A 72,089-nucleotide genomic window follows, 5' to 3' on the forward strand; every position below is an offset into this window, starting at 1 on the left:
TTCTCTCTCATTGATATTTCCAACTGTCTATCCCTCTCTCCTCTTCTCTGTAAAAAAATTCAATGAAATATTTTTTTAAAAAGGTGTATCCTCTGCAGCTCATGCAGCCCCTAAGTTGTGACCACTGGGCTAGGGGCGAGTCCCTGCCACCTGGTGATGGCTGCTGGGGTCTCTGCACACCCCAGAGGCCAGCAGCCAGCCCCCGGTCCTGGGCGCCTGGCTGGGGGCATGGCCCCAAACCGCCGCTTCCTGCGCGAGCCTTTGCAAGTGGCTGGGGGAGGCCAGCAGACAGCCCCACCATGGGCCCCAGGCTCGGGGCATGCAGGGACCCTGGGCAGCACGCAGCGGTGGCCACCAGGGTCTCAGCACACCCCAGAGGCCAGCAGCCAGCCCCCGGTCCTGGGCGCCTGGCTGGGGGCGTGGCCCCAAACCGCTGCTTCGTTTGCGAGCCTTTGCAAGCTGCTGGGGGCAGGGTGAGAACATCCCTGTGTCGCTATGTTCCCACCTGCCAGGTGGCTTGGGGCCTGCACCCATAGGCTTTGAGTGGCCAGGGGGTGTTCTGGGACCCCTGCTGCTCAGGACCTAAGCTCGGGCCTACAGGCTAGGAGAGGCCTGGGTCTGGAGGATGTTTCTGGGAAGCAGGCCGCTCAGCACCACATATGCAAATTAACCACCATCTTGTTCGCTCTGATTGGCTGTGGGCGTAGCGAAGGTACGGTCAATTTGCATGTTTCTCTTTTATTAGGTAGGATTGTTTTTATTGTAGTTGGTTTCTCATTTTATGCCTTTGTGATCTGAGAAGATACTTGATATGATTTCTATCTTCTTGAATTTGAAGAGATTTTGCCTTTTTCCCAATATATGGTCTATCTTTGAAAATGTCCCATGTGCACTTGAGAAGAATGTATACTCTGTAGCTTTGGGGTGAATATACATTCTGAAGATGTCAATTAAGTCCATTTGATCTAGTAGGTAATTTAGGGTTGACGTTTCTTTGCTGTTTTTTTTTTTTTTGTTTGGAGGATTTATCCATTGATGTCAGTGGGGTATTAAAGTCCCCTACTATGACTGTCCTGCTGTCAATCTCTCTCTTGATATCTTCCAGAAGTTTTTTTATGTATTCGTGTGCTCCTGTATGTGTACATATATGTTTACCAGAGTAATTTCCTCTTATTGAATTGTTCCCTTTAATATTATGAAGTGGCCTTCCTTATCTCTTGTTATGGCCTTCACTTTGAGGTCTAATTTGTCTGATATAAGTATTACTACCCCAGCTTTTTTTTTTTTTTCACTTCCATTCGCCTGAAAATAATTTTTTCCATCCCTTCACTGTCAGTCTATGTGAGTCCTTTGTTCTGAGGTGGATCTCCTGTAGACAGCAGATATATGGATCATGTTTTTTTATCCATTCAGCTACCCTGTGTCTTTTGATTGGAGCATTTAATCCATTTACGTTTAAGGTTAATGATAAGTACTTGTTTGTCACCATTTCTATTCTTTATGCCTGTGTTCCTTCTTCCCTTTCTATTTCTTCTTTCTACAGCAGTCCCTTTAGCATTTATTGCATTGCTGGCTTGGTGATAATAAACTCCCTTAGCCCTTTTTTGTCTGTGAAGCTCCTGATTTCACCTTTAATTTTGAATGATAGCCTTGCTGGGTATAGTATTCTTGGATTCAGTCCTTTGCTTTGCATCACTTAGTATATTTCATTCCATTCCCTTCTGGCATGATGTGTTTCTGTTAAGAAATCAGTTGATAGTCTAATAGGAAATCCCTTATAGGTAACTTTCTGTCTCTCTCTGGCAGCCTTTAAGATTCTTTGTTGTTGGTGTTTGCCAATTTAATTATCATGTGTCTTGGTGTTGGTCTTTTGTTGTTTGGGACTCTGTGAGCTTCTTGGACTTATGTGAGTTTTTTCTTCCCAATAACAAGAAAGTTTTCTGTCATTATTTCTTCAAACAGGTTTTCTATTCCTTGCTTAGTTTCCTCTCCTTCTGGCACCCCTATTATGCGGATGTTGTTTCGTTTAGTGCTGTCCCAAAGCTTTCTTAGGCTCTCCTCCTGCTTTTTAAGTGTTTTTTACAGTTGCTTCTCTGCTTGGGTGTTTTTTCCTGCCTTGTCTTCTAGTTCACTGATACGGTCCTCAGCTTCTTCTAGTCTACTGTTGATGTTTTCTATTGTGTTCTTTATTGCAGCTATGTCATTCTTCATTTCTTCTTGGTTCTTCTTTTCCTCTTGATTCTGACACATGTCTTTGAATTTGTCTTCCATCCTTTTCAGAGTCCTTATGACCATTTCTCTGAATTCTTTCTCTGACAAATTGCTTGCCTCCATTTCGTTTACTTCCTTTTCTGGTGATGCCTCCTTTTCTTTTGTATGGGGGCTGTTTTTGTTTATTTTGGTTTTTGTCTCCCCATATTTGCTCCTCTCAGGGAGTCTAGTTATGTGGCTCACTTTCTACCACATTGACTAAAAGGCACAAAATGCAACTCAACAAGACATGACACAGAGGGAATAAAACACGAATGTATCACAATACCGCTAACTCCAAATAAAGCTGACCACCAGAGAAAAGAGAAGTAGGGGAGAGAAAAGAGTGCAAAATGATATTGAGAAAAGTAAAAGAGGTAAGAGATAAAAGAATAAAAATGAAGGAGAAATAATATATATGTACATGGGTAGAAAACTCCACAAAACCAACAAATAAACTGAAAAATGCAAACAACAATCTTTCAGAAAAAAAAGGGGGGGGGGACTGAATATAAATAGGCAGAATTTGTTTCCAGAAGGTAAGGTAAATGAATTGAATGAGTAGGAGAATTGCCATGATTCACTATAGAGGAGGTAGAAAGAGAATGAGTGTATAAGAAGAAAAGTAAAAAACAAAATATTCAATCCTTACATGATATTATTCTACACTATCATTAAAATTTATTCCCAGATTTGGATCACCCCCAGTACTTATAATAGTTCTTCGCACCCTTGGGGATAAAAAAAAAAAAAAAGTCATATGTTTGGTGCTTGGAGACAAACTTAACACATCTCTTGATACTTTAGAATTACTACAGCATAATATACAATTATCCCAAGCAAACGTACAAACTAATTCTTTGAATGTCTGGCAGCAATTTAAAAAGGACATGTAAGGATTTAACCCTTTTCATTGTGTAGAGGGCCTCCTGGGAGGGCACCTGAACATTCTATATTGGTCCCTCTTACCCTTTAGGCCAAGAGAGACTCTCTTCTCACAATTCAATTGCTCACAGCTGTTGCATGAGCTCTCTGTTCATGTCGAGGTTGAAGTCTCATGATGACTGGTGCCATGGATCTGTCTCTCACCCAGTGGGGCGAACTGAGCCCTCCCTGGAGAAGAAACCCGGGTTCCAAAAGATATGTGATCAGTGCTGGGGCCCCGCCAGCAGGCGAGGGGATCCCAAGGCAGGTGCTGGGCATGGAGGCCACGGGGGCATAGGCTACCAAGGAGACAAAACTGAACCTCATGTCACCCTGCTTGGCCCCGGAGGATGGCTGGTTAGCCAGAGACGGGTAAGATTCCTCAAGGAAGGAACAACCTAAGACAGGCACAGTCGCAGAGGGGCCATCAGGAGAGAATTTGGGGATCAACAGAGGTGGGGCACAGACCCTCACCCCCCCCAACATTGCAGGGGCCTGAATCCTAGCCCCTTCTGAGGGAGGTTTCCTGCCCCCATGGCTGCTTCGTGCTTCCCATGCCCAGCTCAGATCAGGACCCAGGTGACGTACAGAGACTTGGCCGACAGCAGCTGCCCTCTCACTCCAACAAGAATTGTTTGAGTTGTCTTGTACCCATGGTGTGGGGAAGTGGGTTTACAATATCTAAATCCAGCCTACCACCAGGAATGCTCAGGACCTACTCAAGAAGGCAAATAATCCCTTCCACCAATATTTACAGGGTAAAACAAGATTATTGTTAGAGTAATAAATTTGACAGTAAAATAGTAGTCAAGTTTTCAGGCAAATTTAAATTGGCTAGTTGAAACAAGCGAATATTCTAGGAAAATTAATTGTACTGGACAAAAAGGTGTTCCTAAAGTGTCAACTAAAATTTTTATTGGTACTTCATCTCATGATAAAATTGTGCACCATATAATGAACCTAAAACAGTAATATTATAGTGCAAAAAATTAAAATTTAAAAGCCATCAAGACTACATTATAAAATTTTCAAAAGCCTCCTAACATTTAAATCAAAAACGGAGGGGATAGTAGAGGAATATCATGTAAGGAAAAATATCCTGTAAGTAAATTACACCTAGAAAATTAATACTTTAGAAAATTAATTGTAAGGCTAAAAGCTAGACACCCATGAAAAACACACAAGGTGACAAAACAAGCCAGAGGAAAATCATTTGGGCAAAAAATTGAAAAAGGATCCCCAGTCAAATTTATAAAAATATTCCTTTATTAACTTTTGGTCAAGAATATGTTTGTATATTTTCAGAAAACAACTCCAAGACCATGTGGATTCCAGCAAGAGAGGAATCGACAGGACTACTCCAGCCATGAAGACAGAAGAGAAGCAGTCCAGAGACGGAAGACACTGATGTGGCCTTCCCATACTAGCAGTTAGCAGCTGTGCATCACTGCAGATTGCCCAGGACCAAACCAGACAGAGTCGGACCTGCATTACCACCAGTTGTCCACCATCCAGAACTGAAATGTCAGTGCTGACATGTACACATAAGGAACTGTTGGACATTGAAATTGGGTCTCAAAAGAACTGTTGGCCCAGAAAGAAACTCACTACACGCTGATTCATTTGCCTGTCACCATAACCATTATTTCTTGTCTCATTTTCGGTTCTTATAAGTGTATTTCTAATAGCACATGATCTCACTCATCTAGGGGAAATAATGAACAACATAGACTGATGAACAAGAACAGACACAGAAACAAGGAGGCATGGATCAGACTGTCGGGCCTCGGGGGGGAGGGTAGGGAAGGGTGGGGGTAAAGGAGGAGATCAACCAAAGGACTTGTGTGCAGGCATATGAGCCTAACTGGCAGTTAAGGACAACAGGGGGGTGGGGGCATGTGTGGGGAGGGGTGTGGGATGGGAATGGGGGGACGAGGACAAGTATGTGATACCTTAATCAATAAAGAAATTTAAAAAAAAGAGAGAGAGACATGGAAAGAAATTAAAAAATATATATATTCAATAAAATATATATATAAATATATATGTAAAAAAAATCCTCTTTCTTTAATCTATCTATTCATCTATTTTTGGAAAAAGAAGAATAGAGTGGAGAGCACATAGGCCTGAGTTTGGTGAGTGAAACTACTTAAGCTATTAGTAAAAGAAGAGAGCAAGTGAGGAGAGGAACAACAAAAGCATAAAATAAAAACAAACAATCAAACAAGCAACAGCAATAAGAAAAGAAAAAAATCGGCTAGTGAAGAAAGAGAAAAGAGAAGGGTGCATGGACTTGGAGCAGGGGAGAGGAAATTAGATATATAAGTAAGCCAACAGAGACTACTATAATAGTAATGCATCAATAAAGCAGATAAAGAAGATTAATTTTTAACAAAGAGTAAAAAGAAAGGAGAGAGAAAAACTAAAGCAGGAACATGAGAGGGGAAACAGGATGAAAAAGAAGAAGTGAGGAAGAAAAGGTTGGCAAAAAGGAAAAAATGAGATAGAGTAAAATAATGATAAAAAATAAAAATAGGATTTAGAACACTAATCCCCCCCAAAAAAATAAAAGGTCAAAATAATAATAATAAATAAATAAAAATTATATAAAAATAAAATAAAGAAATTTTTTTTTAATTTCTTAAGTAAAAGATAAAAAATAAAAGTGAAGTAGTGAAGTTCGTTCTCTTCAGCTTGGTTTTAATGTCCCATGGGGGCTGGTTTAAGACCTCTCTCTACTGTCCTGTACACCACGTCTCAGTTTCCTGTTAGGTAGTCAGCACCATGTTGAAGTTCCCAGCGATCCATACCTCCTCTGTGTCAGACTCCACAATCTTGGTTTCAGGCAGGCGGGATCAATCTGCCTGCTTTGTTTTTCTGGCTGCTTTTAGTTGTATTTACATAAGCATCTATTTCTGACACAGGCTCTAGGTGGCAGTGTTTTTGTATTAGTTTCTGGGACCAAATGGCCCCTCAACCCAGTCCCCATAGGCTCCCTGGGGTATTCAAAATCCTTGTTTCCCTGTGGATCTCATGGCTGGATGTGGCTGCACTGCTTCGAGGAGCCCAGTCTTCAGGAGAAAAATGGCTGTTCAAGGTTGGAGGGATAGGACTGTCCCAAAGCTGGCTTTCTAGTCATCTCTCCCTATTTTGCTCCCCAGCTTCCACAAAACCACCTTCCCCTGCACCGCAGCCTTGGTGAGTGTTTGTAATTGAAAGATCCTATGTACTGGGTTTAGTAAGTAAAAGCAAGGAAATTATACAGACGGGGCAACCACGCCGCTGCGCGTCTCTCTTCCCCCGGCACTGTGTGGCCAGTGTAGTTCTTTAGGCTGCCTCTCTGGGCACAGCCTCCCATGGCTGTGGACTTAGATCTAGAGTCCCCCACTGCCAGAAGCTCTGTGGACCCGCTTCCACAGTTGAGTACTACACTGTCCCCAAGGGACATGAACTTTTTACAGTGCAGTTTCCTTCTGACCCTCTAGTCCCAGTTGCGTGAGCTTTTCTTTCCAGCCCAGATCCTTTCTATCCATGGACTATCTCACCCGCTGTGTTTAATTCACCAATTCCGGGTGAATGTTATTCGATTCAGCTGTTCCTTCTATCTGCTCCATGAGAAGGCGCCAGACCCATCCACCTATTCGGCTGCCATTTTGTCTCCCCCTGGACAAACATTTTAGGAGCCTGTGGCCAGGGAGGCTGGAGTCTCGGTGTTCTTGGGTTTGTAGCCAAGGTAGCAGGTCCCTGGCCAGTGTAAGGCCTGGGACCAGTGTAGCCAAGGTAGCAGGTCCCTGGCCAGTGCTGGCAGCCAGGGCACAAATCTTCGTGCATCAGGCCTCTAGTTTAAATATTATTCATATACATAAAATTCACCTTTTTAAAGAGTGCAATTCAGTGGTTTTCAACACATTCAAAAAGATGTACAACTGTCACCACTATCTAATTCCAAAACATTTTCATCATCCTAAAATATAAAAATCCAGTACCCATTAGCAGCCACTTCCCATTTCCCCATAGCCCCAACAACTGCCAACCACTAATCTATTTTTCTATTGCTACAGATTTGCCTATTCTGGACATTCATATAAATGGAATCATATAATTTATGGTCTTTTGTGTCTGATTTCTTTCATGTAACATAAATAATTCATTCATGTTGCAGCATATATCAGTATTTAATTCCTTTTTGTAGATGCATTCTATTTCAATGAATGAATATAAAACATTTTGTTTATCTCCTTATCTTGAACATTTGGATTGTTTCTACTTTTTAGCTTATGAATAATGCTACTATGAAAATTCATATATGAGTTCTTGTGTGGATAAGTGCTCTCACTTCTCTTGGGTATATATCTAGGAGTGGAATCGCTGGGTTGTATATAGTAACTCTATGTTTAAATTCTTTAAAAACTACAAAACTGTTTTTTCTAAAGCAGCTACAACATTTCCAACTTCTACACATCCTTGTCACACTTGTTGTTGTCTGCTTATTTAATTTTTACCTTTCTATTGGGTATTCGGTGGCATCGATTGCAGTTTTGATTTGCATTTTTCTAATGTCAAATGATGTTAAATATCTTTTCATGCTTATTGACCAATTGTATGCTTTTTTTGGAGAAATATTTATTCAAGTGTATTGCCCATTTTTTAATTGAGCTATTGTTAAATCATAACAGTGCTTTGTATATTCTAGCTACACCTTTATCATATGGATTATTTGCAAATACTTTTTCCATTATGTGAGTTTATTTTCACTTTCTTGATAGTGTCCTTTATGATCAAAGTTGTTTTTTTTTTTAATATGAAATTTAACTTATCTATGTTTTCTTAGTTTAGTTGTGATTTGGTTGCCTTATCTAAGAAACCATTGTCTAACCCAAGGACAAAGATTTGCATCTGTTTTTTTCTAAGAGTTTTATACTTTTGGCTATCACATTTGTGCTTTTTAATATTGTGATTAGACAATAAAACTTATAATAAGGAACCAAGCTATATTAAATATGAACAAACACAGCAATGTGAATAGAAAGGTATGTATTCCAGGTCCTGCTGTACCTCAAAATAATCATTTAACACAGAGAAATAAGGGAGCACTTAACCTTTATGATCCTGTTTTTCTTACTTATAATCTGGGGTAATTAAATTTGGTCTCTAAGGGAAATATCAGCTCTAATAATCTGTAAAATAATAAAATCAGGTGGAACAAGGCATATTCTTTTTAGAAGAAAATATTAAATATGAAATTACACATAAAAATCATGTTAATGGATATATCCATTAAGTCATGTCAGCAAGATTTCTTCAATTGATGTTCATACTTGCTGAGAACCAAAGGTATAAAGTATTCAGGAAATACCACAAAAAATAAGACAAAAATTCAAGTCTCTGGTTTGGGAGTATCTATCCAGACATTTGGGGTATTGATACTTTTTTAGTTAATTTTTTTATATAGTGCAACTTTGTTCTTTCACATGTAGATATCCAGTTGTTTCAGTGCCATTTGTTGAAAAAGACTATTGTTTCCCCCATTGAATTAGCACCTTTGTCAAAAATCAATTGACCATACAATTAATATCTGACAAAGGAGGCAAGACTATATAATGGGGTAAAGACAGTCTCTTCGATAAATGGTATTGGAAAAACTGGACAGATACATACAAAAAGAAATGGAACTAGACCACTTTCTCCTACCATATCTAGACTAATAAAAGTGTAATATGCTAATTAGACCAGGAGACCTTCTGGACATCCTTCCAGACAAAGCCATGGTGGCAGGGCCAAGGCAGAGGCGGTTAGGGATGATCAAGCCAGCAGGGGAGGGCAGTTGGGGGTGAGCAGGCCAGTGGGGGTGGGGACAGTTGGGAGCAATCAGGCCAGCAGGGGGGGCAGTTAGGGGAAATCAGGCAGGCAGGGGAGATCAGTTGGGAGTTGGGGACGAGTAGGCGGCATGGAGAGTGGTTAGGGGCCATCAGCCAGGCAGGCAGATGAGCAGTTAGGAACCAGCAGTCCCGGATTTGAGAGGGATGTCTGACTGCTGGTTTAGGCCCAATCCCTGCAGTCAGACATCCCCCAAGGGGTCCCAGATTGGCGAGCGTGCAAGCCGGGCTGAGGGACACCCCTCTTCATGCACGAATTTTGTGCACCGGGCCACTAATATAAAAATAAACTCAAAATAGATTAAAGATTTACATGTGAGACCATAAAACTCCTAAGATAAAACATAGGCAGTAAACTCCTTGACATTGTTCTTAGTAATATTTTGGGAGGATATATCCCCTCAAACAAGGGAAGCAAACAAACAAAAATAAACAAATGAGACTACATCAAACTAAAAAGATTTTGTGCAGTGAAGGAAACCATCAACAAAATAAGAAGACAATCTATTGAATGGAAGAAGATATGTGCCAATGATACATCCAATAAGAGATTAATATTCAAAATACATAAGAAACTCATACAACTTAACACACACAAAAAAAATCTGATTAAAAAGGGGCAGAGGACCTGAGTATACATTTCTTCAAAAAAGACATACAGATGGTCAACAGGCATATGAAAAGATGTTCAATATCACTAATCATCAGATAAGTACAAATAAAACCACAATGAAATATCACCTCACACCTGTTGCTTTATCAATAAGTCAACAAACAAGTATTGGTGAGTATCTGGAGAAAAGGGAACCCTGTACACTGTTGATGGGATTGTAAATTGGTGCAGCCACTATGTGAATAATATGAAGTTTCCTCAATAAAATATATTAAAAAGAGAACTACCAAATGACGCAACAGTTCTACTTCTGGATATTTATGTGAAGAAACCCAAAACACTAATTCAAAAAGATATATGAACCTCTATGTTCATTGCAACATTATTTACAGTAGTCCATATATGGCATCAAACTAAGTGTCCATCGATAGATTAATGAATAAAGAAATGGTACATATATACAATGGAATATGATTCAGCCATTAAAAGAATGAAAGCCTACCATTTATGACAAGGATGGATGTAGAGGGTATTATGCTAAGTGAAATAAGCCAGACAGAAAAATACAAATGCCATATAATTTCACTTATATATGGAATCTAAAAGAATAAAATAAATGAACAAACAAAACAGAAACAAAGTCATAGATACAGAGAAAAAATTAATGGTTGCCAGATGGGAGAGGTGTTGAGGGATGGGTGAAAAAGGTGAAATGGATTAAGAAGTACACATTTCCAGTTCTAAAAACTGTCATGAGATGTAGAGTACAGCATAGGAAATATAGTCAATAATACTGTAATAACTGTATAGTGTCAACTGGGTACTAGACTTACTGAAGTGATAACATATATCCATGCATAAAAATGTCTAATCACTATAAATTTTTCTTTAAGCACTGCTCTAGCTGTGTCCCAAAAGTTTTGGTAGGTTTACCCTCCTTTTTATTTATTACAAAGTATTTTTTAATTTCCTTTCTGATTTCTTATTTTACCAATTGGCTATTTTGTAATATCTTGTTTAACATTTCCTCAAATTTGGAAAGTTTGTGGCCATTATTTCTTTTCTTTTTTTTCTTTATTGCTTAAGGTATTACATATGTGTCCTTTTCCCCCTATTGCCCTCTCCACCCCCCTACTCATGCCCTCACACCCCTGGTGTCTGTGTCCATTGGTTAGGCTTATATGCTAAGCCATTATTTCTTTGTAATAATAATATTCTTTCTGTCCCTTTCTTTCTCTTTTGCTATTTTGGGACTCCCAGTATATGTATGTTGGTACTTTTGATAGTGTCCCACAGATATCTGAGGTTCTATTCAACTTTCATAGATCTTTTTACTTCTCTTCATACTAAATAATCTCAATTGACTTATCAAGTTCTTTGATTCTTCTGCTTACTCAACCTTACTGCTGAGACCCTCTGAGAATTTTTTATTTCACTTATTGTAATTTTCAACTCAGTAATTTCTATGTGGCTCTTTTTAATAATTTCTATCTCTTTTTTGATATTTTCTATTTGTTGAGATGTCATTTGCCTATATTCCTTTAGTTCCTTAAATATATTTAAAATAAATTTATTTAAAGTCTTCTTCAAGGAAATCCAATATCTTAGGGTCCTCAGATACAGTTTCTGTTGACTGCTTTTTTTCCCTGTGTATGGGCTATACTTTCTTGTTCCTTTGCATATCTCATCATTTTCTGTTGAGAACTGGTATTGTAATTAATATAATGAGGCAATTCAAGAATACAGATTCTCCCCCTTCCCTAGGTATTTTTGTTACTGCTATTTGGGGTAGTTATTTAGTGACTTTCCTGAACCAATATTATGAAGTCTGTATTCTTTGTCACATGTGGCCATTGAAGTCTCTTCTCAGTTAGGTGTTCAGCTAATACTTAGAAATTTCTTCAGATGCCTGGAATCAACAAATTTCCCAGTCTTTCCTGAAGGATTCTGTATACCAATACATGTTTGGTCATACTTTCAACCATCAACCAGGCAGTTTACAACTCCACCTTACCCTTTATGTTCTGTACAGAGCCTCAAGATTAACCAGAAGCAGCCAAAGGTGAAAGCTTAGAGGTCTTTCCTGATTATGTAAACAGCCCTGGACCTGCATAAACCCACACATGCATGTGACCTTTTAGATTCCCAGGTATAAATCAGAGCTTTTTAAAGTCACCTATGCATATCTCATTCCCCAGATTTTCCTTTTAAGCCTTTTGGTCATCCCACTGTTTGCCACAACTGTTATCCACTGCTTCAGGCAGTTGAGATTTTAACATTTCCTTCTCATTGCTTTTAACAAACATCCCCAAGGAACCAGCCATTCACATTTGGTGACCTCTGAATCAGGTCAAAATAAAGACAGCCCTGCAAGTGGGATGAACCACCGGACAAGTCAAATAATGGCAAGTCTCTGGAAATGGGGATTGGGAAGAACTTCAACCCCATAATTCCCTTTCCAGTGACTACCAGGCTGCTGATTTTTACTGTGATTTGTAGGCCATTGGTTTTCATGGCTACTGTGGAGCTGGAAAAGGGGTGGGAGGAAATAGCCCAAATGAGACAAATTAAACAGCACAAAGCTCTAGAGCAAGCATGTCAAAGTTCTGTCATTTTTCTTGAATAAATGCTCCATGAATTGCTGCAAGCCCTAAGATCTGAGAAACTCAATGAATCACAATAGAAGAAATAGACACATTTAAACCCCAAGGTATATCATAATCAAGTTGCTGAAAACCAATAATAAAGAGGAAAATCTTCAAAACAGAGAAAAAAAAAACATGTCACAGAGAACAATAATTACAAATAGCATTGACCAGAAATAATATGAGCCAAAAGACAATAAAATATCATCTACAAAGTGCTGAGAGAAAAAGCTATATGCTAAAATTCAATATCCAGTAAAAAGTATATTTCAAAAATAAAGCAGAAGTAAAGGCATATGCAGACAAAATAAAGCTGAGAGAATACATAGTAAACAGAAGATATGTATGTGAATAATACTGTCCCTAATGGCCACTGGTGCCAATTTAATGCCAAGAGGAACACCCAATTTGGGGAGTAGTGAAGGAGAAGACTTTATTCAGTACAAACAGCTCAGTTGTGATACAGCACAGCTCTGAAACGCATGACTGTGAGGGGGCCTTCAGGAAAAGCCCCTGTCCCGCTAGACAGCACTGCTCTGCTCCAGTCTGGCCCTCTCTGCTCCTCTCTGCCAAGACAGCACAGCTCCCCTCTCCTCTGGCAGAAACTTCTTGATGTTTCAGCTCCTGCTCCACTCCCCAGCCAGGGAAAACAGTCTTTAGTCCTCAGAGGAAAAGAAAAATAAGCTCCCTGAGCCAGAGGTAAGCTGACTTATATAGACAGAAGTCTCCACTCCTGGTCCCTAACTGGTTGATCCTTATGCAAATGAGGACTCCAAATCCTCAGTTTGATTGGTCCAAAGTGCTGTCCTAATTGGTCAGAATGGAACTGCTCTGATTGGTAGGTGAAGATGCAAATAAGAATATAGCTGTGCAGCTCCAATTGGACAGGTAAAGTCTCAGTATAGCTGTGCAGCTCTAATTGGACAGGTAAAGTCACAATTGGGTGAAATACGATTCCAGAAACTCCTTTATGAAGATTGGCTCAGAAGGCAGGAATATAGTGCATGCAGGTAGGTCAGTGCAGGAGGAAGGCAGCTTAGTGCAGGCTTCTCCCTCTGAAGTGTGGCTTGTGTGAGAGGCCCTGTTTACCAATGGCTGCTAAGCTCTGTTTATAAATTAGAGCCCTGTTAGCCACCAGGAGCCCTTCTCAACAGGTACATTCATTCTTGGGGTCAACAGTATAAATAACCTTTTTCTCATGTATTAAGTCATTAAAAGTCAATTGATTGTTTAAAGAAAAAATAATTACAATGTAGTGTATGATTCATAACATAAGTCTAGGCTCCCCTCTGTCTGTGGACTTCTTTTAATCCAGCATGGCATGATAAACTGGCATGCATTGCCAGGTAATATAACAGCAGAGAACAGAGACATAAGGCCTGCATTTGAGCCTAAACAACACCCCTCAAAAATGAATTTATCAGAAGCAGATGTACTTTCTAATTACCCACATACACCTTGTACTTCTCAAGCCTTTGCTCCTGTTTTCCTCTTCATCTGTTGCTTGAAATAACTTCCCCTACCTATCTCTACCTATCTAAAATCTGACTTTCTTTCAGAATCCCATTCAAATCCTTCCTCCTTTATGAAGCTTCTTATAAATATTTCTCTCTTTTCCACGTCCAGCACAGCTAGAAAGCGGTCCGGTTACTGAGTAGGGGCAGCTGGGGATTGAGAAAATGAAAGAAAGAGACAGACACAGAGATAGAAGGAAAAAGCTGGGGCCGGGTGGGACAGCTGTCTTCTGATGGAGAGACAGTGACCCAGAGCCGATAGAGTGTGTTCATTTTATACAGCAAAATACCAGGAAGTTTTACTAAAGCCCAAGACAAAGGAGATTCTGTGCATTCTTGTGGCATCTTGGTAATAGTAACTTCTGTTTGGGCCCAGATAATCGTATTTATTCCTGGTGCTTGGCTGGATTTAGATAATGAAACCCACCCCCTGGCACCTGAGCTAAAGGTCAGGCTGACAACACACCTGCCTCTGGCAAGGGATGTTTCCAGGGCATGGCTCTGCCGGGCACCGCTGGATTCAGATGACAATTAGCTCAGGGGCCTTTCCCAGGCGCTCTCTACAACTTCTCTTGACTTTCCCAATGCTAGAATTAGAACTCGGTCCTCCAGACACTTTGTTCAATGTTCTTTATACCATATCAATGATTCTCAAAGTTTTTCTGGTGGAGAGTTGCATGAAAGTAATGATATTCTTGCAAAGCACTCTGAAATATTTATACATTTAAAAATTATTTTATTCCTCATTTGAGGACATTGTTTGTTTTGTTTTTAATTGTTTGTGTTTGTTTGTTTTTAGAGAGAGAGAGAGAGAGAGAGAGAGAGAGACAGAAAGAAACCTCGATGGGAGAGAGAACATTGATTGGCTGCCTCCCATACATGTCCGACCGGGGACTGAACCCGCAACCTGAGTATGTGACCTGCCCAGAAATAAAGACTGCAACCTTTTGGTGCATGGGATGACACTCCAACCAAATGAACCACCAGGCCAGAGGTATATATTTAAATTTTTAAAAGTTAATGTGCTATGCTTAATCAGATACTCTCTTACACTAGATTCTAGCAGAAGTCAGATATCAAAGCTTAAGAAAATATTGGGCCCTGGATAGGTGGCTCAGTTGGTTGGGCATTCTCCCCTGCACTAAGAGATTGCTGGTTTGATTCCCACTCAAAGGCATATGCCCGGGTTTTGGGCTTGATCCCTCATAGGGGGCATGCAGGAGACAACTGATCTCACATCGATGTTTCTTCTCTCTCTCTCTCTCTCTCTCTCTCTCTCTCTCTCTCTCTCTCTCTCTCTCTCTCCCCCCTTCCTCTCTTCCTAAAAATCAATAAACTATTCTTTAAAAAGAAAAGAAAAGAAAATATTGGAATAAAACAACATGTAATGCTAGGGAAATTCTTTTTCTTTAAATCAAGAAAAGGCATTCACTTTTCCAATATTTTAGTGGCAAAACAACTTGGTCCTGCCTAAAGAATACCAGTGTACCATATGCCATCCTGAAATTTTACTTTACTCTCCATGAAAGTTTCTGAGCAACATTTTACTGAGACACAACCTCATTCTGATTTCCAAGGAGATACGCAGAAAAGTAATTTTCCCAATCTCATATTGCTCTAAAATAAAATGGACTCTTTGTAATTGGACAATGTTTTATTTTAGAATAATGATATTTGGATTGATGGCCTAGGATATAGTTTGTTCCATTATATTAGATGTAAACTCTCTTAGTAATCCAAATATACTCTCTAGTCTCAGGACACTTTATCTAATGTATCTCATAGCACATACACTCATGTTAAAGTGAGAAAATCCTGACATGGAGAAGAGAAGCCATTTCCACTTCATATGGCACTAATTAAGGATCCTGGTGCTGAACGTCTGGCTCTATCTAGAGCACATGTGGATTTCTAGGTTTATGTGACATACTCCATTAGCTGTTGTGCTTGTTACCAAGAGAGTTACCAAAATCTTTGCTACTGGTTCCTGAAAGAAGTCCACCTTTCTCACCAGACACCTGCTGAATTACATATCACCCCACTGAGAGACGCAGTATGGTTTAATCTATAAACGAGTCTGAGGAAAAGCAATTCCGTGTTCTCCATAGCGGAGACAAGGACACAGGAGCCAGGCTGGTTCTGTAAGGTTAGTCCCCTTTGGAAAAGCTCCTGCTTCAGAGTTCCCACAGGATTCAGAGGCTGGAGTGCAGCTGGCTTTAGTCACCACTAACGGCAGAACAAGAGGAAATGAGTCTAAATCTCATCAGAGAAATCTAGGTTAGACAAAAGGAATAATCTCTAAAGACAGTTAGCAGGATACAATGCCCATGTGTTTGTCCAGGATTTTTAAAATTAATCACCAGTGGCTATGACTAATTAAAAATCATGTCACCATATCCAGAAAGGAAAACTGGCTATTGCCACAACCAATTTCAAGAATATATTATTATGCCCTGGGAACTGATATAAAAGCCTTGTTCAACCCAGAAATGGCTCCTGGAATATGTCTATACAATGTGAAAATTCAAAAATTTAGTTTTAAGTGACTATTGAAATAAACGTTGTGAAGCAAGCAAGCTACAAAAAATAAACCAGAGAGTGCTTTAAAATGTGTTTATTCAAAATTGGAGAAAAGCCACATAATTCACTATATATCAAGTCTAAACTTAGATATCCCAACATCATATAACATTATGTGACAACCAGTTTTTGGAAAACAGTCAGACCCCCAATCAGTAATAAGGAATCTTTGATTTCAAAAGTGGACATTGTTCTTTGACTGAAAATAGTAGAAAAGCTCAATCCCTTATATACAGAGTAATCTCTTATGATCTCTTTAATTTATTGCACTTCCTGTGACCAACAAAAACGTACTGAATACCCATTATGTGTCTATTTTGTGTAAGGCTTTTTATAAACATCAAACTGAAAATTTAAATATAAGATAAAAGTTTAAAAATAAAAAACCTAAAAGATTTTTTAAAACTATTTAGCATGTTTTGAAAAGTGTGTTACACATTTTAGACATGATAATGTAATTTAACTAGTTCATGTGTGTGTTTTTCCTTTTCAAATTTATGAGACATATATAAAATTCAATTTTCAAATAATATTTTAAGAGGCTAAGACTTTAAGAACACATTTTAGAACTGTGACACTAGTTCACACAAATAAATTCAATGATGTGTACATGCACATGAATACTATAATTATGCTCCCAACCCTGCCCCCCACCCTTCACTCCCCCCACTTCTCATTCACCTCACTCCCCTCTTCCCCCACCCACCCCTGGGATGTCTGGTCTCTAGTCTGGGAAAGGAAAGTGCCTCCTCCACTTCCTCTCCCAGGGTCTCTCCCCAGGCCTGCATCCATGGGGAGAAATGCTGACTCATAGCCTCATCGGTTAGCAGCTCTCACTTCCCTAGCACTGCTAAATGGGACAACAAAGTGAGCAATCCCGTGGGTGTGGAGAAATTGTCTTTAAATTCTCCAGAGGGCTGTGAGAAAAAAACACCCCAAAGCCTAGAGAGTCTGGCAGACTGTAGGAGCTACAAGCAAAACCTCAGGCACAAGGATCAGAATGTTCCGCTGCCATAGGGAAACGACAGAAAAAGAAGAGAAAGAAAAGAAAGGAAATTAAAGGTCAAGAGGACACAAAAGGCAGAAAGAAAAGTGAAAAAAAGAAGTGCCTAAGGTGAAGTGGTCAGTGGCCTGCCCACCTTTTCTTGGGGGTCACTGTTCTTCCGGTGCCCCTCCCACCAAGTCTGGGGTCCTCTCTGCAAGACTTGCCTCTGTGCCTGAGGCAACCAGCCAGCATAATGGTTCCCTGCTTTCAGCTGAATAAAAATTTCAGTAACCTTTGTTCTTACACCTGCAAAATTGTGTTTGAATGCTCACTAGATTCCTTTCCAAAAGCTCTTCACTTTTTCATTCCACAAAGGAGATAATTTAATGCAAGTCACTTGCCTAAGAACATAGTTCAAGCTGTGTCTCCTCAACTAGACCCAGGTGTAAGCTACTGCTCTGCCCCATGAGACTCCACTGATAATAATCTATGATTCTATGTAGTTAATATACATGGTTCATTATCCCCAAAATTTAAAGTGTTAACAATAAAATTTAAAAGTTTTATTCTCAAAAGCAGTTGTAAAATTTTAGTTGTAAGTTCAGAATAGGTAAAACTAATCTATGATAAGAAAAATCAGAACAATTGTTACCAGGGATGGGGAGTAGGACATGAGGATTGACTGGGAAAGATCATGAAGGGAAATTTCTGGAATGATAGTAATGTTATATATTTAATACCGGTTTGGGTTACACAGCTATATGCATTTCTCAAAGCTTTTCCAGTGGTACATCTAAGATTTGTGCATTTCACCCGGCCGACTTGGCTCAGTGGTGGAGTGTCAGCCTATGAATCAGGAGGTCACGGTTTGATTCCTGCTCAGGGCACATGCACAGATTTCAAGCTCCATCCCCAGAGTGGGGCGTGCAGGAGGCAGCCAATCAATGATTCTCTCTCATCATTGATGTTTCTTTCTCTCTCTGTCTCTCCATTCCTCTCTGAAATCAATAAAAATACATTTTTAAATTTTTTAAAAATATTAGTGCATTTCACTGCATGTAGATTTTTATCTCAAAGGGGAAAAATCATAGAAAATATTTACCTTAAGTTAAAGATAATGCATACTGAGTGTCTATGGATAAAGTGTTTTGATGTCTGCAACTTACTTTGAAATGTATTCAAAATAAGATGGTTGATGAAAGGAAAAATAAGTAGATACATGGAGATCTATAAATGTGATAAAGCAAAAAGAGTAAAACTAGAGACCCGGTGCACAAAATTCGTGCACAGAGGGGGGGCTGTCCCTCAACCCAGCCTGCACCCTCTCCAATATGGGACCCCTTAAGGGATGTTCGACTGCCCGTTTAGGCCCGATCCCCGTAGGATCGGGCCTAAACGGGCAATTGGACATCCCTCTCACAATCCAGGACTGCTGGCTCCCAACTGCTCGACTGCCTGCCTTCCTGATTGCCCCTAACTGCTTCTGCCTGCCAGCCTGATCACCCCCTAACCACTCCCCTGCCAGCCTGATTGATGCCTAACTGCTCCCCTGTCAGCCTGTTTGCCCCTAACTGCCATCCCCTGCAGGCCTGGTCACCCCTAACTGCCCTTCCCTGCAGGACCAGGTCACCCCCAACTTCCCTCCTCTGATGGCCTGGTCACCCCTAACTGCCCTCCCCTGTAGGCTTGATCACCCCCAACTGCCCTCCCTTGCAGGCCTGGTCCCTCCCAACTGCCCTCCCCTGCTGGCCATCTTGTGGTGGCCATCTTGTGTCCACATGGGAGCAGGATCTTTGACCACATGGGGGCAGCCATCTTGTGTGTTGGGAGTGTTGGTCAATCTGCATATTACTTTTTTATTAGATAGAATAGAGGCCTGGTGCATGGGTGAGGGCCAGCTGGTTTGCCCTGAAGGGTGTCCTGGATCAGGGTGGGGGTTCCCTTGGGGTGTGGGGTGGCCTGGGCGAGGGGCCTGTGGTGGTTTGCAGGCCAGCCACACACCCCGGCGACCCAAGCAGAGGCCCTGGTATCTGGTATTTATTTATCTTCTACAATTGAAACTTTGTAGCCTGGAGTGGAGCCACGCCTCCTGCTTGCTCTGTGGCTGCAGCCATTTCTGTTGGGATTTATGTATCTTCTATAATTGAAACTTTGTAGCCTGGAGCGGAGGCAAGGCAGGCCAGGGCTGCAGAAGCTTGGCTTCCTCCATCTCTGGGGGCAACCCTAGCCTCCTGCTCTCTCCAGCTCCGTGGCTGCCGCCATTTCTGTTTGGATTTATTTATCTTCTATCATTGAAACTTTGTAGCCTTGAGTGAAGGCCTAGGCCAGCAAGGTCAGGCGGAAAGTTTGGCTTCCTCCATTGCCAGGGAAACCTAAGCCTTCCTCTTGCTCTCTGTGGCCGCAGCCATCTTGGTTGGGTTTATTTGCATATTCGATCCTGATTGGCTGGTGGGCGTGGCTTTGTGTGCATGGTTTGTGGGTGTGGCGGAGGTACGGTAAATTTGCATATTACTCTTTTATTAGATAGGATGTTAATTATAGAATCTGGAAGTTTTAAATTTATATATTTAAATAATAAAACAAAGCATTTGAGCGTTCGACAGGTGTTACTGAGTGTGAGATTTTATATTCAAGTACATCCTGCTGGGGCAAGTATTATATCTGACTTTCATATCTACATGATATGTATGTATAATGCACCTATTATATGTATACATATGCCACAGATACACACATAATGTGCTTTATATTAAAATACAGTGATTAAAAAGGCATCATTTAATTAATAAACAGTATCAAACAGCTTTTATATTATCACTTGCACAAGCTGACTTTTGTTAACATGAGACAATAATTTTTATCTATTGACTCACAGTTTTACATGCAGAGAGCATGCAGAGAAGTATACTGGGCATCAACCTTATGCATAGATTTCTAGGGGGCTGCTACATAATGTTATATGTGGGTGATGGGAAAATATCCCCTACACCTCCCCTTGTGTCTATCCCTACATGACATTTCCACATTGCTAAATCCTTTAAATTACAAGAAGCAGCAATTATAAAACTAACTTAAAGAAGACACATGGAAAGGGATATGGGTAGGTGGGGGAATTTGGGAATTAAACTCATATTGAACATTAATAACTTGGTATTTATTTATGACTGGCATCCTTCCCTAAAAATTTTGATGTGCTTCCAAAAAAATATATGCAATAATTGATAAAACTAAATAAGAACATCAGCACCATTGAAAATATGAATGAGTGGTGGTTTTAGATTTGTTATTATTCTAGGCTCTGTTGTTTCCTTCATATATCAAATTTTCCTCTTCCCTTTTGCTACTCATTTTTTTTCTTTTGTCTTTTTTACACTGCTCAAATTTTTTCTCTTTTCCTTTCCTCCTGCTTTCTCATCTTTTTTCTTTTTCTTATCTTAGGTCTATCTGCTTTCTCCTCTATTTTTCTTTTCAAAGTTTTTTCTTGTCTTTTTTTTTTCCATTTCTTTTCTCCTTTCTTTATTTTAAGCCATTTCCTTCCCCTATTACTCTAATTCTTTATTCTTATTTTCTTTATTTCAGCTCTGTATCTACATATTTCATCCCTCCACTTTTTGTTGGTTTTTGTTTGTCCTTTTGTTTGTTTGTTTATTTGCTTTGTTTTGTTTCCTCCTCATATTTTTTCTTTCTTTTTTTTTCTATCATTTTTGCTCTCTTCTCTCTTTCCTAATCCTCTCTCCTCTGGTGGTTACTTTTGTTTGTGCTGTAGAGGTCTTGTATACATTTTGGTTCATTTCTTCTGATTAGTGTTCTGTTGTGTTGTATTTTGTTCTGTTCAGTCAGTACCACCATAACAGCTCATACTACATTGTCTGGGGTGAGCCACATAGTCAGCCAGCCTGAGAGGAGACTCCATCCACAAATGGGACAATAACATTTAAGACCCAACTACAACAGAAGAACCCAAATAACTCAAGCAAGAGAGTTGCCTAGAGCACCCAGCTCAAGAGATCTAGGAGACTGCACCACTGGATCCCACAAAACATATCTCCTATATAATAAAAGGCCAGAGGCATCATGACCAAAATGACCAGAAACCAGACCACCATGGCCCCTCTCTGGGATGGCCCCGCCCCCAAGCAAGCAGTTAGGGGCAATCAGGCAAGCAGGCAGAGTCGTTAGGGGTGATCAGGTAGGCAGGCAGTGGTTAGGGGCGATGAGGTAGGCTGGCCAGCAGTTAGGGGAAATCAGGTAGGCAAGCAAGTGGTTAGGGGTGATCAGGTAAGCATGTTAGCAGTTAGGGGTGATCAGGTAGGCAGATGGCCCCCTAAGAGCTGGTCCCGACCCCCAGCAAAGGAAGAGGGAGGCCCAGGCCAGCCAAGCTATCACACCCCAGCCTGTCGCCTGCAGAAGGAGGCCACCAGTGGCAGGGGAGGGGGGCAGCATTGCACAGATGGCAAGCATTGGCAGCTGTGGGGGTGGGGCCAGCTGCCTTCAGCCAGGGGAAGGAAAGCCCCAATTGGCCCTGATCTCAGGCCAGGCCTAGGGACCCTAACTGAGGGGTCACGCGTTGTGAGAGGGTGCAGGCCAGGCTGAGAGACCCCCCGAGTGCACGAATTTTCATGCACCAGGCCTCTAGTACTACAAAAAACCACCCCACAAAATCTGGGAAGCATAGCGGTTTGATCTAATACATAGTAGAAACAAAAACAAAGGGACAGCAAAAATGGGGAGAAAAAGCCCTAACCAGTTAGCTCGGTGTATAGAGCATCAGCCCACAGACTGAAGGGTCCCGGGTTCAATTCCGGTCACGAGTACATGCCTGGCTTGTGTGCTCTATCCCCAGTATAGAGCACAGCCAATCAATGATTCTCTCTCATTACTTGTGAAACTTATCGAATCCTGCTCTGATGTTGTCTGAAGTTGGCCATTGGGTGTGCTGGTCCTGGGCCTCCTGGGAGGGACTCTGATGCAAGCCAATGTAAGACACTGCCTGTGACTGGCCCTCAGCAACCTACTTAGTGCTACAAGCAATCCACAGTTTATGGCTGCCTCTGCTGGGCCTGGGTGTGCCCAGAAAGGACCAACCTGTGCACCAACGCTGTATTTTACCATCCCTGGGCCCTAGGAGCAGGTTGGTAAAAGTCCCAAGGCACCCTGAGATCCACTGCCTTAACCTGCTGGCTTCCTGTTAGGCTTAGTCAATGAAAGGACCTCTGAGGGTGCTCAAGTTGAATGAGAAAGGTTTCAGTGAGTCACCAGGTAGGGGCAAGTGGTATTCACTAGATTGTTACACGTTCAAACTTAGTGCCAGTGCTGGGTCTGGGGCCACTCAGCCGAAGTCCCAGGGAATACCAAGACTAGTCGTCACCTACTGGGTGCCAGCAGATCCTTGTGGTGGAGTGGTGGGGTCTCAGGGAATCTTCAGAATGATGCCAATAGAGTTATCAGGCCCAAACAGACCAAAATTTAGCTGTGTGAAGGGAGGGCTGGTGTGAGAGGGGGGAAAATGGCCCCTGTTTTAGAGCCATGCAGCTCAGCCTGCCCCAGATTCTGCCAAGAGGATTTGGAGCTCAGTGGAGCTCCTGGGAGTTGGGAGGATGTGGCTAGTGGGTCTCCTGTGACAGGAGGTACTGGTCAGGCTTTGGGGAAGGTGGGGGATATGGCCTCCACCCCAGAGCCACACCACTCAGTCTATCTTGGGTTTTTCCCTGACCTCAAGCAAGGGAGAGCTACTAGGAGTTGAGCAGGTGGAGCCTCTGGGGCTGGAGTCCAGAAGGTGGTTCTGGAGGATCTTCCATGAGGAGGAAGTGCCAGTCAGGTTCATGGGAAAGTGGGGGGAATAGCTCCCACCCAAAGCCACATAACTCCGTGACTGACACCCCCTGAGTCTACCCAGAACTCTACTCTGCAGCAGGGCATAAGCTCCGCAGGGTGGGGTGAGAGGGAGTCCAGAGGGTGGGGCTATTGCTTTCCCCCAAACTGGTGCTGCAAGGAGGAGAGTCCTTCCCTCAAGAAAAAATTGATCTGTGGTATGGGAGAATGACTCAGCACAGGGATCCTGGTGGCTGGCCCTTCAGCTCTCTCCCCAGAAGCACAAATCCCAGACTTTCCTCATGAGACTCTAATCCACTCTTCCCTCCCTCCACTGAAGCCAAGGTGAGTGGCTATGAATTAAATGTTGTGCATTGGTCTGTATTTCTAGCAATCTCCCATCTCTCCCTGGTGGACAGAAACCCCACTGCTTTTCACAACCAGATGTTATGTGGGTACCTCTTCCAGGCTCTGGTGCTCTGGGCTAGGGAGCCTGGATTGGGGTTTAAACCCCATGCTTTTCAAAGGGAAGCCCCTGCAGTTGAAATATCCCTCCAGAACCTCAGCTGCCACCCATGGGAGAAGGACCAGCCCTTTTTATGTCTCCATCCTTCCTACCAGTCTCAATGGGATTTCTTCTGTAAGTCCTGAGTTATAAGACTTCTGTTCAGCTAGTCTTCAGTTGGTTATTCAAGATGATTGTTCTATAATTTAGTTGTAATTCCACGTTGGTCCTGGGAGGAGGTGAGCGTAACTTCCACCTACTCTGCCACCATCTTGGATCCTTTCATTTCATCTTTATAACAACCCTCAAATGTGAATGCCATTTTCCCTCCTTTATAAATGGAAAAACAGAGGCACCAAAGGGCTAAGTAATTTGCCCAATAAGGAGTGAAACCAGAATCCAAAGCTAGGCAGGCTAACCCCACAGGATCCTGCTCTAACACTGTACTGCGCAGGGAAACCTCGTATGTGATGTGGGGTATTATTATTTCAGCAAAAACCTACAGTGGTAAATTGAAGCCTCTGCCTGCCCATTTGAGATACAGCAAATGTTCCCACTTAGATGCCCAAAGCAGATATCAGTACCGCAAACAAGCCAGCCTTCCAAAGCCACGAGCCATGCTTATGTATCCCAGCTACTTAAGTCCTACTCGAATGATTCCTAGAAATGACTACCAGAGCCCTGCCTCTGGAACCTAGTTTAAATAACTAAGCAAATCCAAAAAGAAGCCTTTGGCCTGAGAACTCAAGCTATTCCTTGTGGGTCAGATTCTAACTGCTTTTTCACTGAAGATGGCTAAGTGGAGCTCCTGACATAGTCAGACCTTACTCAAAAGGCCTCCTCTGGAGCATTCCACAGTAGCAGTCCAAACAACTTGTGTGAACTGCGATACTAAGAGAATTTATTCCCAAACAGTACAGAAGGAGGAGGGAGGAGGGGTGGAAATCCCAAACCTCTGCTCTCCTTCCAAGATTTCAAAGGCCGAATGCAAGAAATTAAAAATAACAAGATTAAATTGTGAAATTGTAGTGAGTTTAATGTCTCCAGTAGTTTGTTTTACCATAAATTGTTTTTAATCTTTATTGTTCAGATTATTACAGATGTTCCTCTTCCCCCCTCCCCCATAGCTCCCCTCTACCCAGTTCCCACCCTACTCCAGGCCTTCCCCCCACCCCCACTGACCTCATCCATAGGTGTAAGCTCTTTGTCCATTCTCTTCCCGCACCCCCCACAACCCCTTCCCCCTGAGAATTGTCAGTCTGCTCCCTTTCCATGCCCCTGATTCTATTACATTCACCAGTCTGTTCTGTTCATAAGGTTTTTTATTCATTTGATTTTTAGGTTCACTTGTTGATAGATATGTATTTGTTGTCACTTTGTTGTTCATAATTTTTTATCTTTACCATTTCCTTCTTCCTCTTCTTAGAGAATACCCTTCAGCATTTCATATAATACTGGTTTGGTGGTGATGAACTCCTTAAGGTTTTTCTTGTCTGGGAAGCTCTTTATCTGACCTTCAATTCTAAATGATAGCTTTGCTGGGTAGAGTAATCTTGCTTGTAGGTTCTTGCTATTCATCAGTTTGAATATTTCTTGCCACTCCCTTCTGGCCTGCATAGTTTCTGTTGAGAAATCAGCTGACAGTCGTATGGACATTCCCTTGTAGGTAACTAATTGTTTTTCTCTTGCTGCTTTTAATATTCTCTCTTTGTCTTTGCCCTTGGCATTTTAATTATGCTGTGTCTTGGTGTGGTCCTCTTTGGATTCCTCTTGTTTGGGGTTCTCTGCACTTCCTAGACTTGTAAGTCTATTTCTCTCACCAGGTAGGGGAAGTTTTCTGTCATTATTTATTCAAATATGTTTTCAATATCTTACTCTCTCTCTTCTTCTGGCACCCCCATAATTTGGATGTTGGTATGCTTGAAGTTGTCCCAGAGGCTCCTCACACTATCTTCATATTTTTTTATTCTTTTTTCTTTGTGCTTTTCCGGTTGAGTGTTTTTTGCTTCTTCGTATTTCAAATCTTTGACTTGATTCTTGCGATCCTCTAGGCTGCTGTTGGATCTCTGTATATTATTCTTTATTTCAGTCAGTGTATGCTTAATTTCTTATTGGTCCTTTTTCATATCCTTGAGAGTCTCACTAAATTTCTCAGATGTTTCTAGAAGATTCTTGAGTAACGTTATAACCATGGTTTTGAACTCTATATCCAGTATTTTGCTTTCATCCATTTCTTTCATTTGTGACTTGTTTCTTTGTCTCCGCATTTTGGCTGCTTCCCTATGTTTGTTTCTATGTACTGGGTAGCTGCTAAGACTCCTTGAGTTGATAGAGTGGCTTTGTGTGATAGGTGTCCTATAGGGCCCAGTGGCTCAGCCTCCCCAGTCACCTGAGGTGGACACTCTTGGTGCACTCCTTTGTGGGCTATTTGCACAGTGTTGTTGTAGTTAACCCTTGATTGCTGTTGGTATCACTGGGAGGAATTGACCTCCAGGCCAATTGGCTGTGATGACCAGCTGTGTCTACACTGGGGCAGGACTTGCTTCAGTGAGGCTTTGGTGCTCACTGAGTCTACCCCTTGAGTGTGTCTCTTATGGATATGAAGAGTTGTAATCCGGTATGGTCTCACTCTGACCATTGGGTACACTGGCTCTTGGATCTCTAAGGAGGTGCAAGGTCAGCCACTGTCTGGGGCCATCTAGCAGGAGCTACAGAGACATCTGCAGATTCCTCCTCTTTGTATGGGGTTTGGAATTGCCCAGATAAGGCCCAGCTGTGAAACAAGGCCAGCTGCTGCTGCCAGGCCTTGGGCCTTCTTTTGGAAGCTCTGGGGCTCTCTGACCCAGCTGCAGTTTGACAAGTTTTAGGCAGAGAAAGGACAGGCCATTTATATGCAAAAGCCGATGCACACAGCTTGAGTGGGGTTGTTAATTGGGTGGGGCGGGGTCTCTGGGAGTCACCAGGGCAGAGCAAACAGCAATGGCTGCCAGTCAGCCCTGCACCAGAGAGGTCCCCATGTCTCCGCGTCCCCCGTGCCCCTGTGCAGAAACAATGATCGCTGTGAGCACCTCTGAGAGAAAGCCGCCCTCGCATTCCTGTCCCGATGCCAGACAGTCGAGTTTCACCCCATATGTGTTTGGGTCCCCCAGAGTCTCGCCCAGAACTGGAGTTCAGAGCAAGTGGGAGCTTGTATCTCCCTCCCGATTAAAAGAGTAGCACATCCAGGTGCCAGCACTTTCCACACCTCCACACCTCTTACCAGTCTCAATGCGCCTTCTTCACCTCTCTAGTTGTGGAACTTCCACTCAGCCAGCTTTCCCACAGTTCTGGGTGGTAGTTGTTCTGCCTTTTAGTTATAATTTTGATGTGGTTGTGAGAGGCAGCAAGTATAGGTGTTTACCTATGCCGCCATCTTGGTTCTCGTTTTACCATAAATTCTTAATCTGCCTATGACTTTTCATTTCAGTAAAGTGTATCCATGCCTGACTCTAAAAGAGCTATGGCTGAATCTAAGGATGGCTCTGTCAGACTGGCGGTGATTTCAAAATGTAAATCTGAGATTGTAATGGTTTTCAGTTTTATTCCTCAACAAACAAGGCAGCTCTAAGAATTTCATGCACACACATGTTTCTTTTACAGAGTGATCCTAATGATAAAAAACAAAACAGTACTGTAATGTGAATGCCTCCTTAGGACAGACCCCACTCAGCCTTTTAGGAAGAGCCTGATAGCTGTTCTTAGTGCTCCTCAAAATTGTGTTCAGCCCATCCCACCCAGGCCCAGGGAGAAGGGACTTACTTCTGAATTCCCCAATTATAGAGCCCAGCAAGCCTCCTGCATACAAGCCTGCAGTCAAGCCCTCCCCTCAGGAAGAGTGCTCCATCAGTTGCCAGAAGGCCTGACAAGCTGAAGTGTGTAAGATACAAAAGGGGACGAAGGAGCACTTCCTAAGGGAAGGTGTAGGTCACCAGGATAGGGAGCTTGAAAAGGGGGCTGGGGATGAAGGAGAAAGGAATTCAGTGGGAGCAAGAAAGGGAGGTAGGGGTATGGGATGCCTGCCATAGTCAATAGTAGTAGTGTGTCTTCTTAAAAAGAGTAAAAATAGAACTACCTTCTGATCCAGCAATTCCACTTCTGGGTATTTATATCAAGAAATCCAAAACACTAACTCGAAAAGACATATGCACCCTTATGTTCATTGCAATGTTATTTACAATAGCCAAGATATGGAAGCAACCCAAGTACTCATCAATAGATGATTGGACAAAGAAGATGTGATACATATATACAATGGAATATTACTTGACCATAAAAAAAAAAGAATGAAATCTTACCATTTGTGACAACATGGATAGAACTAGAGGGTATTATGCTAAGTGAAATAAGTAAGACAGAGAAAGACAGATATATGATTTCACTTATATGTGGAATCTAAAGAACAAATAAATGAATAAACAAAACAGAAACTGACTCATAGAGTCTGAGAGTTGCCAAATGGGAGGGGGGTTATGGGTTAGAAGAAAAAGGTGAAAGAGTTAACCATTAAAATTGGTAGTTACAAAATAGTACAGCATAGGGAATATAGACAATAATATTGTAATAACTATGTATGGTGCCAGGTGGGATTTATGAGGGGATCACTTCATAAATTATATAAATGTCTAACCTCTGTGCTGTATACCTGAAACTAATATAAAATAATATTGAATGTGAACCATAATCTGAAAAAATATTTTAAAGTTAAAAAAAAAAAAGAATGGGCTACTCTGTGGATTAGAACTGAACACCTGAGTGTCACTAGCTGCAATGGGTAGGGGTGGAGGAACCAATAGTCCTACAGCAACCAAGATACCTCACCCCCAGGAATAGGAGACAACACTATACTTTCTAATGTTCCCTACCTACAACAGATTGACAATCAACAACCTGAAGCGATAAGAAACGTGGATTTCCTGCTGCACAGGAGTTATAGTGCTTGCTTCTGCATTGTTATGTTTGCTCTTTTATTCGCTCCTTTTTAGTTGCAGAGCTCTGAAGTCTTTTAAACAAAAATGGTATTTGCTGATTCATGGAGACAGAAAGTAGAATGGTGGTTGCCAATGGTGGGTAAGGTGGACTGAGGAATTGTTTAATGAGTATAGAGTTTCAGCTTCGCCAAATTAAAAGAGTACTGGAGATGGAGGGTGGTGATGGTTATACAATAATGTGAATGTACTTAATGCCACTGCACTGTACATTTAAGCAAGGTTATTATGGTAAATTTTATATTATGTGTGTTTTACCACAATTTTTTTAATTAAATGGTATTTGCTGGTTTTCAGGGTCAATAAAGAAAAGGGAAAGGTACCCAGGTGAATGTGTCCCCCATTCCACAGCTAATTTTGAGATCAGAAACCTAATGGGGAAAAGGGAGTATTAGCAATTGCTGAAAGAAAAATAAAAGTAAACTCTACCCCAAGAGTCTGAAGCATAGAAATGAGGGAAAATTGTTTTTTGAGAGGCAGGAAAAGCCTCTAAATTGGCTCTGGGTGGTGGCAGTAGAAAAGCCTTTGAGCAAGTCAAGTTTAGCACATTCTTCCAGGTACACCCCATGAAAAGGCCACTCACTCTCTCACTCTTTTTTTATTTTTAAGGAAATGCTTTTCTTTAATTTTTATTTTTTTTATCTTTATTGTTGAAAGTATTACATATGTCCCTTTTTCCCCCCATTGACCTCTCCCACCCCACCCCCGACCCCCACCTACCCCAGGCCTTTACCACCCTATTGTCTGTGCCATGGGTTATGTATATACCCAAATGAGTTCATTGGTTGATCTCTTCCCACCCACCCTCCCCTGCCTTCCCGCTGAGGTTTGACAGTCTGTGTGATACTTCTATGTCTCTGGATTTATTTTTTTTCCCATCGGTTTATGTTGTTCATTAGATACCACATGTGAGTGAGGTCATGTGATACTTATCTTTCTCTGACTGGCTTATTTCATTTAGCATAATGCTCTTCAGGTCCATCCATGCTGTTGCAAATGATAAGAGTTCTTTCTTTTTTACAGCTGTGTAGTATTCCTAAGATTTGGAAACAGCCTAAGTGCCTATCAGCAGATGAGTGGATTAAAAACACTCACTCTTCATTGTCTTTTCTAAACCACTGTTGTTCTATCTTTCCTCAAGAGCCTCTTCCTTTGAAGCTTGTGCTATCCTATAACACGATTGTTTTCCAGCCTCTCCTCCAGTATACCAGAAGGCCTTGGTGTCAGGCTCAAAGTCTCTCTCCCCTGGACTCGTACCAGCATCTGAGAAACTTCAGTGTTCACGATGATGACTTAGCTTATCTGATTTCCTTGGTACTCATGAGTGCCAGGCACCGTATCAGTGACTTTGCATCACTACAACCTCACAACATACCTAAAGTTCAGCTATAGCACCACTATTTAGAAATAACAGGGGCTGGGAATTCTAAACCATGTTGGTCAGCCTCTTAAGTTCATGCTCTCCTTCTCTACAACACTGTCTCAGAATGCATCTAAAATGTAAACCTGAAAATCTTGCTCTCTGACCATACCCTTACATTGATATCTCTCTCACTAAACTCCCTCCATTTCATCAAGAGTCCAAACCTTCAAGCCTGCCTTTACGCCCAATTTATCAACCCTTCCTAACACTTATTCCTTTCAGACCTATAGCCAAAGAAATGCCAGGAAAACCTTTCATGAGATTGTTTCTTTGACTCAATGCCCATGTGATGACTCCCCACCCCCACCCGCCCTTTGATCACCAGACTACTGATTAAATTACTGAAATCCTCTAGGCCTAGAATTATAAGCAATGTTATGATGGTGATGTAAGTTCTGGTTTGAACTTTAATAAGTGTGTTAGATTGGTTGGAACCAAGTGGAGAGTAAACAGCTGAAGGCAGGTGGCACTGGTTAGAACCATGGCTACTCCCAATTAGCCTCATTAAATGAGACACTCTGCTTCCTCTTAAGGGTATTGGTCTAACAGGATGATGTCACTGCTAGCATTCACTGAAGACATGTTGTCTCTCTCTAGCCTAAAGACAGTGACTCAGCACAATAGGGGTCCCACAGGTGGCTGGAAAAATTCCTCAGTCCCTTGACCTTCCATCAACACATACCTACTACTATGAGACAACAAAATGCACTCTTCAATAACGAACTCCCTCCCTCTTCTCAGGGGTCAAGGTTTGCAGAGGGAATTTGGAAGTGAACTTTCATAATTTAATGTAAAAGCATATTTATGCCAATGTGTTCTATGCCATTACACATAACAAAAATGTAAAAGAATATGAGATAGATCTGTAACAAGTTCTGAACCCTGGGTTATCAATAATACATAGAATAATATGTGGTCAATCCCATCAACAACATTCTCATCAACATCTCTAGTCTCTTGCTCTGTTGTTCTGTCCTGTTCCCTTTCTCTGACAAATCCCCAGCAGCTCTCTGACTTCCTCAACTCTGAATATTCTGCTACTATTGGAGAGAATCACCAAACCCTGTTGATTACCCAAATTACAAATTTAAGAGCTTCAACCTCAGCTCTGCCTTAAATATTCCTCTATTGTATTTCCCTATAGAAGCACTTCCAAAACTATTCCATGTTCTTCAAGTTCCATACCCAACCATAGCCCCTAACTTCAAAAAAGAAGTCATCCACAACTTCCATCCCATCCACTTTTCAAGTTTTATTTCCATCCATCTTCCCTACTTCTTTCTTACCCCCCAAAAAAGTATGCTACTCCCTTCCAGGGCCAGTCACTTTATCTGAATTTTGATCCCATCTTGCCTTCCTCTTCTAGGATATTTCATCAGTTCTAGTCTTCTCCATCAAATAATCAATAAATCAAACATTTCCTCAATTCTACCTACTCCTCAAACCACCACTCGTAGCTTCCCTTCCATTTGCCACCAAGCCTATTTGTGGTACTCATGCCCTCCACTGCCTCACCTCCCATTCACTCTTCAGCTTGTCGTAATTTAGTTCCCAATCCTACTCTTGTATTGAAGTTTTCCTGGCAATGTAAAAAATTTCCTATTTGTCAAACCCAATCTTAAGTTCTCATCCAACTCCCCTTTCTGAAGTTATGACATGGCCATAAGGTGATACAATGCGGGGTTAAAAGCAGGAATACTAAACTCGGTGGCCTGGGTGCAGTTCAGTTTCCATCAATTACAAAACCTTTGAACTTGAGTTGAGTTACTCAAGCTACCTGTACCTCAGTTTCCTCATCCTTTAAATGGAGAATGTGCTAATAATAGCTCATGGCATTTAAGATTTATTAGCTAGCTTAGTAAATGAAGAGGTGCAATCTGAGATAGTGAAAAGCCAGACTGGGAGTCAGGGGAACAAGTGTTTAATCCCAGCTATAGAATCTTTGTAATAACAATATGTTTGGGTCTCATTTTTTAAATTGACTGAGAAATCATAAAAGTCCTTGCCAGCCCTAAACACTTCTATGAGAAATTAAACAGTTTAGTAACAATTTGAGAAAATGTGCAAATGAGTGTTAAATGAACAACTTGTAGTAAGGCCTCAAGGAAAGGTAAGGTTACTATGATCAGAAAATTTGAAGGAAATGAATGAGTAAAACTTCAGTGAATCCTAAAAGATGAAGAGGATTTTGATAGATGTAAAAGGAGGGTGAGGTTTCCAAGTTTTAGAAGCAAAATAACAAAAGCATGTAGTGACTTAAGGCACAACCAGAAAGATCTCCACGCCAAAGATATCTTCCCCATGACCTTCCCATGTCAACAGGTTCTGAATTTCAGTTAATGGTTTTGAAGTTGTAATTAAACTATAAATGAGTTCTTTATAATTAATAAAATGAATTTAACCTACACTCTACCACCATTTAAAGTAATTTGTAGAAGATTGGTTAATGAAGGATATACACCAAGTATTAATGTTGGTTGTCTCTCGGCAGTGGTTGAGATATTTTTTAGATTTATCTATATTTTCTAAAATGAGCATGAATTGTAATTTATAATTAGAAGTAATAAAAGCATATTTAAGGTTTAAGTGCAATTAAGGAAGTGGTGACATCTGAAACCATTAGTAGTGGGAGAGATTGTTTGACAGATGGTTGGGACTCAGCTGAAGGTATAGAGTTGCCAGGGACATTGAGAGAGCTGTTGCAAGAGGGGATAGCAAAGCATTGACTCTGCCTAGTTCCTAAACTTGCCCCTGCAAAGGTATATTTTAACCTTTTAAAGGCCATTTTATTCCTTTTTATCCCCACTTTTATTTCTAGAACCCAAAAGGATTCAAGGATTTGATTAATTGCAAACTATCTCTTTTTAAGTATCCTATATAATAAAAGACTAATATACTAAGTGTCTGGTTGTCTGGTTGTCCGGTCAACCAATCAAAGCGTAATATGCTAGTGATATGCTAAGGCCACTCAACAGCTCGCTATGACGTGCACTGACCACCAAGGGGCAGACGCTACAACCAGTAGGTTAGCTTACTGCTGGGGTCCAGCCCATCAGGACTGAACGAGACAGGCCAGACAAGCCCTGGAGCCCTCCCGCAGTCCCTCCCCAGATGACCAACCTCCCGTGTCCCTCCCTGGACCCAATCATACACCGGTGGGGTCCCTTGGACTGGCTTGTGCCCTCTCACAATCCGGGACTCCTCGGGGAATGTCAGAGAGCTGGTTTTGGCCCAATCCTGCAGGCCAGGCTGAGGGACCCCACTGGTCACGAATTCACGCACCAGGCCTCTAGTTGGTATATAAAAGGCAATAACTGCTCATTCTTTTTTGATGTTTTTTCAGTGACAAATGTCTGTCAGTTATTCTTCACCTCAGTCCTTACTCTCAGATTTGTGGCACATTGGAGACGTTACCAGAGTTCTGAGGAGTGAAAGGTGGGCAAGATGACTCATGAACAAGCATGATGGGGATTATTTTTATATACTTTAAGATATATTTTAATTCCCTTTTTCCTATAAATCAAGTTTTCCATAGCCTTTCCACCATTATGGTCTCAGAGAAGGGAAAAAAAGCAACTCTTTCCTCAGGAGTGAGGACAATACTTAGGAATATTTCCTACTGACCTGAGAGGAAATTAAATAAAACTTTCCAGTGACTTCAAAAAAAGAGACAAGCAGGGAGACAATTATGGCATGGTTTCTTTGCCTTGGGCCTAAATCTCAAAGTGAGAGGTTGTTAGATAGAGCCTGAGGGGGAAATCAAAAGTAGAGGGGTTTCCACCCCCACTTCCTATTGAGACTCCAAGAAGAAATCTCGGCCTACATCGAAAAATGGCGACGGAATAGAGTCGGGTTTGGAGTCTGTTCCTGGGGCGGAGTGTAGGAGCAGCAGAGGCTCGCAGAGGGAGTGTATGTGGGCAAGCCAAGGGACAGCTAAACTCCAGGAGAAGGCGGGGGAGTGCTGGGCAGTGTTCCCCTGACCGCGCAGCACCCACAGGGGCTGGGTCCCCTCCCGGAGCTGCGGGCTCACCAGGCGCCTCGCCATCTTGCAAGGAAAGGAGGATTTTATTGGAAACCTGACTTTCCGCGACAACTGCAAACACTGAACTGCTGCGATCACCAGACCACCAGTCCCCTATCAGCGCAAACATTCGGATTCAAAGGAACTCTTCACTGCACCACGGAAAGGTCAGATTTCGCCTGAAATAAGGTGCGGTTTCTAATCCCCGCGGTGGGTGAGGGAAGCGCTGGGTGAGGGAAGCGCGGCAGCCGCAGGACCTGCAGGAGCCGGGAGGTCTGTGCCTAGAAAAATCGGCGGCAGTTGGAACTGCCGTGATCCGTGAATGTGGAGGGGGGTCTTCTGAGCTGCTAACAGAAGTGACCTCTTGAAAGCAACTCATTTTAATCTGACGAGGAGGGTCAGACTAAGAATTTTCAAAGGAGTGCAGTATCCTCAGTCTGGCGCACAGACCCATGGTCCGCACACTTGGGCTCTTTCCGACTCTGATTGCTAAGCCCAATACATAGAAAAACCCAGGTGGAGGGGCCCTGAAAGACTGCAGGGGGAAGTTGTTTTTTCGGAACCTGGGGACCAGAGCTGCGTGTGACCATCAGAGAGGCAGCTCTGAGGCGCACACCTCCACAAGCTCTGAGGCACACACCTCCACAAACCGGTAGTGAGTGCCATAGAGGGGAAAAAAAAAAAAGAGCTAGAGAGGCCCGGAAGTCAATTCAGAAACACTGCCACCCAGGGGCTGAAACGCTAATTGTCTCTGGTGTAATAAAAAATAAATACGAGAAATTAAGACACCGCTGGCTTAAAAAGCAGGACTGGCTTCCAACACTGAGGAGCCCTGGAATGAAGCTGAACTGAAATACCGCCCAGACTGGGAAAAAGGTGTACCAAACAGAATAATAGAGGAAGTGAATGACAGCCGCTACTGCACATTTTAGTCTTCCTATTTTTTAATTTTCAATTCTTTTTTCAATTTTTTAAATTTTTTATTCTCATATTTTTTATTTTCATTTTTTGCATCTTTTACTTAAGAAACTAATTTTTTTTCTTTTTCCTCACTTGATTTTCACCTTTTTAATTATTACATTTTTATTTTCAATCAGCACTATTATTACTATTATTTTACTTTTTTTTTTTTAATGTCATTTGATTTTCTCTTTCTTTTATTTTTGGATTAGTGTCCTACATTCGATTTGCATCTTTCCCTTACAATCGCTTTACCCTATCTCAAAGCTAACATTATGCCATCACTCTCCTCCTAACCTTTCCCCTTTTGGTCCCCAGTTTATCTTAACCCTTTCTGGCTTTAGATTTTCCCTACTTTTTCAGTTTACTCTCTGCTAAAACTTCACCCTACTTATATATCTAATTCCCAACCCCCTGCTCCAAATCCATACAAACCTCTCTCTACGCTACCTTAAAAAAATTATTTTTCTCTCTGGCCTTTTGTTGTTGTTTGCTTGAATGTTGATTAGATTGAATTTTTATGCTTTTTTATGAGATTGTTTTGATTATTCTTTTTGTTGGTTTGGTTGGTTCTTTTGTTTGCTTTGTTTTTGTTTGTTTTTTATTTTTGTTTTCCCTTGCCTCACTTGATATTAGCTGGTGTTGCAGTTTGTATTAATCTCCAGGCTCGTGTTGCTGGAATTTGCTGGGAATAGTGGTTGTTCTACTGGAGTTTACTCCCCATATATATAGTTTGTTCCCCTTTTCTCTCTTAGTATCGTTCTTGTCTCTCTTACTTTTTTTTTCTTTTCTTTTTCTTTTCTTTTTTTTTCTTTTTCTTTTCTTTCTTTCTGCTCTTTTCCCAAGTTCAGATTCACACTCTTTGTTTTTTTTGTTGTTGTTCTTTCTTTTTACTCTCCCTCTTCCACTCCTATTCCCTAATTTGTCTTTCTCTGGTGGTTACCTTTATTGGAGATTATTAATATCGTGAATACAATTCTGTTCAGTGCCTTGTCTGTTGTGCCTGGTTGTGTTGTATTTTATACCTTTAAATCAACGCCAGAGAGAGAAATCTATATAACCAGACATCCGGAGAAGAGAGACCATGAGGAGACAAAGAAATAGCCCCCGGAAAGAGAAGCAGGCATCACCAGAAAAGGATGTAAACGATTTAGAGGCAAACAACCTATCAGAGAAAGAATTCAGAGAAATGGTCATAAAGTGGCTGAAAAGGATGGAAGACAAATTCGACAATATGAGTAAGAACCAAGAAGAAATGAAGAAGAACCAAGAAGAAATGAAAAATGACATCGCTGCTGTAAAGAACTCAATAGAAAGCATCAAGAGTAGACTAGACGAAGCAGAGGACCGCATAAGTGAGCTAGAAGACAAGATGGAAAAAAATACCCAATTACAACAGCTTCTAGAAACAAAAATTAGAAAGATGGAGGAGAGCCTAAGGGAACTTTGGGACAACACAAAACAAAACAACATCAGGATAATAGGGGTGCCAGAAGGAAAGGAAACTGAGCAAGGAATAGAAAACCTGTTAGAAGAAATAATAACAGAAAACTTCCCTGATATAGGGAAGAAAAAACCCACACAAATCCAAGAAGCTCACAGAGTTCCAAGCAAAATGAACCCCAAAAGACCGACGCCAAGGCACATTATAATTAAGTTGGCAAACACCAACGACAAAGTAAGAATCTTAAAAGCGGCCAGAGAGAGACAAACAGTTACATACAAAGGAACCCCCATCAGACTAGCAACTGATTTCTCAACAGAAACTCATCAGGCCAGAAGGGATTGGAATGAAATATACCAAGTCATGCAAAGGAAGGGTCTAAACCCAAGAATACTGTACCCAGCAAGGCTATCAATCAAAATTGAAGGTGAAATCAGGAGCTTCACAGACAAAAAAGGACTAAGGGAGTTTATCACCACCAAACCAGCAATGAAAGAAATGCTAAAGGGTCTGCTGTAAAAAAAAAAAAGAGAGAGAGAGAAAGAAATAGGAAGCAAAGAAGGAACACAGGGGTATAGAATAAAAATGGCATCAAATAAGTACCTATCAATAATAAATTTAAATGTAAATGGATTGAATGCCCCAATCAAAAGACACAGGGTAACAGACTGGATAAGAAAACAAAACCCAGATATCTGCTGTCTACAGGAAACCCACCTCAAAAAAAAGGATGCACACAGACTGAGAGTAAAGGAATGGAAAAAGGTTTTCCAGGCGAATGGAAATGAAAAAAAAGCTGGGGTAGCAATACTTATATCTGACAAATTAGATCTCAAAGTGAAGGACATAACAAGAGATAATGAAGGCCACTTCATAATACTAAAGGGAGAAATCCAACAAGAAGAAATAACTCTGGTAAACATATATGCACCCAATACAGGAGCACCAAGATACATTAAAAAACTCCTGGAAGATATCAAAGGAGAGATTGACAGCAATACAATCATAGTAGGAGACTTCAATACCCCACTACCACCATTGGACAAATCCTCTAAACAAAAAATCAGCAAAGAAACATCAATCCTAAATGACTCACTAGAACAGATGGAATTCATCGACATCTTCAGAACATTTCACCCCAAAGCCACAGAATATACATTCTTCTCAAGTGCACATGGGTCATTTTCAAAGATAGACCATATGTTAGGACATAGGCAAAGTCTCTCCAAATTCAAGAAGATAGAAATCATATCAAGTATCTTCTCAGATCACAGTGGCATAAAACTGGAAATCAACTACAATAAAAACAACCCAAAGAAATCAAACACTTGGAGACTAAACAGCATGCTATTAAACCATGACTGGGTTACCAAAGACACCAAGGAAGAAATAAAAAACATCATGGCAACAAATGACAATGAAAACACAACAATCCAAAATCTATGGGACACAGCGAAAGCAGTCCTGAGAGGAAAGTTCATAGCTCTACAAGCCTACTGCAAAAAACAAAAAACAATGGTAATAAATTACCTAACCCAACAACTCAAAGAGTTAGAGAGAGAGCAACAAGATAAGCCCAGTGTAAGCAGAAGGAAAGAAATAATAAAGATCAGAGCGGAGATAAACGACATAGAGACCAAAGAAACAATACAAAAGATCAACAAAACCAAGAGCTGGTTCTTTGAAAGGATAAACAAGATTGATGAACCTCTAGCCAGGCTCACCAAGAAGCAAAGAGAGAGGACACAAATAAACAAAATCAGAAATGAAAGAGGTGAAATAACAACAGACCCCGATGAAATACAAAGGATTGTTACAAAATACTACGAACAACTCTATTCCAACAAACTGGACAACCTAGAGGAAATCGAAATATTCCTAGAAAAATACAACCTTCCAAAACTCAAACAGGAAGAATCTAAGCAGCTCAACATGCCAGTAACTATGGAAGAAATTGAAGCAGTCATCAAAAAGCTTCCAGCAAACAAAAGCCCGGGGCCAGATGGCTTCACAGGAGAGTTTTACCAAACTTTCAAGGAAGAACTAAAACCTATCCTCCTCAGACTATTCCAAAAAATTCAAGAGGAAGGAACACTCCCAGGCTCCTTCTATGAAGCCAGCATCACCCTAATACCAAAACCAGATAAAGACAACTCAATGAAAGAAAATTACAGGCCAATATCCCTCATGAACATAGATGCCAAAATCCTCAACAAAATTCTAGCAAATCGGCTCCAGCAGTACATCAGAAAGATCATACACCACGACCAAGTAGGATTTATCCCAGGAATGCAAGGATGGTACAATATCCGCAAATCAATAAACGTGATACATCACATAAACAAACTGAGAGATAAAAATCACATAGTCATATCAATTGATGCAGAAAAAGCATTTGACAAAATCCAACACCCTTTCTTGATAAAAACTCTCAACAAGGTGGGAATAGAAGGCTCATACCTCAACATAATAAAAGCTATATATGATAAACCCACAGCAAACATCATACTCAATGGGCAAAAACTAAAACCATTTCCCCTAAGAACAGGAACAAGACAGGGATGCCCACTCTCACCACTCCTGTTTGACATAGTACTGGAAGTATTAGCTATCGCAATTAGGCAAGAAGAAGAAATAAGAGGCATCCAAATTGGAAAAGAAGAAGTGAAGCTGTCCTTATTTGCAGATGACATGATATTGTACATAAAAAACCCAAAAGATTCCATCAAAAAACTAATAGACTTAATAAATGAATTCGGCAATGTAGCGGGATACAAAATTAACGCCAAGAAATCTATGGCTTTTCTATACACCAATAATGAACTTACAGAAAGAGAGACTAAAAAAGCAATCCCATTTACCATCGCACCAAAAAAATTAAGATACCTAGGAATAAACTTAACTAAGGAGGTAAAAGACCTATACGCAGAAAACTACAGGACACTGAAAAAAGAGATAGAGGAAGACGTAAACAGATGGAAGAACATACCATGTTCATGGATTGGTAGAATCAACATCATTAAAATGTCCATACTACCCAAAGCAATCTACAGATTCAATGCACTTCCCATCAAAATACCAACAGCATATTTCACAGACCTAGAAAGAACTCTCCAAAAATTCATCTGGAATAAAAAAAGATCCCGAATAGCCACAGCAATCCTGAGAAAGAAGAATAAAGTAGGTGGGATCTCAATACCAGATTTCAAGCTGTATTACAAAGCCACTGTTCTCAAAACAGCCTGGTACTGGCACAAGAACAGACATATTGATCAATGGAACAGAATAGAGACCCCAGATATCGACCCAAACCACTATGCTCAATTAATATTTGACAAAGGAGGCATGAACATACAATGGAGTCAAGACAGTCTCTTCAATAAATGGTGTTGGGAAAACTGGACAGATACATGCAAAAAAATGAAACTAGATCACCAACTTACACCATACACAAAAATAAACTCAAAATGGATACAGGACTTAAACATAAGACGGGAAACCATAAAAATACTAGAGGAATCCACAGGCAACAAAATCTCAGACATATGCCAAAAGAACTTCTTCACTGACACTGCCCCTAGGGCAATGGAAGCTAAAGAGAAAATTAACAAATGGGACTACATCAAAATAAAAAGCTTTTTTACAGCAAAAGAAACCATCAACAAAACAACAAGAAAGCCCACTGCATGGGAAAACATATTTGCAAATGCTATCACTGATAAAGGTTTAATCTCCAACATCTACAGGCAGCTTATGCAACTTAATAAGAGGAAGATAAATGACCCAATAAAAAAATGGGCAACAGACCTAAACAGAATATTTTCAAAAGAAGACAGAAGGAAGGCCAAGAGACACATGAAAACATGTTCAAAGTCACTTATTATCCGAGAGATGCAAATCAAAACAACAATGAGGTACCATCTCACACCTGTCAGAATGGCTATCATCAACAAATCAACAAACGACAAGTGTTGGCGAGGATGCGGAGAAAAAGGAACCCTCGTGCACTGCTGGTGGGAATGCAGACTGGTGCAGCCACTGTGGAGAACAGTATGGAGTTTCCTCAAAAAACTGAAAATGGAACTCCCATTTGACCCAGTAATCCCACTCCTGGGAATATATCCGAAGAAACTAGAAACACCAATCAGAAAGGATATATGCACCACTATGTTCATAGCAGCACAATTTACAATAGCTAAGATTTGGAAACAGCCTAGGTGCCCATCAGCAGATGACTGGATCGGAAAACTGTGGTACATCTACACAATAGAATACTATGCTGCCATAAAAAAGAAGGAATTCTCATCATTTGCAGCAACCTGGATGGAATTGGAGAACATTATGCTAAGTGAAATAAGCCAGTCAATGAAAGAAAAATACCACATGATCTCACTCATTTAGGGATAGTAAAGATCATTATAAAGTGATGAACAAAAAGATAGATACAGAGACAGTAAAGCATCAAACAGACTTTCAAATTACAGGGGGAAAGTTAGGGAGAGGTGGGGGAGTTATGAAATCAAACGAAGGACTTGTATGCATGCATATAAGCATAAACAATGGACGCAAAACTCCGGGGGGGGGAGGGCATGTGTGGGTGTGGGGTGGGGGGGGTAATGGTAAGATATGTACACATATAATACCTCAATAAAAAAATATTAAAAAATAAAAATAAAAAAATAAAAAATAAATAAATAAATAAAAAAAAGAAGAAATCTCATCCCAAAACAACTTCTTCACCAATATAGAAAATTTTCAGGAGAGAAAAAACAGTATGATTAGAAGTTCTGAGATAGCACCCCAAATTTTTCCTCAGCTCCCATGTGGCATGGAAGGGACCCACAAATTCCCATGTGACCTCATGAAGGGATTCCTGGTGGATTTCCAAGAAGGTTGCCAAGGACACAGAGCAAACCACCTAGTGTGGGAATAAGTGAGAATCCCAGCAGGCCTCAGGAGCATGTGTAGTGCCAGCAAGAGATCAGGTGGGTCCAATCATCTAGGGAAGAGCAATCACCAGGGTCCAACTGAAAGGAGAGAAACTCAAGTTGCCTGGAAGCAGATACCAGCAGACAGGCAATGACCTGCAGACAAGTGTCACTGCTACAGAGCACGGAGGGCAGCACAAAGGCCTAAGTCTCCTCAGCCCAGACCTTGAGGTAACTTAATATCCATGGCACTATGGTAACTGTTTAACAACAGACTTTCCAGAGAGGAAAAGCTCAAATTTGTTGCATTTAGGGATTTTCATGCCACCAATGCAGACTTCAAGCTACCATTGAACTTGGAATTGGGAAAATATGAGATACATATAAACCATTATATAGTATTTTCACTTATAACTAGAGGCCTGGTGCATGAAATTCGTGAACAGATAGGGTCCCTAGGCCTGGCTGGTGATCAGGGCTGATCAGGGCCTTCCAGCTGCTGGCTGGGGCCTCCCTTCGTTCAGCACCACCCCTTGGTCGTCAACGCATGTCATAGTGAGCAATCGAACTCCCAGTCTCCTGGTCAAACTCCTGAGGGGACACTTTGCATATTAGCCTTTTATATACAGAGATAGACATAACTTTGACAGCATATATAATAGTGAAATGTAGTCAAATAATTAGGAAGTGATGAGTTTTGAGCACTATTTTTTCACTATTATTTATTTAATTGTAAGTTTATATAACTTAATTGTTAATAAAGATTGTGTTTAAAAATTGACTTGCAAAATTTCCAAAAATTTAACAGTCAATTCTAGTAAGCTAATGCAAGACAGCTAGAGCATGCTTAAGAACATCTACTCATTTTCTCCGAATGTCACCTAGGAGCGATATAGGGGGAATGCAAGGAAAATAAAACAACTGGAACATTCACCCAATATAAATTATCATTGATTGACATGTGTAAGTATCTACTATCACTTCCAACACCATCATTTTCAACCTTGAAGGCTCAGGAAGAAGATGAAATCAGTCACACAAAAAATGAATGAAACTGTATTTTCTTGACACATCTACATTTTAGTGTGTGTCAATTAGAAATTCTGTGCCAAGTAATGAATCCTCCAATGACAATAGCATTTGTGGGTGGGGCTTTATTATTCTCACATAACAAGGCTTGTACTTCATAGTCACAAAATGACTGCCCCAGCTCCAGACAATATATTTGCATTCAAGCCAAGATGAAAAAGAAAAAAGCCCAGCATTTTCTGTACCTTCTTATCAGGGGCACAAAAACTTTCCCAGGAATCTGCCTTCTCTTGCCCCTCCCCAATCTCTTCCTCTCAATGGACTTCTGCTGCTTCAGTCTTACTGGTCAGAACTGGGTTACTCAGCCATCCCTAGATGCAAGGAAGACTGGGGGGAATATCCTAATTGGCTTAGGCCAGTCAGGATTCACTGTCCCAACTTTGACATGCTGCTGCCAATATATGAACAAAATCAGGATTCTGGTAGCAAGGAAGAAAGCAGTAATGGAGAACAGGCAAGCTGGAAGCAAGTCTGGTACAACGTAAGTCAATATTTCTGATCCCAATTCACACAAGAAAGTGGAAGGACTATTTTAAATGGAGAACAACCAAGATTGGCATTTGTTTACCAGAGTATAAGATGAAAATACAAGAAGATTCTGGAATTATCTCTCATATCTAAGGCAGAGGTTATTAGGGTGCAAACAGAAGTGAGGCCTGGAAGAAGTCAAACTCCTAGAGGAAGGCATTTTCTTTCAGCCATTTCAAGAGCAGGAAATGAGGTAAAGACAATGCAGTCCAATGTTAAAGAGGTTTCCCTGTCAGGAAATATTAGGGAATAATAGACTCTTGTTGTTTAATACTTAAGGTTGCCTAGAACTTTTACCAAGCAATGCTTTCTAGGGACATGAGTTCCACTTGCTCCTTCCTTAGCACACACTTCAGGTGTCATTCTTGGATCTGGGAAGAGCAGGAGAATGAGAAGGAAAGTGAAAGGAAGATCCTTCCTTCCCTGCCTCTGGTGAACCTCTGTACTGGCAGAGATTAATTACCTAAGCGGTTGGGGCTTATTCCTTGGTAAAGGATCTGAATGACTAAACATTCGTGGGTGCTAAGTAGCACAGCCCGTAAGCAAATGAAGCTCATCTTACCCTGACTGGGCGTGTGACTGTCATTTGGTTAATCAACTAATTGTAGGAGTCAAACTAGATCAGGAAAAAGGCAAGTCACAGATGCTCAGGACTGGGGAAGGTGGGAGCAGGCAGAGTGAAAGACTAACTACTTAGTCAAGAATTAAATGTTAAAGTAAAAGTTCCACATTAGTTTTTGTGAAATAAAATGTAGATACTTTAATTGAAAAAGTTGAATAAATGCAAATAATTTCAAGTAAAAAGGTTCTGAGATTCATCTGCCAAAATTACACTTGTGAAATAAGTTTATTCTTATAGTGTAACGTATCTAATGCTTTTCCCTTCTCATATAGTGTTAACTTGTTTAAAGAACATTTACACAAAAACATTTTGAATTTATTGTTTTCTGGGTTTCTCAAAGTTTTCTCCTTAAAGTCTTGATTTGTGGGAAGAAGAAAAAACAGTTGCTACGTCTTTAAACAAGTGCTCAGACTTAAAAATGTTAACTAATTTCATTTTCTTGATAACGTTTGTCTGTGATCAGAACTGAGTCATACCAAAAGTACTTCTACAAGATTTGACCTTTTACTTAAATCCCACATTGAGATGATATACTTAAAATAGTTATCAAGAAGATCTATATTTTTTAAAAGCACATTTAAAATAAATCACTTTTTAAAAGCAGAACACTGTTTTCAATTAAGTTTTTACAATCAGTTTCTAAGTTATGTTTGCTCTTCTATTTTTTTATATTTAAATTATCCCCTACAGTGCCATGAAAACAGTGCTATACAAACTGCACTTCATCTTTGTATTTACTTCTTGTCAAAATAAGCTCTACAAATTGATTTGTTTTTAGAGTGCTTTTTGGCCAATCAGCCCAAGGGTAAAAACAATACAAGCAGCAACATTTTTATTGTTAATAAGAAAAACCTAGTCCAATTATATGAGGATAATTAATTCTTAATTACTTCCAATAAAGAGTTTTATTGGAGTAGAAAAATTTCACTCAATTCTAACAATGTCTTATCATTTAGAAAAGTTTTAAAGACAGACTTTTTGCTTGAGTCCCTGAGCAAAGTGATCCTGTGAAACCTAAATGGGGTTAACTACTAAGCTTGGCCTTCTTTATATTTTAACCACATAACACTTTTGTCATCAAACTCCTGTTTGCCCCTTAAAATGCTGGGAGCTTACTAGATAGATATGTAATCTAAAAAGTATACATTCCAAAATACATCCATGTTAGAGGCTGTGTATAGGGGGGAATACCTATCATTCAGACAGAAATTCTGGCCTGTTTCTTTTGAGGTGGGTAAACCATTTAAAGACTTTATGGAGTAGATATAAGCACCTTCTAGTGAGAAAAAAAGGACATTATTTTTAATAGAACAAAGATCTATCACATCATTTCCTGATATTTTTCTTATTTCTCACATTTTTTATTTTTTTTTTTTGTTTGGCCCTCTACTCCATCCATGTTAGAGGCTGTTTATGAGTGGCAGATTTTACATTTCCCTTAGTGATATACTATGAATGTCCCAGAGAAGCAAAATTCTGATCTGAGTTATTACAAGTCGGGAAAGAAAATAATCTAGAAATAAAATATTTTGATATATGTATATTTATTTATACATATATATTTAATATAGAAATGTAATCCAAGTCACTATAAAATGAGCTTGTTACTTCTAAAGTTGGCTCTGGTAAGTGCAAGATTTTTATTTTATTTATTTTTGTATTTATTTATTTTTACATTTTTTTCTCTTTTTTGTTAATTTATCTTTATTGTTGAAAGTATTACAGATGTACCCTTTTCTTTTTCCCATTGACCGACATCCACCTTGCACCTGCCTCACCCAGGCCTTCACCACACTATTTTCTGTGTCCATGGGCTATGCATATATGCATATAGATCCCCCAGTTAATATCTCCCCCGCCCACCCACCGTCACCCCCATCTTCTCTCTGAAATTCACCAATCTGTTCCATGCTTCTATGTCTCTGGATCTACTTTATTCATCAGTTTATTTTGTTCATTACATTCCATATATGAGTGAGATCATGTCATATTTGTCTTTCTCTAACTGGCTTATTTCACTTAGCATAATACTCTCCAGGTCCATACATACTGTCTCAAATGGTAAGAGATTCTTCTTTTTTATAGCTGCATAGTATTCCAGCTTTTTTATCCGCTCATCTACTGATGGGCACTTGGGCTGTTTCCAGATCTTAGCTATTGTAAATTGTGCTGCTATGAACATAGGGGTGCATAATTCTTTCTGATTGGTGTTTTGGGTTTCTTAGGATATATTTATTTTTTATCCTCTTCTGAGGATATTTTTTCCATTGATTTTTCAGACAGAGTGGAAGGGAGGGAAGAGAGGGGCAGGAGAAAGAGAAAAAAAAACATGGACGTGAGAGAGATACATAGATTCTTGCCTCCAGCACACATCTGACTGGAAACAGGTATTGAACCCACAACTGAGGTATGTGCCCTTGACTGGGAATCAAACCTGAGCCCCTTCAGTCCAGTGGCCAACACTCTAACCACTGAACCAAACTGGCCAGGGTTGTTTTTTTTAAAATTGAATCTCATAGAGTATTTGTTAGATCCCTCCTCCTTAACTCCTCATACCATAGCCTACGTACATTAGCACAGGATGAAGCCCCAGAGCCCAGAGTGTTGTTGGAAGACAAATTTATTAGAAGAATTTAGAAATTAGAAGAGTTATAGAAGAGTCAGGGAGTGGGGAAGCTGAAAAATCTCATCAACCCAAAGGGGTAAGCACAGGCTAAAAAGGAAAGACAAAGGTCAAGCTTGAGATGCTAGTTGTGTGGCAGCAAAAAAACAGTCTAGGAGAGGGTCTGAACAACTAGGTCACACTTGTTCCACAATGAAGAAGGAACATGTATGGAAGACAGGTCAGGTGACCAAGTGGAAGATCTGATTTGAAGGCACAGAGGACAGCAACAAGAATGACCATAGACTGCAAGTAAAGTCAATCTTTCTCTTGAGTCTTTCTTTTGGCCCAGTTGCTGGACCAAAGATCTCTCAAAAGATTTACCACTGTAGTAGAAAAATATACTGTAGTAAAATAATACTACTACAGTATATTTTACTTCCAGGGAATTGGCTTATGAAAGTTAGGAGCTACATCTCCATCTCGCTGAAAGAAAGAGCCCCACACCCAGAAGGCCCAGTCCACCCAAAAGGGATTTCCCTGTGCTGTGCCCCAAATAGCTCCACCAATTAGATAAAACTGTAATCTGTTGACAGATGTCTCTCTCAGTCAAATTCTCAGATGAAAAAAGCTGACAATACAAAACCCAAAAGGCAAAATATTGAGGTGAGTCAGCTCAAGCAACTTCTCTGAGACAATTCAAGTTAGATAAACCTAACAGGGGAGCTCGAGAGGGGTTGGGGGGAATACCTATCATTCAGACAGAAATTCTGGCCTGTTTCTTTTGAGGTGGGTAAACCATTTAAAGACTTTATGGAGTAGATATAAGCACCTTCTAGTGAGAAAAAAAGGACATTATTTTTAATAGAACAAAGATCTATCACATCATTTCCTGATACCAAGGATGACAATATAAAGTATATACATTAAGTTGTTAAATAAAGTGGAGGAAAGGATATCTATCCTATCTAATAAAAGATAATATGCAAATTGACCATACCTCCACTACACCCACAAGCCATGCCCACCAGCCAATCAGGAGCAAGAATGCAAATTAACCCAACTAAGATGATTGCGGCCACAAAGAGAGCAGGAGGCTTGGGTTTCCCCAGCAATGGAGGAAGCCAAGTTTCCGCAGCCCTGGGCAGCCTGGGCCTCCACTTAAGGCTACAAAGTTTCAATTATAGAAGATAAATAAATCCCAAAAAAATTGCTGCAGCCATGGAGCGAGCAGGGGCTTGGCTCCACTCAAGGCTACAAAGTTTCAATTATAGAAGATAAATAAATCTCAGATACCAGGGCCTCGGCTTGGGTCTCCGGGGGGCATGGCCGGCCTGCAAACCACCACAGGCCCCTCTCCCAGGCCTCCCCACGCCCCAAGGGAACCCCCACCCTGATCTGGGACACCCTTCAGGGCAAACCAGCCGGCCCCCACCCATGCACCAGGCCTCTATCCTATCTAATCAAAGAATAATATGCAAATTGACCATCACTCCAACACAAGATGGCTGCCCCCATGTGGTTAAAGATGACTGCCCCCATGTGGACACAAGATGGCCACCACAAGATGGCCAGCATGGGAGGGCAGTTGGGAGGGACCAGGTCTGCAAGGGAGGGCAGTTGTGGGCGATCAGGCCAACAGGGGAGGGCAGTTGGAAGGGACCAGGCCTGCAAGGGAGGGCAGTTGTGGGTGATCAAGCCTTCAGGGGAGTGCAGTTAGGTGTGACCAGGCCAGCAGAGGAGGGAAGTTGGGGGTGACCAGGCCTGCAGGGAAGGGCAGTTGTGGGGGGGGACCCAGGCCTGCAGGGGAGAGCAGTTGCAGGGGGGGACCAGGCCTTCAGGGAGGGCAGTTAGGGGCAAACAGGCTGGCAGGGGAGCAGTTAGGCATCAATCAGGCTGGCAGGGGAGTGGTTAGGGGTGATCAGGCTGGCAGGCAGAAGTGGTAAGGGGCAATCAGGAAGGCAGGCAGGCAAGCAGTTGGGAGCCAGTAGTCCTGGATTGTGAGAGGGATGTCCGACTGCCCGTTTAGGCCCGATCCAGATAGGATCAGGCCTAAACGGGCAGTCAGACATCCCTCGAGGGGTCCCAGATTGGAGAGGGTGCAGGCTGGGCTGAGGGACACACAACCACCCCCCCCCTGCACGAATTTCGTGCACTGGGCCTCTAATGGATTAATATAACTCTGAGAAAAAACTGGAAATAAATAATTTATTATTATTATCTCATTGCCTTTCCTTTCATTGAACTCTAAAATCATGATCATATCCAACAAGTAATATCCATAAATATGAATGTAAATTGAATTATAAATTATATGTTCCTACATTTTTCATAAATACTGTAATGGATAAATTTATGTGTCAACTTGACTGAGCCAGGGGTGCCCAGATTTTTTATCAAACATTATTCTGAGTGTGTCTGTGAGGGGGTTTCTATTAACATTTGAACTGGTAGACTCAGTAAAGCAGACTGCCTTTGTTACTGGGGGTGGGCCCCATCCAATCAGTTGAAGGTCACAATAGAAAAAAAGGCTAAGTACGAGAGAATTCCTTCTGCCTGACTGCCTTCAACCTGGGACATCAGATTTTTAAGTTCCTCCTTCCAAACTTGAACTAAAACTCCACCTCTTACTGGGTCTCAAGCCTGTCAGCCTTCAGACTTGAACTACACCATTGACTCTCCTGAGTCTCCAGTTTGCCAACTTACCCTGCAGATCTTGGGACTTGTCAGCCTCCACAATCACATGAGTCAATTCCATCTATACATGTATATGAGCCAATTCCAGGCATTTATTTATGTATTCCATACACATACATGCATACACACACACACACACACACACACACACACACACACATCTTACTGGTTTTGTTTCTTTGGAAAACCCTGACTAATATAGATACTTCCATAAATTTTATAGCAAAGTTGTATGAAAGATAAATATATATCAAACCTTAGTTTTCCTCTTACCCAAATGCCCAGCCATATCTCCTGTTGTGACAGAAACTCAAAGTATGATTTAAGGTAAAAGTCACACCCAGATTAAAAGGGAACAAGCCACAGCACCGCCCCCACCACTACCACTGTATTCAGAGCTGCCACATTCAGTCAGGGTAATTTGCATCTAAATCCACCACCCTCATATGTCCTTCTGGAGACAAGTTGTTTTAAACAACATCATTTCTAAAAAGAGAACAAGAAGTAAACGAAGAGTATTCTTTGGGACCACATCTGGTGTATACTATAACTATAACTATATACCTCCCCTCAGAGTAACCTCACTGATTTAATGAAAGAGTGAAGGTAGATTGGTCTGGCTTGCAAAACGACTTGATTTGACTGAACACATCGTATCAATGTAAGAGTTAGCAATATGTTTCAAGCCAAAATCAAAGACGAAATAAGAGCAAAACTTTTAAAATTACATGAAAATTTTATTCACCAGAATTCTAGGCAATGGTAGCTAATGCTCACAAAATAAACAAACAAACAAAAAACACCTCCAGAGCTAGATAGTACATGTTTCAGAGAATTGCACACACCACAGAAAGTCAGTGTGGCATGCAAGGGCACAGAATGGGAGAACCACCCAGAAGTACACTCTAGGCAGAACAAGAGAGAGATTTTTTGCAGTTGTCCTGACTGGGGAGCTGGTGAGAAGGAAAGAGATGTAAAGGGAATTTTTAGAAAGCTTTCTGTATGATTTCACTATGTGAAACCTCTATGCTGAAATCCCTTAAAAATAAACCTAGAATACATATTTACATTATTCTTCAAGGTTTGTCAAGTTAGACTGATATTGAATGTTGCACTTAATAAATATTAGACCCATAAGGAGACCTGGCTCTATGAGAATTGAATTTCATTTAGACAAAACCCATCTTCAGATTTCAACATCTTTCCCAATCTCCAGGCAGTGCAGACCTTTCCTATTTCTATAACAACTTAGAATCCACAGTAAACAATGAAGTCATTATCAGGAATGATAAAAAGACTGAGCTTTGGTGTGTTTGGGTGTTTACCTTTAGATATCTTGGTTTATTTTTGTGATTCTTCATGTATGGTGGCATACAGCATCCATCAATCAACTCTAAAAAAGTAAACTAGGGTGTATCCAACAATTTGGCTCTTGGCATAACTCTAAGTTTCCTCCATAAGTTCTCAGATCAGTATAAAGGTTACATAGACCTCATAAAGCAATTGTAAAGAAGGCAACAAATACCAGCTCAAACTATATTCTCATAACCTAAAAATATTACAAAACATTAAAAATTAAAAATGCAGAGCCGGGCCAGTGTGGCTCAGTGGTTAAGTGTTGACCCATGAACCAGGAGGTTACAGTTCAATTCCTAGTCAGGGCACATGCCTGGGTTGCAGGCTCCATCCCCAGTATGGGGGTGCAGGAGGCAGCTGGTCAATGATTCTTTCTCATCATTGATGTTTCTGTCTCTCACTCCCTCTCCCTTCCTCTCTCTAAAATAAATAAAAACATATATTTTTAAAAAAGAATGCAGAATGTCACCAGTCTGTGAATTATCTATCACAAAAGGCACCATAAAGAGAAATCTGATACAACTGTGGTGTAATATCTTAGGTGACAGATTGTAAAGTAAACACTTAGGGCTAAAATTATATATATATATATATAAGGCTAATATGCTAAGTGTCCGACCTTCCGACTGGTCACTATGACATGCACTGACCACCAGGGGGCAGACGCTCAACACAGGAGCTGCTGTGCCGTGCACTGGCCATTTACAGAGAAACAGCACTGTGGACCTGGTGCCCACAAAGCAACACATGGCCTCCCCCAAGTGGGACACAGGCCTGGCCACCACCCCGGAGCAACACCCCACCAAATCACAGCCAACGCTGCCGAGACCTCATGGGGCAAAATGTGGCTCACAGCCCAGCCTAGCCTGGAAACAGTCACTGTGGGTGCCGGTAATGACGTCACATAGCAATGCCTGGTTTCCTCTCCCTAGCAACTATCCTCCTTGCAGTTTCTTCAGCCCAGGAACACACTTGCTTTATAGCCAGGTGCAAACATTTTACACTTTAACCAAATGTCTGTGAAGCATTTTCCTGTGCCTCATCTCATTTGATCCTCAGAGAAATTCTGGAATAGGTAGATAGGAGACTTGGTGGAATCCTATTTTCTTTTCATTAGACGGAAAACGAAGATTTAGAAAGCTTAGAAACTTGATCTGACTAAAAGAAGTAAGAAATGGTGGACCTTGAAAATAACTTCAGGTTTTCTCACTGTGCAGAATATAGTCAAACACTGCTGCAGTTAAATATTTTACCCTTTGTTCTCCCTGTGTGATCTACAATAATAATCTGCTTTGTGTTGGTATTTACTGCTATGTTGATGACAATTACCTGAAAGAGAAGTTGGGGTGCTTCACTGGGCTGGAAAAAGTTTAACTAAATCAGAAAGCAGGTCTAATTAACCAAGTTTATTCTATATCTATAAAAGGCTAAGTTGACTCACGCATGCACAATATATATAAAACTCTCACTGGTGCCAATCACATGGGTGTGTTTCAATCTGTCATTGTTGATCGTGAATTTGGTTGACACTTCTATTATAGAGAAAGGGCAAATAGTGATATTAAAATATTTCTTCTAATTAATTTCCTTTCAATGTGCACGAATTCGTGTACCGGGCCACTAGTGTATTATAAAATTACCATTGAAAATCCCTAAGGAGTGTACCATATTGTAGACACAGTCTCTCAGTTCAGTCTAACACATCTAGATTTCCCTCCAAAGGTGGAACAGATGATTATTGCTTTTATTAAGATCAGAGACCTAGCTTCTGTTTAGAGACTATGTGGTAACAACAATATATTGTACCAATCAATATTAGAATCACACTCAGCACAATGAAAAGTTCACATCATGAGCAGTACATGGAAACTAAGATAACCAAGGGAACAGCAGGTTCTTTTCTCTAATTTCCTGTGTGTGTCAAGGCAAATACTCAGTCGTTAGAGTAGAGAGCAAAATTATTTAGGTATAATTGTATTTATTTAAATTGAACATACATTTGATAGGATTCCACTCTATGCAGAAGAAAACAACACAATGAGAAAGAAGAGACATCAAAGTGGTGACTTTAACCCTATAAGTAAAGACCCAGTGTCCCTCACTCTGAATCTGTTTGAACGTTTAGACTCACCAGGAAATACGTTTGGCAAAAAGTCCAAAAGATAACAATTTTTCTTTAGATTCTCAAAATTACCGTAAAGGTGGAGGAAGGAGAAACTGCCTCCAAGTAGGCACTAACCCAGAAGAGTTTGAGGAAATATCTAAGAAAAGCCACCGTCTGTTTTCCACTGGCTTCACAGATAGTTGTGGCCATTTGAAAGCCAGAAATGACAATGATAACAGACACAAACCATGTTCTAAAAAGCTGAGAAGTTAGAGGAGAACACTTCCCTGTTCCAGAGTTAAGAGCATGCAATTCATCCACAGGAGGCTGGAATAAGGAGATGTGTGTGAGCATAGCTAATTTTCAACCCCTTGGCTAAACAAAGCATTAGAAACCCAACTTGGACACTGAACAGTTACTCTTCTACATAAGCCCTTTGGCCACCTATGACCATCCCACCTATCCAAGCATCAGGACAGGACAGCCCAATGTAGAGGCAAGTGTCAACATCTGCATTTGAGAGGAGCTATAGAGGGATCTGGTTGTACAGTATCCTCACTCTATTTCCTCTAATTGCCATCAGCCTAAGATGTGATTCCCAAAATAGCACTTGTCTTTTCATTGGGTTAGAGAAGAAAAGGCAGAGCAACAATGGGACAGTAATGATGAGAGGTTGGGGGTGGCGGGGTAAAGAAGTAAGGTCTGGGAAGCTAAACAGAGATAGCTGCTGCCTAAAGAGGGGCTGAGCTGCGAATAGCATGACTCATTCATCTATTCATTCAACAAATATTGATTGAGTGTCTCATGTGTGCACAGTGCTTTGTTGGACATTTCTCTCATTTTTTACTTCTTAAGGTGGGATTGTTTCCAGTGCAATTTTTATTGAGTCTCACTGCTTCATTTGCTTTTCCATATGCTGGGTCACACTTACCTTCATGCAGTCAGAGGCTTCTGGCCCTGGAGGCTATGAAAAGAAGAGGAGAATTCAGCCACAGCTCTAGACTAGGAGAATTGCCTCAGATATTGTCAGCTTCCAAAATCAAAGCAGAAACTGGGTTCACAGTGATCAGTGGTTAAATGGAGCTTCATTTTCACTGCAGGTCCCTGAAGGGACATTTTTAGAAGAGAAATTTGAGAACACTTGGATTATTCACTAGAGTTTAAAAAGGAAGCCAGTGAAAGTAATTTATTGTATTACAAGAGATTTTCAAGTTCAGAGATCGAGGACAGAGTCTATAAGATTTCAATAAGTTAGCATAAAGCAAGAGTTGTATGTGGTGAGGCTGCCTGAGGATCCATTTCATCTTCTGATGGAAGAAAGATGCCTGCCATTCGGTTTCCACTTCTCAAAAAGACCTTATTCTGCCTGGGGTTAAGCAGTTGAGGAAAAGCATGTTCCAAAGCCACAAAATTTATATTTTCCTTGAGCTAGCATAAATGTGACAATGCAGAATTGGAAAGTTAGAAAACAAGATCATAAGCAAGGAAATCCCAACCACTATTTTCTGAAAGCTGTCCTCCAGACCCAGTCTAGGGTCTTTGCTCTCCTTGACACTGTTTATTAATCTATCTTTCTTTTCTGTCAAAAACTATATCTATTAAAAAGGAAAAAAATAACACTGACAAGCTAATGTCCTACTATACCTATACCTGCCTGAGGCAAAGCTGAGAGTAGATAATAAAAAGATACTATAAGCAAGGGAAAGAAGATGAAGCCTCTCTCACCTCATTTAATGTTTTGTTCCAAAAGCATCCCATTTCAAACAGTCTGGTTATTTTTATCATTAAATGAAGCAATAAACCACACTAAAGCCATAAAGCATAGTACAAAGAAAGTTATATTATTATTATCCTACTAGAGGCCCAGTGCACAAAATTCATGCACCGGGGGGGGGGGGGGGGGGGCGCGCCTGTCCCTCAGGCCAGCCTGCACCCTCTCCAATCTGGGACCCTTCGAGGGATGTCCATAGGATCAGGCCTAAATGGGCAGTGGGACACCCCTCTCACAATCCAGAACTGCTGGCTCCCAACTGCTCGCCTGCCTGCCTTCTTGATTGCCCCTAACCACTTCTGCCTGCCAGCCTGATTACCCCCTAACCACTCCCCTGCCAGCCTGATTGATGCCTAACTGCTCCCCTGCCAGCCTGTTTGCCCCCAACTTCCCTCCTCTGCCAGCCTGGTCACCCCTAACTGCCCTCCCCTGCAGGCTTGATCACCCCCAATCGCCCTCCTTGCAGGCCTGGTCCCTCCCAACTGCCCTCTCCTGCTGGCCAGACCGCCCACAACTGCCCTCCCTTGAAGACATGGTCCCTCCCAACTGACCTCTCCTGATGGCCATCTTGTGTCCACATGGGGGCAGTCATCTTTGTCCACATGGGGGCAGCCATCTTGTGTGTTGGAGTGACGGTCAATTTGCATATTATTCTTTTATTAGATAGGATTAGATAGGATAGAGGCCTGGTGCTCAGGTGGGGGCCAGCTGGTTTGCCCTGAAGGGTGTCCTGGATCAGGGTGGGGGTTCCCTTGGGGCATAGGGCAGCCTGGGTGAGGGGTCTGTTGTGGTTTGCAGGCTTGCCACGCCCCCCAGTGACCCAAGCGGAGGCCCTGGTATCTGGGATTTATTTACCTTCTATAATTGAAACTTTGTAGCCTTGAGCAGAGCCAAGCCTCCTGCTGGCTCTGTGGCCGCAGCCATTTTTGTTGGGATTTATTTATCTTCTATAATTAAAACTTTGTAGCCTTGTGCGGAGACCAAGGCAGGCCAGGGCAGGCAGAAAGCTTGGCTTCCTCCATTGCGGTGGGCAACTCAAGCCTCCTGCTCTCTCTGTGGCAGCAGCCATCTTGGTTGGGTTCATTTCCATGCTCACTCCTGATTGGCTGGTGGGCATGGCTTGTGTGTGTAGCAGGGGTATGGTCAATTTGCATATTACTCTTTTATTAGATAGGATTAGCTTGAGTCTGATAAAGAAGAAAAACTTTTAATGATATGAATACTGAGAAACACAGAACTGCAGATTACCTAACTCTAACCTATAGTTTGTCATCTAGTTATAGCAGCTCTTAAATTGAATGTGACAACTGTTAATGACAGGGAAGAATAATAAAAATACACAAGGACTTTGCACTCTTTATATTACAAGTGTCTTTAAGATCTTGTTCCAATTTAAAGAAACAAGCTGAAAATCAGAGGTGATTCATTATGAGTATGGTTTCAGTAAGAAAGATAATATGAATAATCAGTTGGCCCATTTTCAAAGACAATGCCTTGACCCTACATTAAAAGATTGACTAATGGAATGTACATTGATATGTCTTATTTTAAAAGATGTGTCTGTATCTTTTTTTTGATTTCTCACATTAACCAACTTCTTATGATTAACCAACCCAACTACTGGTTCTGATCACAAGATATAAGAAGGCTACTGCTAAAAACAAATCAATGGATTTATTAAAAGATATTGTGGTTCAAATAGAGAGGACAGATCTGAAAAATGAAAGGAAATGCTTCCCTTCGATTTACTACAAGGGAGAGAAGTCATTTAAAAATTTTTGGAAGTTAATTTGCTAAATGATTAGTTCCCTGATGACTAATTCAATGAATGACCAATTCCCTGAGCAATATTCTGACAAATACTTTAGACAGGGCAATTTGTCATAGTCACTGCCCCAGGCCTCTGCAGGGGCAGAAGTAGAAGCAACAGGGACAGGGACAACAGTAATTAAGACAAAAATTAGTGTTTTAAAAAAAACTTGATCATTCTATAGAGAGTGTTGAACATTCTAGATGTTCTAAGGGTCTGGAATGTAAAATACAGGCACAGTTGATATTAAACAGAAGTTGACCAATACATTTCCAGGAGAAGAAATGCAATGGCACAAAGGCAAAATAAATATATTTTTAAAACTCAGTTTTTCAGCAAATTCATCATTTGGTCAAATGATTACTGGAGAATTAGCTTTTGGTAAGTTGGTCATTCACCAATAATTTTGGCAATTTTATGTTGGATGAAGCAGCCAGCTTCCAAGGTGACAGGGCAGAGCATTCTTGCTTAAAGAAAGGAATCAACTCCTAAGTCAGTTCCAGGTCTCTTTGGTTTACTGCTGCATCTGCAGCACTTAATCTCAGGGCCCAACACTTACCAAACATTCAAAAAATATTTGTTTCATGAGTAAATGTTGAGAATTAATAATGGACAGTAATATTCTATACACATTAAGGACCTAGATAAGGGGTGTTAGGCTATGAATTCTGTACCTGATCCCATCTGTAAGAAGGAATTCATTGAAGACTTCTGAGCAGTCAAAGTAACATCAATGAAGTAGGCAGAGGAACATTAATCTGTTTACAATCAGTAGGACCTGTTGAAAGAGAAGAAACTACAATCTAAATGTCTCTTGATAGGTGAATGGATAAACAAAATGTGGCATATACATACAATGGAATGTTATTGAGCCTTAAAAGTGAAGGAAATTTTGACACATGTTACAACATGTATGAACCTTGAAGACAAAATAAGCCAGGCACAGAAGGTCAAATATATAATTCCACTTATGTGAAGTACCTAGAGTAGTTAAATTCAAAAAAAGAGTAGAATGATGGTTGACAGGGGTTGGCGAAGAGAGTAATGGAGAGCTATTGTTTAAAGGATATAGTTTCAGTTTGGGAAGATTAGAAAGTTCTGAAGATGGACAGTGGTGATTGTACTTAATGCCACTGAGTTGTACACTTTTAACCAAAATTTATCAAATTTTTTTATCAAAATGTTAAGTGTTATGTTATGTATATTTTACCACAATTTTTTAAAAATATCTAAAAGTCAGAGAATGACTAGATTGGGAAATTGCATTTCCCATATGGTTGGAGCAAAGCATTTGAAGTACACAAGATCTGAGTTAGAGTGGTGATCAAATAGCATATCATTGAGGAAACATAGCAACCCCTATACAGAGTTTGGATTTGGTACTGATGTTTTAGTAATTCTGACTGAAATGTATTCATAGTCATTCATTGGGTGGGGGGAAGGGAGGCAGGGGAATACTGGTCATAAGATGATCTAGGAGGATATTTCATGGTCTAATCCAGGATCTCAGGTAGAAATGGAAAGGAAGAAAAAAATATTAAGACTAAAAGCATCACAAAGAAAGTATAAATGATTTGTTGATATATTGGATGAATGAAGGGGTTAAGAAAAGGAAAACATCAGTGTTTAGCCTGGAGGTAGAAAAATAATGGTGCCATCAAGAGAACAGGTATGGTCAGAAGAAGTGGTTTACAGGTTAAAAATGATGATTTCCCCTTTTGGCATGTTAAGTTGGAGATGACAAAAGAAAAATCAAAATGGGGAAGTCCAGTAGCAGCTGAAGATGTTAGTGGTGAATAAACGGTAGGCAGCTCAATCTACCAAAGGGAGGCTGAGGACATGAGCCTCACCCTGTGGCAGCTGGTGAATTAATAGCCTGAAAATAAAAAGAATCAGTATGAGTGTAGTAAACAAACTGTCATCATTGAAAAAGATTTATTACTACCACAAAAACAAATTATTGAAAAGATTATGAAATAAAGAATAATATAACTCTGGCCAGGTGGCTGAGTTGGTTGAAGCATCATCTGGTACAACAAAAGGTTTTGGGTTCAATTCCCATCAGAGCACAATCCTAGGTTGCAGGTTCGATCCCCAGTTGGGAGGCAACCAATCAATGCTTCTCTCTCACATTGATCTTTCTCCCTCCCCCGCCCCACCTTTCCACTCTCTCTCAAATCACTAAAACATCCTTGGTGAAGATTTTAAAAAAAAGAATAATAGTATGCCCTGACCGAGTTCATTCCTGGTCAAGGACATGTACCTCAGTTTCATAGTCAATGCCTGGCCCCAGTCCAGGTGTATACGGGAGGCAACCAATCAATGTGTCTCTCTTACATCGGTTTGTCTCTCTCTGTCTCTTTCCCAATTCCTCCCCTCCACTCTCTAAAAAAAAAAAAATCAATGGAAAAAATATCCTTGGGTGAGAATTAAAAAATAAAAGTATGTACATCCTTTGGTCTAAAATAAGCACATTCTATTGAGATGGATTATAATATTCTTCATGTAGTATCCTATATAATAAAAGCTTAATATGTTAAGTGTCCGGTCATAAGGTCAGCTGTTCAACCAATCAAAGTGTAATATGCTAATGACATGCTAAGGCCACTCAACCACTAGCTATGACATGCACTGACCATCAGGGAGGCATACAGTTGTCTGGTCGACCAGTTGCCATGAGGTGCACTGATCACCAGGGAGCAGACGCTCTGACCCGTAGGTTAGCTTGCTGCTGGGGTCCGGCCGATTGGGACTGAGTGAGATGGAATGGACATGCCCTGGAGCCCTCCTGCAGTGCCTCCCCAGCTGGCCAACCTCCTGCATCCCTCCCCAGCCCTGATCATGCACCGGTGGGGTCCCTCGGCCTGGCCTGTGCCCTATCGCAATCTGGGACCCCTTGGGGGATGTTGGAGAGCTAGTTTTGGCCCGATGGTAGAACGACCCATTGCTGTGATGCACACTGACCACCAGGGGGCACCACTCAGCCAGAAGCTGGGCTCACAGCTGGTGAGTGCAGGTGCAGTGGTGGGAGCCTCTCCCACCTCCATAGCAGTTGGACATCCCCCAAGGGCTCCTGGACTGCAAGAGCGTGCAGGCCAGGCTGAGGGACGCCCCCCCTGAGTGCACAAATTTTGTGCACCAGGCCTCTAGTACTTAAATAATTTTTGAGACAAATTTCCTTGGATGAACTAATGAAATCAAAAGAGAAAACTTCAAGATCTATACTATCAATACTTCAATCCAGTTTTCTGAGTAATTCTGAGATTTCTTAGTCTAAATCAGCATACATTCTAACAACATAATATATGAAGTATTGTCAATACCCTATCCTTTGATAATATTATCATCCATTTAGTCATTCAACACACATGTACTGAGAACTCACTAAAGATGTTGACACAGAATTAGAGTGGCAGGAATGAAAAGAGGAATACCACATACTCAATGCCTTAACCTTTTGCACTCGGATGTCTAGTGTGACTCGACACGGTTAGCATCGGTAGCAGGAATCGAGAAAAAAGCAAGCGAGTGCAAAGGGTTAAAAGAGGTCACAGTCTAGAGGATAAAATAAAGTAGATGAAGCATTGATCCTGACCTAGTACACTAATATACTCTTATCCTGGCTCCTGGTGCAAGTCTCCTAGGAAAAATGCCCACTTCTAGTGTTTACCATAGTTTTTTTTTAAAAAGCTATTATAGTATCAATTAATTATAGCAAATTATTACAACCAATTGTTACATCTTGCTTAATCAATACATAAGTAATTATTATAATTATTAGAGGCCCGGTGCATGAAATTCATGCATAGGGGGGGGGTGTCCCTCAGCCCAGCCTGCACCCTCTCCAATCTGGGACATCCCTCTCACAATCCAGGACTGCTGGCTCCCAACCGCTCACCTGCCTGCCTGCCTGATTGCCCCTAACCACTTCTGCCTGCCAGCCTGATCACCCCTTAACCACTCCCCTGCCAGCCTGATCGACACCTAACCACTCCCCTGCCAGCCCAATTGCCCCTAACTGGTCCCCCCTGCTGGCCTGGTCACTCCTAACTGTCCTCCCCTGCAGGCCTGGTCCCTCCCAACTGCCCTGCCCTGCAGGCCTGGTCCCCCCCAACTGCCCTCCTCTGCCAGCCCGGTCACCCCTAACTACCCTCCCCTGCAGGCCTGATCCCTCCCAACTGCCCGCCCCTGCAGGCCTGGTCCCCCCCAACTGCCGGCCTGGTCCCTCCCAACTGCCCTCCCCTGCAGGTCTGATCGCCCACAACTGCCCTCTCCTGCTGGCCATCTTGTGGTGACCATCTTTGACCACATGGGGGGACCATCTTGTGTTGGAGTGATGGTCAATTTGCATAGTACCTCTTTCTTATATAGGATTACTTTATTTGTTTGGAGAAAGATAAGTGATAGAAATTAGACAGAAAGGAAATAATGTCCCTGGCCAGTTGCTGAATGGTTAGAGCATCAGCCTGTGTACCGGAGGGTCTCAGGTTGGATTCCTGGTTAAGGGCACATACCTCAGTTGCAGGTTCAATCCTGGCCCTGGTCTAGGTGCATGCAGGAGACAACCAGTGGAAGTGTCTGTCTCACATAGATGTTTCTCTCTCTCTCCTCTCTCTCTCTCTCTCCCTCTCTCTCTCTCTCTCTATTTTTCCTCTCTCTCTCTCCCCTCCCTTCCACTCTCTCTCTCTAAAAATCAATGGAAAAAAATAACCCTTGGGTGAGGATTTAAAAAAGAAAAAGAAAAAGGAAAGGAAAGAATGAGACATCAGGTTACCAAATAATTTAAAAGCTCCTTTCTACTTAAATATGTAAAAAGTCTTCTTTGATTAACCCAGAATCAACAATACTACACAGCCCCTCCAGCTGGAACTTTTGCAGCTTTTGCTATCTAGCATTTCAATCTGACATGTTAAAAAGGACTGATTCATCCTGTTAACTAATTATTTCATAAATGTATCCTTTCCTCTCCAAATATCATGCCAGCTCCTTAAGGATAAGAATTATGTCTTACTTTTCTTTTTAGACTCCTATGAGCTTAGAGTGGGTCTTAGTAAATATTTGTATAACCTAATTAAAATGAATTAATTATGTGTCCTGAAGTCCTGTGTCAGTTACATTATATTGTAGAACATTGCCATATTCGTAATTAAATACGTTGTCCTTGATTAACATCAAATGATTTCTTCACTTTTTGTTGTTTTTAATATTTAAAATGCTACTTCTCTTTCTCACAGCTAGTTCCTACATCTTTGGAATTTACAATATTTTCATATTTCCATAATGACACCTGCTGGTAGGAGAAGAATGGATGAACTGCAGGGATTTTATGCTTCTAGCTATAGGCAGTCATAGTCCAGTTGAAACAACTAATGTTTCTGAATAAAGAGTAAATCTCAATGACTCCACTTATTCAAGTGCTAAAAATTTGACAAAATAAAATAAGTACTATTTCAAATACTATTTTCTAACTGCAATTAAAAGTTATCACTATAATCTCTGTCCAAAGCAACTGATGTAGGATAGTCATTATTAGGGTCTTGAAAAATTATCAGTTTACTTGTGTTAAATACTAGAGGCCCGGTGCACAGATTCATCCAGGGCGTCTCTGGCCCATCTCACCCAATCCCGATCGGCCGGACCCCAGCAGCAAGCTAACCTACTAGTCAGAGCATCTGCCCCCTGGTGGTCAGTGCATGTCATAGCGACTGGTTGAACAGTCAAATAAACGGTCGGACACTTAGCATATTAGGCTTTTATTATATAGGATTTTACTCCATTTGAGAGGCATTTAAAATATGACTATTTAAGAGATTATCATTCTTTTAAACTCTTTCTGTTCTTTTATAAAATTAATGGATCAAGGTTTCAGTGACCCAGAAGACAATGAATGGGGCATCTGCCTCAGTGGTAGCCTGCACATCTTACCATTTGGAAGAGCAAGTGAAGAAAATCAGGAAGCCTGAACACATCTGGATATACTGCTGGAAGCTGAGTACGAGCCCTAGGTTTCCTGTGATAACCAAATAAGAGACATGGCCACTGTGTTCATCTGCTCTACACTGTAAGCTTCAAGAGACAGTGCTGGCTCACACTCTAAGTACTCAGCACGTTCTCTGGCACAAAGTGGGCATCATGAATATTTTTAAACAAACATGCATGCTCGTGTGTGTGTGTGTGTGTGTGCGTGTGTGTGTGTGTGAGTGTTTAGTGGCCAAACAGACTAGATTCTGGGTAGATTTTGTCTGTACACCAAAATGTTAACCAGGTTAGGTATACTCACTTTGGCAATACCTGAGTGAGCTTATTTATGTAACTTAGTAATTTTGAAAGCAGAAAAATTAACCAAGATAGCCTCAAATACAATATGGGTAAGCTGTATGCACCCAGGTTTCTTAAGCAATTCGGAGATAAATATATAACTCATTATGACATGTATTACACAGACTCTTTCTTACTTAACTAATAATTCTTCTTCATTAGAAATCAGTTATGTGTGCCAGCGACAAGAAATAGGTGGTCTCAGAAAAAGTTTTCTTTCTAACTGCCTGTGGGTGAGAGTCCACACTGATCTCATTCAGCTGACAGTCTACTTGGAATTGTTTGCTCTTTACAAGTATACTATCTTCTGGACTTGCTTCAGTTTTATTTCTTTCACACATAGAAGGAAAAGCTTATAGGCAAAGTCTGTGAAATAGACTGTTTTTTATTTCCTATTTCAAAAACAGTCCCCTCCTTCTAAAACAGCTACACAGGGAACATAATTATCATGCCTATTAATCAAAAATTGTAGTTTTCTTTAAAAAAAAGAAAACCCTTGGGGAACTTTAATGTTTCTTTTTTATACTCTCACTATATGTTTATAAAACAATTAAAGAAATATTATAAACACCTACTAGGTACCAGCCTTCAAAAGCACTGAAAAATATATATATTTTTGGATTTTGCCCTCAAAGAAAATAGTTCATTGTCCAGTATTACAGGTAGTAAGTAGCCTCATCTGCTATGAGGACTAACACACCCTGAGAGCAAGTCAGTTCCTTTGTCAGTTCCACCCCCATCTCTGTGTGCATGTGGCGGAAGCAAATATATCAGGAAGATTGTGCTGTTTCAGGGTACTATGGCTCATTATGACACTCCATGAATGGTAAAGCATAGTTCCCAGATTCCCACATATCATGTGTATTCAGCATCTTGCTTGGGACTTTGCTCGTCAATATTTTTTATGGATGGATGAAGCTTTGCAGAAAAACTAGAGGGATTCAGAATAATCTAATCCTTGGGCCATCTATATATATATAAAAGTCTAAGTGACTGTTCCACTATTCAACCGTTTGACCGTTCGACTGGTAGCTATGATGCACACTGACCACCAGGGGGCAGATACTCAACACACAGGCATGAAAACACGAAACAGACTGATGAATCTCAGAGGGAAGGGGGAGGGGGAGGGCGAGAAGAGATTAACCAAAGATCTTATATGCATGCTAGAGGCCTGGTGCACGGATTCGTGCACTGGTGGGGTCCCTTGGCCTGGCCTGTGGGGATCAGGCTGAATCCGTGCACCCGGCCTCCAACATCCCCCAAGGGGTCCCACATTGTGAGAGGACACAAGCCAGGCCAAGGGACCACACCTGTGCATGAATCCATGTGCCAGACCTCTAGTATCAAATAAATGTGAGTGTGTGTGAGTGTGAGTGTGAGTGTGGTGGCAAACATACTAAATTGAAACTTCTGGCCCAATACACTATATAGCTAGCTGATGAAAGCACTTCATTCTTTGCTTTAAACTCAGAGAAAATATCATTGTGATTCATTTTGTCTAGGGCTTTTTAAAAACAAGAATCAAGGGGAAATCCCAACTCTTTTCTTCATATCCTCATATCAAAATTCCTAACCTGGGTCCCTGATCTAAGGTAAACCTGAGAAAAATTTGAGAAAGGTCAAAGAAAATAGGGAAATAATATATATTGAGTGCTTATCACATGCTGAGCATTATGCTAAGTATTCCTTTAACACAACAATCCTGGTTGGTTATCATCCAAACTTTACAGCTGAGAAAACTGAAGTTCAGAGAGGCTAAGAAATTTGCTGAAGCCACAACTCACAGGTGGCAGAATAGAGGTTTCTCCTTCCATAACAGCACGCTGCTTCCCCTCTACATATGTACTCCCAGGTGCTACAGAACCTGTCCACAGCAGAGTGAAGGTATAGAAGAGGACAGATCTGGGTTTATGGGGCCTAAAACTTATACAAATTTTAGGTCCCTCAATTAAATTCAAATGATTGCAAAACTGAATATTTATGGAGAATAAGTAAAGAAATTACACGTATTAAAAACATTTTAAAGAAGTATCACAAATATTTTCTTCTTTTTTATTGTTTAAAGTATTACATATGTCTCCATTTTCCCCAATTGACCTCTCCCCAGCCATTCCCACTCCACAGGACAAGCCCCCACTGCCCCAGTGTCTATATCCATTGGTTATGCTAATATGCATGCATGCAAGTCCTTTGGCTGATCTCTCACTACCCCCCCCCCCACCCCCACACACACAACCTCCCCTGCTTTCCCTCTGAGGTTGGATGGTCTGTTTGGTATTTCTTTGTCTCTGGAACTATTTTTGTTCATCAGTTTATGTTGTTCATTATATCCCACATATGAGAGAGATCATGAGATATTTATCTTTCTCCGAATGGCTTATTTCACTTAGCATAATGCTCTATGGTCCATCCATGCTGTTGCAAATGGTAAGAATTCTTTTTTATAGCAGCGTAGTATTCTACTGTGTAGATGTACCAGTTTTTTAATCCACTCTTCTGCTGATGGGCACTTAGGCTGTTTCCAAATCTTAGCTATGGTAAATTGTGCTGCTATGAACATAGGGGTGCATATAGTGATTAGTGTTTTTGATTTCTTGGGATATATTCCTAGAAGTGGGATTACTGGGTCAAATGGGAGTTCCATTTTTACCTTTTTGAGGAAACTCCATACTGTTTTCCACAGTGGCTTCACCAGCCTGCATTCCCACCAGCAATGCAAAAGGGTTCCTTTTTCTCCACATCTTTGCCAGCACTTGTCATTTGTTGATTTGTTGATGAGAGCCTCTCCAACAGGTGTGAGATGATACCTCATTGTCGTTTTGATTTACATCTCTCAGATGATTAGTGACTTTGAACATGTTTTCATATGTCTCTTGGCCTTCCTTATGTCCTCTTTCAAAAATTGTCTATTGAGTCCTTTGCCCATTTTTTTATTGGATTGTTTATCTTCCTTTTGTTAAGATGTATGAGTTTCCCATAAATGTTGGAGATTAAACCCTTATCTGAGATAGCATTGGCAAATATGTTCTCAATGGGGTGGGCTTTCTTGTTGTTTTGTTGATGATTTCTTTTGCTCTGAAGATGCTTTTTATTTTGATGTAGTCCCATTTGTTTATTTTCTCCTTAGTTTCCATTGCCCTATGAACAATATCAATAAAGATATTGCTACAGCCCTGACCGGTTTGGCTCAGTGGACAGAGCCAAACATGCCCAGGTTTGATTCCAGTCAAGGGCATGTACCTTGGTTGCGGGCACATACCCAGTAGAGAGTGTGTAGGAGGCAGCTGATCGATGTTTCTCTCTCATCGATGTTTCTAACTCTCTATCCCTCTCCCTTCCTCTCTGAAAAAAAATCAATAAAGCCGAAACCGGTTTGGCTCAGTGGATAGAGCGTCGGCCTGCGGACTCAAGGGTCCCAGGTTCGATTCCGGTCAAGGGCATGTACCTTGGTTGCGGGCACATCCCCAGTAGGGGGTGTGCAAGAGGTAGCTGATCGATGTTTCTCTCTCATCGATGTTTCTAACTCTCTATCCCTCTCTCTTCCTCTCTGTAAAAAATCAATAAAATTTTAAAAAATCAATAAATATATATATTTTTTTAAAGATATTGCTACAACATATGTCTGGCATTTTGCTGCCTATGGAGTCTTCTAAGATTTTTATGGTTTCCCATCTGACGTTTAAGTCCTTTATCCATTTTGAGTTTATTTTTGTGTATGGTGTAAGTTGATAATCTAGTTTCATTTTTTTGCATGTATCTGACCAATTTTCCCAACAACATTTATTGAAGAGACTGTCTTGACGCCATTGTATGCTCTTGCCTCCTTTGTCAAATATTAATTGAGCATAATGGTTTGGGTCTATTTCTGGGTTCTCTGTTCTGTTCCATTGGTCTGTATGTCTATTCTTGTGCCAGAACCAGGCAGTTTTGAGAACAGTGGTTTTGTATTATAGCTTGATATCTGGCATTGTAATCCCTCCAATTTTGTTCTTTTTTCTCAGGATTGCTATGGTTATTTGAGGTCTTTTATTATTCCATATGAATTTTTGGAGAGTTTGTTCTAGGTCAGTGAAATATGGCATTGGTATTTTAATGGGGATTACATTGAATCTATAAATTGCTTTGAGTAGCGTGGACATTTTAATGATATTGATTCTACCAATCCATGAACCCAGTATATTTTTCCATTTCTTTATGTCTTCCTTTATCTCTTCTTTCAACGTCCTGTAGTTTTCCAAGTACAAGTCTTTTACCTCTTTAGTTAAGTTTATTCCTAGGTATCTTAATTTTTTTTATTGCAATGGTAAATGAGATTTTTTTTTTAGTTTCTCTTCCAGTGAGTTCATTATTGGTGTATAAAAAAAGCCATAGATTTTTGGTGTTAATTTTGTATCCTGCTATATTGCCAAATTCATTTATTAGTTATAGTAGTTTTTTTATGGAGTCCTTAGGGTTTTCTATGTACAATATCATGTCATCTGCGAATAATGACAATTTTACTTCTTCTTTTCCAATTTGGATGCCTTTTATTTCTTCCTCTTGTCTGAACACTATGGCTAGCACTTCCAGTACTATGTCGAACAGAAGTGGTGAAAGTGGACATCCCTGTCTTCTTTCTGTTCTTAGGGGAAATGGTTTTAGATTTTGCCCATTGAGTATGATGTTGGCTGTAGGTTTGTCATATAAGGCTTTTATTATGTTGAGGTATGATCTCCCTATTCCCACTTTGCTTAGAGTTTTTACCAAGATAGGGTGTTGGATTTTGTCAAATGTTTTTTCTGCATCAATTGATATGATTATGTGATTTTTGTCTCTCAAATTGTTTATGTGATGTATCATATTTATTGATTTGTGAGTAGAGGACTTAATACCCCATTGACACCACATACAACTTAATATCACATTTATATACATGCATCCCCGGAATAAATCCCACTTGGTCACGGTGTCTGATCTTTCTAATGTAATGCTGGATCAGATTTGCTAGAATTTTGTTGAGGATTTTAGCATCTATGTTCATCAGGGATATTGGCCGTAGTTCTCTTTCTTTGTGGTGTCTTTACTGGTTTTGGAATTAAGGTAATACCGGCTTCATAGAAAGAGCTTGGAAGTGTGCCTTCCTCTTGAGTTTTTTTGAATATATGAGGAGGATAGGTTTTAGTTCTTCTTTGAATGTTTGGTAGAACTGCCCTGTAATGCCATGCGGACCAGGGCTTTTGGGAGTTATCAGCCTATTCAGGTTTCTTGATTCTTCCTGATTGAGTTTTGGAAGGTTGTATTTTTCTAAGAATATTTCCATTTCATCTAGGTTGTCCAGTTTGTTGGACTGGAGTTGTTTGTAGTATTTTTTACAATCCCTTGTATTTCTGTGGGGTCTGTTGTTACTTCACCTCTTTCATTTCTGAGTATTTTTATTTGGGTCCTTTCTCTTTGTTTCTTGGTGAGCCTGGCTAGAGGTTCATCAATCTTGTTTAATCTTTCAAAGAACCAGCTCTTGGTTTTATTGATCTTTTGTATTTTTTTTTGTCTCTATGTCATTTATTCCCACTCTAATCTTTATTTTTCCTTCCTTCTGCTTACTCTGGGCTTTTCTTGTTGCTCTCTTTCTACTTCTTTAAGTTGTAAGGCTAGATAATTTGTTACCATTTTTTTCTTGTTTGTTTTGTTGTTGTTGTTGTTGTTGTTGTTGTTGTCTTGCGGTAGGCCTGTAGAGCTATGAACTTCCCTCTCAGGACTGCTTTCACTGTGTCCCATAGATTCTGGATTGTTGTATTTTCATTATCAGTATTTCCCAGTTTTTTATTTCTCCTTTGATCTCTTTGGTAATCCAACCATTGTTTAATAACATGCTATTTAGCCTCCAAGTGTTCGATTTTTTCATTGTTTTTATTGTAGTTGATTTCTAATTTTATACCATTGTGACCTGAAAAGATGCTTGATATGATTTCTATCTTCTTGAATTTGAAGAGACTTTACTTGTGTCTCAATATGTGGTCTATCTTTGAAAATGTCCCATGTGCACTTGATAAGAATGTATATTCTGTAGCTTTGGGGTGAAATGTTCTGAAGATGTCAATTAATTCCATCTGAACTAGTTAGTCATTTAGGATTGATGTGTCTTTGCTGATTTATTGTTTAGAGGATTTATCCAGTGGTGTCAATGGGTTATTAAAGTCCCCTACTGTCAATCTCTCCCTCAATATCTTCCAGAAATTTTTTTATGTACTTGGGTATTCCTGTATTGCGTGCATATATGTTTACCAGTTATATGCTCTTGTTGAATTGCTCCCTTTAATATTATGAAGAGGCCTTCCTTACCTCTTGTTATATGGCCTTCACTTTGAGGTCTATTTTGTCAGATATAAGTATTTCTACCCCAGCTTTTTTTTTTTTTTATTTCCATTCGCCTGAAAATTTTTTTCCCATCCCTTCACTATCAGTCTGTGTGAGTCCCTTGTTCTGAGGTGAGTCAACAGATATATGGGTCATGTTTTCATATCCATTCAGCTACCCTATGTCTTTTCATTGGAGTATTTAATCCATTTAGGTTTAAGGTTATTAATGATAGGTACTTGTTTGTCACAGTTTTAATTATTTATGCCTTTTTTCCTTCTTCCCTTTCTAATTCTTTTTTTTATAGCAGTCCCTTTAGCATTTATTGCATTGCAGGCGTAATAAACTCCTTTAGTTATTTTTTGTCTGTGAATCTCCTGATTTTACCTTCAATTTTGAATGATAGCCTTGCTGGGTATAGTATTCTTGGATTCAGACCCTTGCTTTGCATCACTTTGTATATTTCATTCCATTCCATTCATTCTGGCCTGATGTGTTAAGAAATCAGTTGATGGTCTAATAGGAGATCCCTTATAGTTAACTTTCTGTCTCTCTCTGGCAGCCTTTAAGATTCTTACTTTGTCGTTGGTGTTTGCCAATTTATGATGTGTCTTGGTGTTGGTCTTTTGGGGTTCATCTTATTTGGGACTCTATGTGCTTCTTGGACTTGTGTGATTTTTTTCTTCCCAACATCAGGGAAGTTTTCTGTCATTATTTCTTCAAACAGGTTTTCTATTCCTTGCTTGGTTTCCTCTCCTTCTGGCACGCCTACTATGCAGATGTTGTTTCATTTCATGTTGTCCTAAAGCTCCCTTAGGCTCCCCTCCTGCTTTATACGCTTTTTTGTTCCAGTTGCTGCTCTTCTTAGGTGTTTTTTTCTACTTTGTCTTCTAGCTCACATATCCGGTCCCCAGCTTCTTCTAGTCTACTGTTGATGCTTTTCATTGTGTTCTTTATTGCAGCTATGTCATTTGTCATTTCCCCCTGGTTCTTCTTCATTTCCTCTTGATTCTTACACATGTTGTTGAATTTGTCTTCCATCCTTTTCTGTGTCCTTATGACCATTGCTCTGAATTCTTTCTCTGACAAATTGCTTGCCTCCATTTCATTTGCTTCCTTTTCTGGTGATTCCTCTTTTCTTTAGTATGGGGGCTGTTTCTTTGCTCTCCATTTTTGCTGCTTCTTTGTGGTTGTTTCTATGTATTAGATCAAACTTCTATGTCACCCAGATTTTTTTGAGTTTGTCTTATATAGTTGATGTTTTGTGGTACCCAGTTGTGCAATCTCTCAGGTATTTTGGGCTGGGTATTCTAGGGATGCTCCTTACTTGGGATATTTGGGTTCTCTTGATGTAGTTGGGTTTTGAGTATTATTATCCCATTCATGGATGGAGTCTCCTCTCAGGGTGTCTGTTATGTGCCTCACTCTCTACCACGTTGACTGAAAAGCACAAATACAACTCAACAAGACACAGCACAGAGGGAAAAAAAACACAAATGTATTCACGACACTGATAACCCCAACAAAAGTGACTACCAGAGCAAAGATAATTAGGAAACAGAAAAACAGAGCAAAAATTATATAGAGAAAAGGTAAGAGAGAAAAGGAAAAGAAAAAAAGAAGGGGAAAAATATACATATATGGAGCAAAAACTCCCCAAACAAACAAATAATCCAAAAAATGCAAACAACAAAGACCCAGAAAAAAGGTGGGGACAGAATCTGTAGAGGCAGAGCTTATTTCCAGAAAGTAAGGTAAAGGAATTTAATGAATAGGGGAATGGCCACAGTTCAGTATAGAAGAGGTAGAAAGAGAATGAGTGGATAAGAAGAAAAGTAAAAAACAAAATAATCAATAAATAAATAAAATAAAAAGACCAAAAAATTTTTCTTTAATCTATGTATCTATATAGTCATCTATTTTTTGAAAAGGAGAATAGGACAGAGAGCAGATAGGCTTGACTTTAGTGAGTGACACTAATAAGCAATTAGGGGGAGAAACCAAGATGACAGCATAGGTAATCACCTAAACTGCTGCCTCGCACAACAATTTCAAAACTACAACTAAAAGACAAAATGGACATCATCCAGAACCACAGGAAGGCTGGCTGAGTGGAAATTTTACAACTAGAAGGAAAGAGAAAAGCACACTAAGACTCAGAGGAGCTGCAGAAGGCAGAGGTACAGAGGCGTGCACGTGGAGAAGGCTGGCGCTGAGTACGTGGCTGGCTTTCTCAATCAGGAGGGAGACAAAAGCTCCCAACTGTTCTGAACTCCAGTTCCGGGATAGACTCTGGGGACCCAGACTCATACAGGGAGAAACTGGACTGTCAGGAAAGAGAAAAGCACACTGAGAATCAGAGGAACTGCGGAAGGCAGAGGTACAGAGACGCATGCGCGGAGAGGGCTAGCAACTGAGTACGCAGCTGGCTTTCTCAATCAAGAGGGAGACAAAAGCTCCCAACTGCTCTGAACTACAGTTCTGGGCGAGACTCTGGGCACCCAGACTCATTCGGGGAGAAACTGGACTGTCCGGCAGTGGACGAAACTCGAGGGCGACTTTCTCTCAGAGGTGCTTGCAGCGATTACTGCAGGACACTGAGACACAGGGGCCTCTTAGGGCAGGGCTGATGGGAAGCCATTGCTGTCTGCTCCACCCTGAGACTCCGCCCCATCCAAGCTGAGCACAGAGGCTTTTGCAAGTCTTGTCTCATAAGGGTGTCTCCAGCACAGAAGTTCTCCCACCATAGACACGGCTGATCCTCACAGCCAATTGGCCTGGAGGTCAATTCCTCCCAGTGATACCAACAATCAAGGCTTAACTACAACAAGACTGTGCACACATCCCACAAAGGAGTGCACCAAGAGTGTCCACCTCACGTAACTGGGGAGGCCGAGCCTCTGGGCCATATAGGACACCTAGCACACAAAGCCACTCTATCAACTCAGGGAAGCAGCCAAAATGCGGAGACAAAGAAACAGGTCACAAATGAAAGAAATGGAGGAAAGCAAATGACTGGATATGGAGTTCAAAACCACGGTTATAAGGTTTTTCAAGAATTTCCTAGAAAAGGCCGATAAATTTAGTGAGACCCTCGAGGATATGAAAAAAGGACCAACTAGAAATTAAGCATACACTGACTGAAATAAAAGATAATATACAGAGATCCAACAGCAGACTAGAGGATCGCAAGGATCAAGTCAAAGATTTGAAATACAAAGAAGCAAGAAACACCCAACCAGAAAAACAAAAAGAAAAGAGAATCCAAAAATATGAAGATTGTGTAAGAAGCCTCTGGGACAACTTCAAGCGTACCAACATCAGAATTATGGGGGTGCCAGAAGAAGAGAGAG

Source organism: Eptesicus fuscus, chromosome 8 (genome assembly GCF_027574615.1).
Source record: "Eptesicus fuscus isolate TK198812 chromosome 8, DD_ASM_mEF_20220401, whole genome shotgun sequence".
Taxonomy (NCBI): Eukaryota; Metazoa; Chordata; class Mammalia; order Chiroptera; family Vespertilionidae; genus Eptesicus; species Eptesicus fuscus.